At 32.5% G+C, this 72,089-nt stretch overlaps 1 pseudogene; it reads right to left on the minus strand.

Moving 5' to 3' along the window:
• Positions 1 to 22,827: 22,827 nt before the first annotated feature.
• LOC149547328 (protein HOTHEAD-like) lies at positions 22,828 to 25,210 on the minus strand (annotated as a pseudogene).
• Positions 25,211 to 72,089: the final 46,879 nt, after the last annotated feature.

Consider the following 72,089-nt stretch of genomic DNA (forward strand, 5'->3'; position numbering starts at 1 on the left):
TTTGTGTAACATCAAAGACAACATTCAATCAACAATTGTATCCAACATTTAATTGTTTAGGATGTATAGGTGTTTCAAATAGAATCTTATCTATTCTATTTAAAGATGTAGGTGCCTTGAAAATTTCTAGATGCACTTGAAATAACAAATTCCTAACTTGTTGCAAGCTTATGGAAAATACTAATTAAGAACTATGTGGACCAACAAGTGAAGGAGACTATGAGTATCTTTCACTATACTTAGACAATATGTATAACTAGGAATGACCTCTATAATAATTCCTTCCTCTATCTCTACCTCATCTAGGTCTATGGGGAGGAAATACATTTCTACTCCTAGTTGTAGTAGTCATAGACAATGACTTATGACAAAGTTTAGGACTGCACTCAGAATGTTGTCATAAACTAAGTAAGTAATCAATAAGTGTGGTTTGCATTAGGGTACGAGTAGTCATAGAAATGGCTAGAAAAGATGAGATTTTTTACTCTTGTGACACAAGTTATGAAAAATACAATAGGACATACAGGACAACAAAGTAACAAGACTAATTCATTTGCGGGTCACAAGTGATCAACTAAGCAAGTTGTCTGAGTTTTAGACTATCGCAAATAGAGGAATGAATTAGTATTCTTGGGAAAAGACTAGATTTGGATTGATTTTTGATGAGGGAGATGAAAATAGCTCACTATTTTGAAAAACTATTGATATATTTGTATGAGGAAATGACTCTAAGGTGAGTGACTGATCTTAACCAAGCAAGCAAATGATTTCCATAGACAAGTTTTGAGAAATTTATGCAATATAATGACTAAATCTCACATGAGGATACTAAAAAATCTACACAAGGAAGTAGGTAGACTCATGTGAGGAAATAACATTACAATTCCCTTGTCCTTTTCTTGCCTAATGTTTTGCACTAAACTGCATGAGGAAGTGACAAATAACACATTTAACTATCTTTTTGACCAATTTTGGATAAATTGAGAGTGTGTTGATACAATATTGGGCAAGGAATCTCAGACTCCCATGTGAGGAACTATAAAGGACCATGTGAGTAAGTGCACAATGACACACCCAAAGGTCCTAACTTGTACAAAATTTTATAGTAAAGTAGGAGAGTAAAGGATAACCTAACAGGTTTGGACATAATTTGAAGAGACTATGATAAATTTTGACAAGTTTTAGAAATATTATAGACATCATTTGTAGTTTTTCTATCAAATTTGAACATTATATTTAGATTTGACCTCATTTTGGGTTGACTTGGCTAGTAGAAAGTTAGTTTTTAGACTTGTTTGTTAAAATAGGCAAGGGGATACAAGTAGTAGTTGTAAACAATCTAACCAAGGACAAAGAAATTTAAAAGGGAAATGGAGTCTAGACCTTTTGTTTGAATAGTTAGGATAATTGTAGACTCAAAAAAGACATTCGTTTATCCATATAAGTGAAAATGGTAGAGCCAACAAAATCTTTGTCTCACAACTTATGTGCATGTGTTCACCTCACACAACCGTATCACCCCAATAGAGGGCTCCCATGTTTTTGGTGTATTCTAATGGCTCAATAGCACATATGTTCAAATGTTATCCTTGAGGTGGGGGTCAGTTCCATATACCACCTTCTAGTGTCGAAGTACACGCCTATAGTGAGGATCTATAGGAGAGATTCTTCCCCTTCCTTGCACAAAAGTTATGCCCCCTTTTAGAGGTGAACCAATTAGCAACTAAATACAAATTTTTTAATAGGCTTCTATTCACATTAATCCTTGGTGGCCTTGTGAGCAAGGTTAAGGTCAGAAATCCAAATCGACACCTAAAAGTGCACGCACTTCACTAGCAAGACTAGGGAAGGCATTGAATAGTACAATAGACAAAGCCTCCTCTTGATATGTGATATCAAAATCAAGATAAATAAATTAGCATGGATTTGGATTTTTTGACTCTACAAATATTCTTTATGATAGTGAGGTGGAATCACAATATTAGGTGTGTGCTCACTTTGGTTGTTCCTAGAGGTTGGATCACTCTGGCAGACCCTCTAAAGGTTGACTTAGACTTGGCTTGGATTAAAGGGTCCAAGTTTCTAATTTTTTCAAAGTGAAAAGAGCATAGTCCTCTACCTTTTCACCTTACCAAAATAGGTTGAACAAATTCATTACTGAGCTAGATTATCAATCCCAACTTGTCTTATTTTGGGATTTTGATTTTTCTAAAAGGAAAAGAGCATTATCCCTTCATTAAAATATTTTTTTGAGAGAGCCACTACCTTTATTGCCTCCATTAGGTGCCATCTTTCAAAGGCATCTAGTTTTTTATTTACTCTTGGGCTTTAGCTCCAATTAGCAAAGAACATAATCCCCTATTCCTTTGTCTACAACCCTAAAAAGTTCACAAGAACTATTAAACTATGTGTGTGTGTTTTTATTTTATTTTTAAAAGACACATTGTTTGAGTGGATTTGAATTGTTCTTGGACAAGCATCCTTGAGTCAAACAATTAGTAAAGTTTGTATGTTCATTTCAAGATATCTTTGATAATCATTTTGCATGCCACTCTTAGGATGTTTTAGAAATTAGAAATCACAAAATATGTTCTTTGGAAACAATGGTTAGAACAAAATCATGAATAATAAATTATTTAAAATGAAATTTGTGAACTCTCTATTGTCAAGTCATACACAAGACTTTGCACTAGGCTGCAAGATGAAGTGCTTTGTATTGCACAAGAGAATGTTCTCATTATGGGAGAAAATGAAATCTCATCATAGGAAGTAAAAAGAATGGCACAAGATTTTAGATTTCTCTTGAGAAAAATTTTCTTTGCACATGAGAATTTGTTGTTTTGTATAGATCAGAATCCAAAATGTAAAAAATAAAGATAAATGAGCCCATACAATTTATATTTCTACCCCATGGTGGGTGCTAGGAATATGAGTGTTAAATATGGGCCTCTAATTCAATGACACACTTCAACATGGTCATTGTTTTCTAGTAACATCCTAGAATGAACATGAGATTATTCATTTGGCATGTCTACACAAGGTGATATGTTTTGTTCTAACTAGATGGTGTTTTACACTATGCTCTTACAATCAAGAGTTCAATAACCAAACCAAACTAGTACGAAGGATTGATGCACCAAAACTGGTTTAGAATGCCAATGTGTCAATTTAGGGGTATTACAATAAGACTTAAGATATATTGGATCAATTGAAGGATAACAAATAGAAAGAGGTCATGGCTACCAATGTAAATGTTATCTACGAAAAAAATTTACTTCAAAAATGTAATAATCGACTTGTAGGGAAATTTATATGTAATTTAATTTCAATCAAAACTAGAAAATATTGAGATCCATAAACTAAAGTAAATAAATAATTGGAAAAGGTTAAATTATAGACAAAAATGATAAAGTAGGACTCTATTTGGAAAATAAGCAAATAAACCATGTATGGAGTGAGTAGTCAAGTTATATACCTTAAAAATGAAGAGAGATTTTTTGAAAAAAGCTTTATAGTTAGAAGAGGAAGATAAATAAAAGAGGGGCATCACAATATGTGTTAGAATTGATCTATATATGCAACCTTCATATTATGATTATATGCAATTTTACACCTATAGAACATAATATATCACACTTACAATAGGAAAATTATGGTGGATTACATTAATTTTTAGAATTTTATAAAAAGAATAAAAAAAAGTAGAGTTGAGATGCCACCCTATAGAACTAAAATCTAAAAAAAATCTTCTATATGGAAAGATCACTATGAAAAAAGTGGCATAGCATCAAGATATGTTACAATAATAATGATAAAAGGAAGTTAATTAAAAACAAGAAGTTCTTTTAGGAAGTGCATGAAAAAATATCATAAGATACTAGATATTTTGGGATTCCCAATATAACCAAGAGAATATAGGCATGAAAAGCTAACAAAATTTTAGTAAATCCATGGTATGGTGAAGTCTACAAAGAAGTAAAGAGTGCTCAAAAGTTTGGGAGAGCATAAAGGAAAAAGAAAAGCTAATAAAATTAAGAAAAGAAGATTAGATGTGGAATAGGAAAAATTGGAAACATAGTTAATAAACTTCTACAAAAATAAATGTAATGAAAAATAAAACCAAAGAAAACGATATTACAAACTTGTAAAAGTTAAATATATGTATATTTTTTGCAAAGATTCCCCACCAATAATTAATTTAATGGCTGAAATTTTTTCTAGGAAAGACTTCAAAGGATTTAGATGATGTCAATTGGTAAAAATATGGTACACATCTTGTATAAAGTCATTCTAAATAGATTTCTCACAAATTAGACAACTAGCATTAGCATCCCCTTGATCATTAAAAGTGACGATGTTATAAATTCTTCAAGTTGTTGCACATTAAAAACCAAACATCTTTTTTGAAAACTCTTCAAGAAAATAAAATAACACTAACTCAATTCTTTAATATATAAAACTTGAGGGAAAGACATTCAAATAAAAAGCAAGCTTTAACCTAAAACACACTATAAATCATCAAGTTACTCAAACACTTGTTTGAGAATATGTGGGAAAACAAGTAGAAGATGTATTTAATTTCTTTATTGAATGTAGAATGGTGTTTGACGATGTCCCTATAAAAACTTATGGAGTAGAATGAAGTAGTTGTGAACTTTGAAAAATGTATTATAGGTTTGTTATTCATAGGATGTATGGTCAATTTTAGGATAACATTAGAACCAAAAAAAATTATTAGAATGTTTAAAGAACAATATATGGGCTTAATAGGGATCTCTAATCTCTTCCAAACTATTGAGGTTATACATTTAAAACTTAGAGGAGTCCATACACTTTTTGGTGGTGAGAATGATAATATGGCTAGATAAGTAACAAATTTCTTCCACAAGATAGATGTTCTCATTTCAATTAATAAAACAATACTTAATTTGAGGGAGCACTTGAAGTGTCTCAAACTATTTTGCGAGGAGGCTAGAATACCATTTAAAGCTAACAAATTTGAGGTCTTGATCTTTAATTTTAAGAGAAAGAAGATTCAACTAGTATTTTATTTTTAATTTTTAATTCCTTTTGAGTGGTTAATAAATATAAATATCTTGTCTTTGATTTGAAACAATTATGTATCTTTTAGATCCATGGAAAATGAGGTCCAAAGAAAGAAATTAAAGATTTCTAAATCTATAGCAAAAAACCATTTTATAGTATTAGGTTCTCTTGTTTTTTTTTTGTGGGGCTTTTTTTTCCCTCTCTTATTGGTATTATTTGTGCATTATTGTTTTTTTGAAGTTAGTTAATTAATTATTATTCTTTGTTAAGTTGGAGTAGACTTGAACCCAACACCTCACAAACAAGAGGCTCACAACTTATCATTGTGCTATAGTTTGGTATCTTAGGTATGTTACACATATTATAGCAATTGTTTTCTTTTTCTTAATAGTTTATCGAAATTTATAAATTTATATCTTAGTCAATTATTAGTATGTTGAGGAGTTGAATACCATTTAAAGCCAACAAAAGTGAGGCCTTGATCTTTAATTTTGAGAGAAAGAAGATTCAACTAGTATTTTCTTTTTAATTTATAATTCTTTTCGAGTGGTTAATAAATATAAATATCTTGTCTTTGATTTGAAATAGTTATGTATCTTTTAGATCCATAGAAAATGAGGTCCAAAGAAACAAATTAAAGAGCTCTAAATCTATATTAAAAAAAATGTTTTTTTGGGTTGTTAGTTTTGTACTACTAGATTCTCTTGTTTTATTTTTTTGTGGGGCTTCTTTTTCCCTCTCTTATTTGTATTATTTGTGCATTATTATTTTATGAAATTAATTAATTAATTATTATTCTTTGTCAAGTTGGAGTAGACTTGAACCCAACACCTCACAAATAAGAAGCTCACAACTTATCATTGTGCTATAGTCTATTGCTTGGTAATTTAGGTATGTTACACATATTATAGTGGTTGTTTTCTTTATCTTGATAGTTAATTAAAATTTATAAATATTTATCTTAGTCAATTATTAGTATGTTGGGGGGTCAAATACCATTTAAAGCCAACAAAGTTGAGGCCTTGATCTTTAATTTTAAGAGAAAGAGGATTCAAATAGTATTTTATTTTTAATTCATAATTCATTTTGAGTGGTTAATAAATATAAGTATCTTTTCTTTGATATGAAATTATTATGTATCTTTGAGATTTGTAGAAAATGAGGTCCAAAGAAATAAATTAAAGAGCTCTAAATCTATAGTAAAAAATATTTAAATAGGCTGAAGTATAAGATTAAAGAACTAAAAAGGTTCTTTTTGGGTTGTTAGTTTTGTAGCACTAGTCTCTCTCTCTCTCTCTCTCTCTCTCTCTCTCTCTCTCTCTCTCTCTCTCTCTCTCTGTTTTATTTATTTATTTATTTATTGTGGGGCTTCATTTTCCCTCTCCTGTTGCTATTATTTGAACATTATTGGTTTTGGAAATTAGTTAATTAATTATTATTCTTTGTTAATTTTGAAACCAAGACCTCACAAATAAGAGGCTCACAACTTATCATTGTGTTGTAGTTTATTGTTTGGTATCTTAGGTATGCTACACATATTATAGTAGTTGTTTTCTTTGTCTTGATGGTTTATTAAAATTTATAAATATTTATCTTAGTCAATTATTATTATGTTGGGAGGTTAAATACCATTTAAACTCAAAAAAGCTAAGGCCTTGATCTTTAATTTTAAGAGAAAGAATATTCAACTAGTATTTCTTTTAATTTATAATCACTTTTGAGTGGTTAGTAAAGATAAATACCTTGACTTTGATTTGAAACAGTTATGTATCTTTGAGATCTATAGAAAATGAGGTCCAAAGAAAGAAATTAAAGAGCTCTAAATCTATATTTTAAAAAAAAATTAAATAGGTTGAAGTATAAGATTAAAAAATTAAAAAGGTTCTTTTGGGGTTGTTAGTTTTGTAGTACTAGATTCTCTTGTTTTGTTTTTTTATGAAACTTCTTTCTCCCTCTCTTATTGGCATTATTGGGGCATTATTATTTTTCAAAATTAGTTAATTAATTATTATTCTTTGTTAAGTTGGAGTAGATCTAAACTCAAGACCTCACAAATAAGAGGCTCACAACTAATAGTCTATTGTTTGGTATCTTAGGTATGTTACAAATATTATAGTAGTTGTTTTCTTTGTCTTGATAGTTTATTGAAATTTATAAATATTTATCTTAGTCAATTATTAGTATGTTGGGGGGTCAAATACCATTTAAAGCCAACAAATTTGAGGCCTTGATCTTTAATATTAAGAGAAAGAAGATTCAACTAGTATTTTCCTTTTAATTTATAATTCCTTTTGAATGGTTAATAAATACAAATATCTTGTCTTTGATTTGAAACAATATGTATCATTGAAATCCATATAGAATGAGGATTAAAGAAAGAAATTAAAGATCTCTAAACCTATAGTAAAAAAAATTTAAATATGTTGAATTATAAGATTAAAGAACTAAAAAGGTTCTTTTTGGGTTGTTAGTTTTGTAGTACAAGATTCTCTTCTTCTTTTTTTTGGTGGGACTTCTTTTTCCCTCTCTTATTGGTATTATTGGCACATTATTGTAGTGCCTGCCCTCGTTAACATCTTTTCTGGACTTATTGTTGCTATTATTATCAGATTATGATAGACTAGTTTTATGGTTGATGGATTAGTGGTAATTTTTTTAGACTATCAGACATTATGTTATGGATTCAGTCGATATATGATGAGATCATTCAAACTTTACATTTCATGCATACATGATGATCATTACATTGCTTTTAGTTATTGTTGATGATTAGTTAGATGGTTTATTATCTCATGTGCTTTATTATGGATACTTACCCCATACTTGCATGTGTATGGTGTGCGTGTTTTCTTATTGTATGGCATTTTGGATGTGGTTAAGGAAGGGAGTCGTAGTCACTGCTTAGTCGAGATCTACACGATGCACCACTTCTTGCCATTGTTTGTTTAGCTTAGCATTATATATATTGTATGTACATGCATGCCTTTTTTGCAGGTTGCAAGTACCAGGTATCGACTTCCCTGAATTTCTAGGATGAGCATACCCTATTATACTATCTCAATGATAAGAGAAGGGAGATAAATTCTCAAGTCCAAATCCCAAAGCCTTAAGACAATTGTCCTAGTGAGGTAGGACAAGTATCTAGATATTTTACCCACCGAATGTGTTGGATGACATAATTCATGATTTTTAACCCTCTAGATTGATTTTGTGTGAATTGCTCTATGATGGGTTTTCATATTTTATCTTGGAGGTCTATGGTGAATTTTTTATTAATTAAGTCTTAACAAATAGATTTAATTAATAAATTAATTACTTGAGAAAATTAATATAAAATATCATGATCTTTGATGTTTTGATTCTAATTAATTAAATGAGAATTAATTGAGGAAAAAAACATTAAATTGAAGAAAATTAGAAATTAAAATTAATAATAATTATAGATAATAATAAAGTAATAAATAAATAATAATAATAAAAGTTATAAAAATTAAAATGAAAGTTATAAATATTTAAATAGAAGTTATATAAAAGAGAATTGGAGTTATAAGCTTGCATGGGAGTTAACGCACTTTTCTATTTCTCTTATGTCAACAACACGGGGGTTAGTGCATCAATTAAGCACATGGTGTCTACAACCCTATGGCTCATCTAGAAGGTTGTAAAAGACCTATGCTTAGTTGGTGACACCTTCTAGCTGTTTCTAGAGGCATTCTAGATATTTCTTGAGAGTTCTTTATATTTAGGCATTCCTAGAGGCATAGACATAGCGTTTGGAGTGCAATTGGAGCATTCGAGCATTCGAGAACTCTAAAGAAGGGAGCTTGCTCTGTGGGTTTTCTGAGGAAGAGCGAATTAGCATCAAAATCTGAGTAGATTCTTGTGATTTTACTTATGCTATTTTCGTATCTTGCATTCCCTATCTTCTTTGTGTCTTCCATATGTCTTCTGAGGAATTTCCTATTTTTATTGTTTGCATTCTCAATATGGGTAGTTTAATTCATTTGAGAATTTTATATTAATAGATCTGAAAAGAACATGGGGCTAGGGTTTAGATTGATAGTCAAACCCATTAGATTAATTATTGGAAGAAGTTGAGATCAAGACTTATAGGAAAGATTCTAAGAACTGAAATTTATATATTTCCAAATATGAATACATATATGCATATATATAAATACAATTTTATACACACACACACACACACACACACACACACACACACACACACACACACACATATATATATATGCATATACTTATATATAAATATACATACATATGTGTATATACATATATATATATTTCATTTAAAAGTCGAATGATACATAATTCATAGCTAGTGAATGACGCATCGTGATTGGAGGGATGCATTTTAATAAAACACAATATAATTATAAATTCAAATGGGTAGGGGGACGTGTTTTCCCACCCCTTCCAACGGTATTACCAAAGTAGACTGCGGTACCACAGAGTACCTGCGGTCTGCAATGTACCTGCGATTGCAGTGTATCCTGTGATCCCTAGGTCATATGTGTGTGTGTGTGTGTGTGTGTGTGTGTGTGTGTGTGCGTGTGTGTGTGTGTGTGTGTGTGAGTCGGCAGTTATAAACTCGCTGTGTGTTGTCAAATGTTTATTAATAAATTTTTGATATAATTCGTTTATAAGTTAATAATTATATATATATATGTATAAATATATATATATATATATATACATATATATATATACATATATATATACATATATATATATATACATATATATATATATACATATATATATATATATAGATATATACATATATATATATACATATATATATACATATATATATATATACATATATATACATACATATATATATATATATAGAAGTATATATATGTATATACATTATTAATAATAAATAATTGATATGTTAATAGATGTTTGGAATTTATAGAGTAATTTTTTAATAACAAGTTATTTTATTATGTTGAGCAATATAGGTTCAATATAATCTTTTAATTTGGAAAGATGAATATGAATAAAATTTAAAATATTATTTTGGATATGATAGGGGTCATTATCATCAAAATATGAACATAAAATACATTTAGAACATTTTAAAAATTGAGTCTAATGGTTTTTGGGGAGAAACTTTTATCTACCAATACAAAAACATGGGTTAGGTTAAACGTGAAATTTCTCCACTTGATATTTAAATTGGAAAAATGTATGCTGAGAATTTTGCATTTAAATTCAAGTTTGTAAACTTAGCAAAACCAAAACATGTGTTTGCATTGTGTATTCTTTATGCTATTGTTTTGAGTTTTGTGTTGACTAGTGTTGACTAGTTATAGGATGTCTACCAGAGGCTTGGGAGTTATGTGATTGTGATGTCATGATGATGTGTTAATCTCGATCTTTATAAACCCAACAATGTTTATGTGATGGAATGCTCTATGTATTGTTTGTAATTACTGATTGTTATAGTTGAGATTCTTATGTATGAGACACTTGACTTAACCATTTTTGGTCATTGATCAGTTATCCTTGGTTATTTTTTAGTCGCTATGATGGGACTGTAATGTGAATTTATTCTTGATGATGGCATGTTGTGACATGTTTGACTCAACCATTTTTTAGAGTCTTCAATCAGTATGATTAAGATATATTTTGGTTATTTAGAACCATTGGATACTTGATTATTAGTGATACTTCAGTTGCCAATAGAGAGCTATTGTGTTCATGATTTTCTATGGATGTTTGCTCATGAAGATTTGATGCTTTTACGCATATTTGATAATTTTATCATGGATTATCTTTGTGATTTTGAGATTTATGATTCCATGAGCTTAGGGTAGGATATCTTCATGTAGTGTCAGGAAGTGGCTTGCAATGGGGCCCAGGGCCCTAAGAGGCTACCAGGGTAACTCATTGTAAGTTGGGTTAATAAGTGATAACATTCACACCTAATACTAACTAAATGAACCTAAAAGGATAAGTGTTTTGGTTCTCACCCATGCATTGAGTTCTTGTACAGGCTAGGATGGTAGTAGTGAGAATGCATGGTTGCGACCTTGCATTTTGTAGTATGCCTCGTCAGTATGAGAGGATACTAGTGGCCGCATGAGATTAGTATGGGCCCATGGAGTTTAGCTAAATACCAAGGTAACTTGTACGTGATAAATGCGATGACACTTTCCTACTTGCATAGTAGGTTCCTACATGTCTTTGTGTGCCTTTGGGATTAGATGTCAGCTTTTGTGTCTGGAACCTTTGAGTTAGTATACTTTTAGGATTCTTGGACTTATAGAGATTTATGTTATGTGATTTTGGATAGCCTATTTGGGACTTGAGATTATCTCCTCGGCACGGTGGGAGTGGACCACTTAGGTACAACGGGGTCGGGTTGTAGTCTATTTTCCACTCTTATCATTTGAGATTTATTGAGACATCATGGCTGATGTGCCCTTCCTGATGGTGGATATGTATCCTTTCATTGATGATTAACATATGTTAGATGATGTTATCTTATGCTTTTATTTTCATGTTAGATTAATTTCTACATATGATGTTGTATATGTTAGGAGTGACATTCCTACTATGTTAATACTGATGATCTCTTTGGTGATTTGGAATGTTACGCACAAAGGGATGGCTAGATCCACGATGGTCTAATGATGCTATTAATGGTTGGGAGGAACCGTGAACTTAGTTTATTATGTTTGATCTTTATGATGGATGTATATATCTTCTATGATGATGTATCATGTTTATCATGTGATTATCGTTACTTTGATGTATGATGGATTAGAATAGGATGATGTACCTTATTCTATATATGTATATTCTTTTGAGCTTGTCATACCCTATGACATGTACATTGGATGATTGAGCATTTGAAATGTAATGTATAAACATTGGACTTATCATTAATATTTCTCGTGGATGTTGTACTAGATGGATTCATGTATGTTAGTTGATTTAGATGTAGTTCAAAATTAAGGGATTTTAAAGAATGTAACCAGTTGTGTATTTTATGTTCACTTTTAGATGGACATTGCTATTACTTTCGTTATGATGCATAAGTTATTTGTGGTATTTATTTTCATGTTTAAAAAAAAAAAATGCTACTAAACTTAGTGAAATTGTAGGTTTTTTTTTGGATCCCTTGGCGGGGCATTACATTTGGTATTAGAGCCCGAGTTTCTACATTGGGAGATCTAGGTATTTTGGAACAACTAGAACTTGGAACTATTAAAGTGTATCTCTTCAACTTGAAACTAGGTAAACTGAAACAAAACTGGAACTGTTACTTGTATATTTTTCATACTTCAACACTTAATTTCAAAACTGGAAATTTTACCTAAACCTAAACATAGAACCAAACTTAGTCTATTGCAACGTGTGATTGTAATAGTACTTTTTACTATTATAGGATCGTATTTGGGACTAGGCCTTCTATTAGAGGCTATGGTAGAGGTTGTGGTGGAAGCCATGGTCATGGTAGAGCTATCAGTGTCCATGAGTCTGCCCATGAGGGATCGAGTCATGTAGAGAACAGGGAAGAGCACTCTAGTAGGCAGTAGGAAGAGAGCCGTAGAGAGGACGAAGCTGAGTCTGAAGAGGTTGGTTTGAGAAAAATGATGTAGACTATTCTAGAACGTCTACCTCCTATTCAAGAACAGCCCAAGGTACATTAGATAGAACAAGAGCATAGACCCAGATCTAGGAGTCCTCAGAAGGATCATCAAAGCTCCATTTTGTCCACTCAGATGAAGGATCTTTTAAGATCCAAGGTCAGGCCTTTCAATGGGCAAGGTTCTGGTTATGTGGCCAAGCAGTGGCTTATTTCCCTCGACAGGATTTTTGCCATGCAGGAGTTTGATAGAAATGTTAAGGCAAGATTTGTGATCACTAATTTAGAGAATATTGGGGCCACTTGGTGGACAATTGAGGAGAAGAAGCTAGGAATCGATATGAGCAGTGTCACATGGGAACTATTCTTAGAAAGTTTAAGGGAACGATTCCTACCAGAGGAATGAAAATAGCAAAGGGCTGATGAATTTCATAATCTTAGATAGTATACCTTGTCAGTGACCAAGTATGAGCGTAAGTTTTATGAGCTCATGTCTTTTTCAAGGTTCAATAAAAATTCAGCTCAGTTGACACAACATTTTATTAGGGTTTTGAATAACCATATAATTGGGGGTGTCAAGGTATTTAAGCCAAAAACTCTCATGGATGCGGTACATTGAGCTATCCTTGTTGAGCAAGGTGTCAACCTTGGTTAAGGTGGTTTTGTAGGAGCGCCAACAACATCTGGATCTAAAGGCAACTACAATTTAGGTGGTAACAAGAAATTTTCTTTCTCTAAGGGGAAATAGTATTAGTAGCAGTCTTAGTAGACACAACAACAGAAGGGATCAAATTCTTAGGTTCAAGGTGGTGGCAAAGGTTCTAAGACAAAGAAAAACCACAATGCTCAATGCAATAAACAAAATCAGTCCAATCAGCTAGCTCAGAGTAGCCAGTCTTTTGTTAGTAGGAACAGTTGCCAACAATCAAATGTACCACCTATGGGTAGAGGATCTAGCAGAAATACAAATTTTTTTTCATGTGGTTAGATTGGACATTATGCAGCTCAGTGTCCATAGTGAGCACCTCAGGTTTTAGGACCTAGGCCTACAATTTCAGAGCCTATAGTTGGTGATGTAGGTAGAGCTCATAGAGTTTTTGGGACAATTGATTAGCATTAGGTAGATCATCAGGGAATAGTGGTTGAGACCATAGGTGCTATTAGAGGTATATCTCTTTTAGTATTGTTTGATTCAGGAGCTACAAATTCATTTATTTCACCATCTATAGTTTCTAAGTGTAAGCTAGATGCAGTGAAGCAAGTTCATGGTTGGCAAGTGGAACTAGCTTTAGGTATTAAGGTCTCCATAGACTCTGTAGTTCATAAGTGTGGGCTTAGCTTAGGATTCTTTGATACTATAGTGGATCTTTAAGTCATACCCCTTGGTTTCTATGATGTGGTTTTAGGCATACACTGGCTTGGATCTCATAGAGCCAATATAGATTATAGGAAGAAGATTATTATGTGCCAAAATGACCAAGGGAATGATCTGAAGATAGTTGGGATACCAAGGCCTATATCTCTGCAGATGATTTCTGCTATGCAATTGAAGTGGAGTTTCTGTAAGGGATGTCAGATATTTGTTGTTATGGTAAATGATCTTGATGAGGAATACCCTATGAGGAAGACTTTAGATCACCCGATTTTACAGGAGTACGTAGATGTTTTTCCAAGTGAGGTTCCAGGCATGCCTCCAAAGATGGACATTGACTTTAGTATTGATCTGATTCTTGGAGTAGAGCCTTTCTCTGAAGCTCCTTATCGCATGACTACACAGGAATTGGGTGAGCTACATCTTCAGCTAGAGGAAATTTTGGCCAAAGGGAGCATTCGACCTAGTGTACCACCATGGGGAGCTTCAGTGCTCTTTGTGAAGAAGAAAGATGCTTCTTTGTGCCTTTTTATCGACTACAGACAGTTGAATAAGGTGACTATTAAGAACAGGTATCCTTTGCCTAGGATTGATGACTTATTTGATCAGATCAAGGGAGCTACAGTATTCTCCAAGATTGACCTTAAGTCAGGATACCACCAACTTTGCATTAAGAAAGCCGATATTCGTCAGACCACTTTTTGAACTTGCTATGGGCATTATGAGTTCACTGTGCTACCTTTTGGGTTGACTAATGCTCCATCAATTTTCATGATTTTGATGAATGGTGTGTTCCGATCTTATCTGGACAGGTTTGTACTTGTGTTTCTTGATGACATATTGATATATTCTAAGACTCAGAAAGAGCATGAGGAACACCTACGGTTGGTATTGCAGTGTTTGAGGGACAATCAACTTTATGCTGATGTAGCTAAGTGTGAATTCTTCAAATCGGAGATTTAGTATCTAAGGCATGTTATTTTAGGTGATGGTATTTCAGTGGATCCTGCAAAGATTTAGGTGATAATAGATTGGCCAACTCTGACTAATGTGTTAGAGATTCATAGTTTTATGGGCCTAGCTAGTTATTATCATAGATTTGTCCAGAACTTCTCTAGGATAGCACATCCTATCACTTCTCTTCAGAGGAAAGGAAAGAAGTTTGTGTGGACGAAGAAATGTGAGGAAGCTTTCCAAAAGCTCAAGTAGATTTTGACTAGTGCACCGATTTTAGCTGTACCTAATTCGAAAGGTGATTTCATGGTATGTACAGATGCCTCTCTTAAAGGGATTGGGGCAGTGTTGATGCAGAATGGATGAATGATTTCTTATAAATCACGCAAGCTCAAGGATCATGAGTTAAATTATCCTACACATGATCTTGAGTTAGCAGCAGTAGTTCATGCTTTGACAAGGTGGAGACATTTATTGTTGGGGCACAGATTCGAACTACATAGTGATCATCGTAGTCTTCAATACATTCTTACTCAGCCTAATTTGAATGCTCGCCAAAGGCGATGGATGGATTTTCTATTAGAGTATGATTTTGAGGTTAAGTAAATTTAGGTTAAGGAGAATGTGGTGGTATATGCTTTGAGTCATAGGACACATGTGGTATCATCGATGACTCTTAGTGTGGACTTGAGGAGTCAGATTCTTCAGGCACTTCCTACAAATTCTTGGTATCAGGAAGTGTGTAGAGAGATTGATTTAGGAAGATATTTGGAAGGTAGGTTTGTAGGTTATGTTTGATTCTAGTAGAAGCCCATCGTACACCTTACTTAGCACATCCAGGTGTCAAGAAGATGCATGCTAATTTGAGACATTTGTTCTTTTGGTCTGGGATGAAGTGAGACATTGCTGATTTTGTGGCTAGGTGCCTTGAGTGTTAGAGAGTTAAGGTAGAACATCAACACCCAACTGGACTTTTGCAGCCAAATCTCATTCCTTCTTGGAAGTGGGATATCATCTCCATGGATTTTATAGTAGGATTACCTATGACAGTTTGACGTCATGATGCTATCATGGTCACCGTTGATCGATTAACTAAGGTGGTGCATTTCTCATTGATTAGGTCTTCCTACATAGTAGCTTCTGTAGCCAATGTCTTCATGCATGACATTGTGAGATTACATGGTATTCCTAGAAAGATCATTTTGACAGAGATCCTGTATTCACATCTGCATTCTTGACATCGTTGCAGCATGAGCTTGGAGCGCAGTTAAACTTTAGTTTGGCATATCATCTAGAGACTGATGGTCAGATAGGGAGGGTAAATCAAGTTTTGGAGGATATGTTACAGATGTATGTGATGGATAGGTAGACACATTGGGAGGACTATCTTTACCTAGTGGAGTTTTCTTACAACAATGGGTATCACAATTCTATTGGCATGGCACCATTTCAGACATTATACGGACGTCCTTATTGTGCACCCTTGAGTTGGGATAGTCTTGAGGATCGCATCCTATTGGGTCTTGAGATGCTTCATGATATGGAGCAATAGGTAGTGCGTATCCGTGAGCACTTGACTACGGCACAGGATAGGCAGAAGAAGTTTGCTGATGCTCATAGGACTGATAAGTAGTTTGTTGTGGGTGATAAGGTTTTCTTGAGAGTGCATCCACAAAAGAGTCTGATTCGATACAGAAAGGGTTCTAAGCTAGCACCTCACTTTGTGGGACCATTCAAGATTCTAGAGAGGATTGGCTCAGTTGCTTACCACCTTGCTCTACCGCCTAGCCTAGCTCACATTCATGATGTTTACCATGTTTCAGTGCTTTGGTAGTATATTCTTGATATTGTACATATTCTTGATTTGAATGCATTTCAGGTAGAGGATGAACAACTGGCTTTGGAGCTGATTCATATTCTGGAGCAGCAAAAGTTGACCCTCAGGGGTCAAACCATCAAGTAGGTAAGGGTCCAATGGGACCCTACTGATGATTCTTCAGCTACTTGGGAGGATGCAGCTAGATTGCGAGAGTTATATCCCTATTTGTTTGTAGGCTTCTAGGAGTAAGCATAACCCAAGGGGGGGTGGATGTAGTGTCTGTTCTCGTTCACATCTTTTCTAGTATTGCTGCTATTATTATCAGACTCTGATAGACTAGTTTTATGGTTGATGGATTAGTGGTATTGTTTTGAGACTATCAGACATTATGTTATGGATTCAGTCAGTATATGATGAGATCATTCAGACTTTACATTTCATGCATACATGATGATCATTACATTGCTTTTAGTTATTGTTGATGATTAGTTAGATGTTTTATTATCTCATGTGCTTTATTATGGATACTTACCCCATACTTGCATGTGTATGGTGTGTGTGTTTTCTTATTCTTAAGGAAGGGAGTTGTAGTCACCTGCTTAGTCGAGATCTACACAATGCACCACTTCTTGCCATTGTCTATTTAGCTTAGCATTATATATATTATATTTTCATGCATGGTTTTTCTACAGGTTGCAAGTATCGGGTATCAACTTTCCTAAATTGCTAGGATGAGAATACCCTATTATACTATCTCAATGATAAGAGAAGGCAGATAAATTCTCGAGTCCAAATCCCAAACCCTTAAGCCAATTGTCCTAGTGAGTTAGGACAAGTATCTGGATATTTTACCCACCGAATGTGTCAGATGACATAATTCATGATTTTTAACCCTTTAGACTGATTTTGTGTGAATTCCTCTATGATGGGTTTTCATATTTTATCTTGGAGGTCTATGGTGAATTTTATATTAATTAAGTCTTAACAAATAGATTTAATTAATAAATTAATTACTTGAGAAAATTAATATAAAATATCATGATCTTTGATATTTTGATTATAATTAATTAAATGAGAATTAATTGAGGAAAAAAGGATTAAATAAAAGAAAACTAGAAATTAAAATTAATAATAATTATAAATAATAATAATAAAATTTATAAAAATTAAAATGAAAGTTATAAATATTTAAATAGAAGTTATATAAAAGTGAATTGGAGTTATAAGCTTGCATGGGAGTTAACACACTTTTCTATTTCTCTTATGTCAACAACATAGGGGTTAGTGCATCAATTAAGCACATGGTGTCTACAACCCTATGGCTCATCTAGAAGGTTGGAAAAGACCTATGCTTAGTTGGTGACACCTTCTAGCTATTTCTAGAGGCATTCTAGATGTTTCCTGAAAGTTCTTTATATTTAGGCATTCCTAGAGGCATAGACATAGCGTTTAGAGTGCAATTGGAGCATTGGAGGATTCAAGAACTCAGAAGAAGGGAGCTTGCTCTGCGGGTTTTCTGAAGAAGAGTGAATTAGCATCAGAATTCGGGTAGATTCTTGTGATTTTACTTATGCTATTTCCGCATCTTGCATTCCCTGTCTTCTTTGTGTCTTCCATATGTCTTTTGAGAAATTTCTTATTTTTATTGTTTGCATTCTCAATATGGGTAGTTCAATTCATTTGGGAATTTTATATGCATAGATCTGAAAAGAACATGGGGCTAGGATTTAGATTCATAGTCAAACCCATTAGATATATTATTGGAAGAAGTTGAGATCAAGACTTATAGGAAAAATTCTGAGAACTAAAATTTATATATTTCCAAATTTGAATACATATATGCATATATATATATGCTATGATATTTGATCAAACTCTGTATATATATATACACACACACACACATATATACATATACATATATATATATACATATATATGTATATATACATATATATATATATATACAGAGTTTGATCAAATATCATAGCATAGATATATATATTTCATTTAAAAGTCAAATGATACATAATTCGCAGTGAGCAAATGACGCATCACGATTGGAGGGATGCATTTTAATAAAATGCAATATAATTATAAATTCGAATGGGCAGGGGGACGTGTTTTCCCACCGCCGCCGGCGATATTTCCAAAGCAGACTACGGTACCACAGAGTACTTGTGGTCTACAGTGTACCTACGATTGCAGTGTACCCTGCGATCCATGGGTCATATATGTGTGTGTGTGTGTGTGTGTGAGTGTGTGTGTGTGTGTGGACAGTTATAAACTCGCCATGTGTTGTCAAATGTTTATTAATTTGATTTTTATATAATTTGTTTATAAGTTAATAATTACATATATATATATATATGTATTTATATATATATATATAAAAGTATATATATGTATATACATTATTAATAATAAATAATTGATATATTAATAGATGTTTGGAATTTATAGAGTAATTTTGTAATAACAAGTTATTTTATTATGTTGAGCAATATAGGTTCAGTATAATCTTTTAATTTGGAAAGATGAATATAAAAAGAATTTAAAATATTATTTTGGATATGATGGGGGTCATTATCATCAAAATATGAACATAAAAGACATTTAGAAAATTTAGAAAATTGAGTCTAATGGTTTTTGGGGAGAAACTTTTATATACCAATACAAAAACATGGGTTAGGTTAAACATGAAATTTCTCCACTTGATATTTAAATTGGAAAAATGTAAATTGAGACTTTTGCATTTAAATTCAAGTTTGTAAACTTAGCAAAACCAAAACATGTGTTCGCATTGTGTATTCTTTATACTATTGTTTTGGGTTTTGGGTTGACTATTGTTGACCAGTTATAGGACATCTATCAGAGGCTTGGGAGTTATGTGATTCTGATGTCATGATGATGTGTTAATCTCAATCTTTATAAACCCAACCATGGTTATGTGATGGAATGCTGTATGTATTGTTTGTAATTACTTATTGTTATAGTTGAGATTCTTATGTATGAGACACTTGACTTAACCATTTTTGGTCATCGATCAGTTATCCTTGGTTATTTTCTAGTTGCTATGATGGGAATGTAATGTGGATTTATTCTTGATGATGTCATGTTGTGACATGTTTGACTCAACCATTTTTTAGAGTCTTCGATTAGTATGTTTGAGATATATCTTGGTTATTGAGAACCATTGGATACTTGATTATCAATGATACTTCGGTTGCCAATAGAGAGCTGTTGTGTTCATGATTTTCTATGGATGTTTGCTCATGGAGATTTGGTGCTTTTATGCATATTTGATGATTTTATTATGGATTATCTTTGTGATTTTTAGATTTATGATTCCATGAGCTTAGGGTAGGATATCTGCATGTAGTCTTGGGAAGTGGCTTGAAATGGGGACCGGGGCCCTAAGAGGCTGCCAAGGTAACTCATTGTAAGTTGGATTAATAAGTGATAACATTCACACCTAATACTAACAAAATGAACCTAAAAAGATAAGTGTTTTGGTTCTTGCCCATGCCTTGAGTGCTTGTACAGGCTAGGATGGGAGTAGTGAGAATGCATGGTTGCGACCTTGCATTCCGTAGTATGCCTCATCGGTATGAGAGGATACTAGTGGCTGCATGAGATCAGTATGCACCCATGGAGTTTAGCTAACTACCAGGGTAACTTGTACATGATAAATACGATGACACTTTCTCGCTTGCATAGTAGGTTCCTACATGTCTTTATGTGCCTCTAGGATTAGATGTCAGATTTTGTGTCTGGAACCTTTGAGTTAGTATACTTTTAGGATTCCTAGACTTATAGAGATTTATGCTTTGTGATTTTGGATAGCAGATTTTGTGTCTGGAACCTTTGAGTTAGTATACTTTTAGGATTCCTAGACTTATAGAGATTTATTCTTTGTGATTTTGGATAGCCTATTTGGGACTTGAGATTATCTCCTCAGCACGGTGAGAGTGGACCACTTAGGTACCACGCGGTCAGGTGGTAGTGTATTTTCCACTCTTATCATTTGAGATTCATTGAGACATCGTGGTTGATGCACCCTTCCTGATGGTGGATATGTATCCTTTCATTGATGATTAACATATGTTAGACAATGTTATCTTATGCTTTTATTTGCATGTTAGATTACTTTCTACATATGATGTTGTATATGTTAGGACTGACATTCCTACTATGTTAATACCAATTATCTCTTTGGTGATTTGGAATGTTATGGACGGAGGGATGGCTAGGATCCACGATGGTCTAATGATGCTATTAACGGTTGGGAGGAACCGTGCACTTAGTTTATTATGTTTGATCTTTATGATGGATGTATATATCTTCTATGATGATGTATCATGTTTATCATATGATTATCGTTACTTTGATGTATGATGGATTAGAATAGGATGATGTGCCTTATTCTATGTATATGTATATTCTTTTGAGCTTGTCATACCCTGTAACATGTACAGTAGATGATTGAGCATTTGAAATGTAGTGTATAAACATTGGACTTATCATTAATATTTCTTGTGGATGTTGTACTAGATGGATTCATGTATGTTAGTTGATTTAGATGTAATTCAACATTAAGGGATTTTAAAGAATGTAACTAGTTGTGTATGTTATGTTTACTTTCATATGGACATTGCTATTGCTTTCGTTATGATGCATAAGTTATCTGTGGTATTTATTTTCATGTTAAAAAAAAAAATGCTACTAAACTTAGTGAAATTCTAGGTTATTTCTTTGGATCCCTTGGCGGGGCATTACAATTATTATTTTTTGAAATAAGTTAGTTAATTATTATTCATTGTTAAGTTGGAGTAGACTTGAACCCAAGACCTCACAAATAAGAGGTACACAACTTATCATTGTGCTATAGTCTATTGTTTTGTGTCTTAGGCATGTTACACATATTATAATGGTTGTTTTCTTTGTCTTTATAGTTTATTAAAATTTATAAATATTTATCTTAGTCAAATTATTAGTATGTTGGGGGTCAATAACCTTCAAAAGGTATATTTCAAAAGGATTTCAAATCCTTTGAAAACCCTTTTTTTTCTTAAGCAAAAACTAGAATATATATTACTATAGTAGTTCTTCAATCAAATAATCATAGAAAGAAAAAGCATAAAAAATCAAGGGAAAAGGAAGATATCAAATTAAAAATTCACCACAACATTCAAAAATTCATGTTTATGAATCTTAAGCATCTCTCCTTTAAACATGACACATACTACATAGAATAGTAAAGGTTTAAAGAAACTACACTCAGAAAAAGTTGTTTCAGATGTCATCAAAACTCATTAGCCTCATATTACAATATTTTTCAACAGAAACGAGTTTTAGGAGGGAGTTGTTGGCTATGTTAATCTTTGTGTGGGAAATTGGTTGGTGCCAATATGTGGCTATGAAAATTCAACAAATGGAATAGCTTGTTTGTTGGACCTTTGGTAGATTACACTACCCTATTGGTTAATAGCATGTATTAATTATTTTTGTTAAGTATAACTCATCAAATTTTAATATCTAATGTTTATATGCCAATCTTGTGGAGATTTGAGCAATAACAAGCCTCTACATATTTTGAATAATAGAATAGTAGGCTTCTTGCATTTTCAATTGTTTAGATAAGATATGTTCATAGTTAGATTGGGAAAAAATATATAACTTTAAGTTTAATTATGTATACTGTTATGATTGTGATCATTAGTCTATTATATTTTATATATCTTTTTTAATATATATAAATAATATAAACAATAAATTGAGTTTAATAACCATCTAAAATTTATTGTATAACATGTTATTTAATGGAGAATCAAATGAGTTTTTTTAAATTTTTTTTAATTCACTTTCATGTATGTCGCTTTGAATTAAATTTACATACGTTGAAGGGGATCCACTAAGAAAGCATTAAAAGATATATACAAATCTACATGTAATTTTATTACATGATAATTAGTTTATGAGATACATATAGTGTGCAATACTTTATATTTATTGAGAGTTATAAATAGTTGAATATTTTAAATTGTTCATACGTTCTTGAAGAACATGAACCCCCACATACCTGCACATCATGTATACATGAAAAATGTCATTAGTATGACACAAAATAATTATTAAAAGCTAATATAACCTACTGAAGATAATATTTACCTTCCAAGCATCATGGTAGTGGATTGTGGATTTGTTCCAAGATTATCCTTGAAAATTGAATTGTCCACAATCCTTAGTTTGCCAACACCTTTTACATTATGTTTTTTTTTGATAACCAAACCAATTTGACACCCTCCATGATAGTGCCAAAATGTTTCTAGTGTATCTCTAAAAATTTTTGTAAAGGTTTTGTTATCTGATAGATTTTGAGGTAATGTTGACCCAATCAATCTAAGGATACTAGAGTTCCTACTACCTTTAAATGTAAATTCTTGAATATAGGTTATTTTGCTAACATTTGATAGTACCTTCAAACCAAATATACATTCTTGTATATCATAAGGATGGGAGTAATAATTATACCTTACTAAAGGACTATCTTGAGGGTTTGTAGTTCTAAGTCATAGTTCTCCCCTTGATAGGGGAAAAGCTATCTTGATAGCAATAATGCCTAGATATTCATAAGTTGTGGCTTTTTCTTTTAAGAAATAACTAACAGGCTCAATATACACTTGTGAGTTGTCTACTATACCTACTACTTGTATCTGGGCAAAATCAAGTGGTTTTGGGGATTCAATGATAAATGTTGCACATGGTCGATCCTGAATCCCTTTTCCTACAATATTTGAATCTAGTAGTGTGGTGATATTTAATTCTCTAAGTTGTTGTGGTGGGCCAATTCCACTTAGGAGAAGAAGTTGGAGACTTCCTATACTTCCTGCACACAAAATTACCTCGCTCCAATGGGACAATTGATTGAGGAATACTTGATAAGATAGACTAGAAACACTACTCATAAAATTAACTCAAATAGCCTTCAATTTTACTGCATCATATGATTAAATAAATAATTTTAAAAATTCATAAATAAAAATATCAAATGTAAACAAAGAAAATTATTATGTCAAACCTCCTATCCTATGTGAACAAATCTATCTAATAAAATTCAAAATTATTTTAAATTTTTTAATCATATAGAATTGGTCTATTTCTAGATAATATATATAGGTTAATCCAAAGCCTACAAATAACTAGCCATAACTAGCCAGTATATTAAGGACAACATAAACGCCACTTAAGCTTCTATTTGAAAAATGAGTAGAACATGAAAATGTAAATTTCCATGTACCTGATAAGGAATAAAAGAGTAGTCTATTGGTTGTAGCATTTAGAAGAACTACAATGTTATCTGGATTTGCATACTTGAGAAGATCTGCAGCAGTATGTCTCCTTCCACTGTTGTCAAAGGATGATGCACCAATCTTGGTGCCTTCCAAATGATCCAAAGTATATGCATTGTAAGGAAGCACTCCAGCTTCTACAAGTCCATCCTTCACAGTAGAATTCCAAAGGAAAAGCTTGTTTGGTTTGAAGGCATTCGTCTTCTCCACCCATTCATATGACTCATTTGCAAGCTTCTCATCCCACCCCATCTTTTGAATATATTCAAAACTTTACCTACTGTAGAAACTCGCATTGATGGCTGATCCACCTCCCAAAACTCTTCCTCTTACCAACTGCACTCCATCTTCTGAGACAAACCCCTGAGCAACATAAGGGAACTCACTGGCATTACCAAGGATCTTGAAAAAGCCTTTATTGTCTTTAGTGTTAGGATTTCCATAGGGAGAATCTCCCCTTTCAAGAAGGAAAACAGATTAATGTTGTGAGAGAGTTGCAGCTAGAGGACAACCTGTTGTACCTCCTCCAACAACAATGTAATCATATGTTCTTGAAGACACCATTTCAGCATCAAATGTCATAAATGGATATGGGGATTCTGCAAACACCAAACATTAAGTGTTAGAGGGGTTGGTAGAACCATTCTAGCTTAAATTTGTCAATAGATCTATCTCTTATCAACTTAATGATATTATATTCATGCTTCTAGGTAAGATTGTGTGTAAGTTTTTAGCATCAACATTTGGGATCATATTGAATGATTCATCATCAAAATGAGAGAGCTAAGAATGTGGATGGATCACTGAGTATGATCTAAAATATTGTTGTTAAAAAACACACACAATCTTATCCATAAGCATGAATATAATTTCATAAATTGTAGAAATTTGGTATTATCAACTTAGTGATACTTTTTCAAAATAAAATACTCACCTAAATTCTCCATGGCTGCTGAATGCTTTAGCTACTGGTGATTTGTAAGAAATAGCAGACAATAAATTAAAAACAATAGATTCTCCATGCCCACAAAGCGATTCAAGTCCCTTTTGAGATCTAAAATTAAAATCATACTTATCTTCTCCTAGATGTTTGTGACTGAGGAACTCTTTTAGAAAATTTATAGATGAGTACCAAGTATAATCATTTCTTTGCATTCGTAATCTAACCTAATTAATGAGAGTATTGCAATTGACTTCCTGCCCAATCAATTTCACTTTCTCATCTCCTAACCTTGTATGATTCAGCAAGGTTCTAGTAGATGTCATGAGAAGTTGCTGAGTTTCCATTGAAATTGAGACAATTGGAATGATGATATATAAATAGGCTGAAGACCTATAAAATTTAGATATTTTTAATCAAATTAATAGAAAGAGGATCCATATATATATATATATATATATATATATATATATATATATATATATATATATATATATATATATATATATATATATATATATATATATATATATATATATATATATATATATATATATAGTTGAGGGATAAAAACATAAATCAGCTTTGTTCAACAATATTGTATTGTAATTAAAGAGGGTTATTTGAGGAGTATCAACTATAGATTAGAGAAGTGGCTAATTTTGAGTGGAAAATCTTCTTGACTCAAGCCATTCAAGAGCATTATTGCACTTAAAGGAAAGATGCAAAGGATGGACTAGAAGGTTGTGATCATCCCCCATGTGTAAAACTATGTTTGTAAATGAGGGGATAGTTTATGGGGCCAACAAGAAAGGGATCAACTATCACATCTAGTTGCACCCACTCTTCAATCCTATTTTTTATTGACAATTCACATTCTGCCTAATAAAAGTTAGTACTTTTCAATGCAAAATATTTCCTCACATTTCATTCATTGTAATTCAATTTTCTAAATAATAATGAAATAAAATAATTGTTGCAAATTGTTTCTGATTTTTTGTATGACTTCTCATTGCATGTTTTGGAATATCCCTAGCCACATTGCTCCTAGTGTTATCCAAGTGAGCTTCAAAGTCAATTAAAGATGTCAAAGATAATGGTTTTTTTATGGAAGGTTTTGTTGTGGGCGGTGCACAAGCACCTAATTGGTTTCATGCCTCCATAAGGAAAATTTATCATTTTTGGTATCATTTTTGTCTTTGTTTATTTTCATATATATTGCAAATATATTAACACTACCATGATGTTTAGTATGTGTTTTCTAAATAAAAACAATCTCTTGTTTATATTGAGAATAAATGATGAAGACACCTGTCCCTTCATGGTACATGTCTATTCATTAATTAAATAAATAATACAATAATAAATTTTATCATTTGTGTGTGTGTGTGTGTGTGTGTGTGTGTGTGCGTGTGCATATGCGTGTGTGTGTTTCTGTGTGTGTGAATTTCTCTCATATACTTATATCTCAATTATATCACATATAATTATAAATAGGGTTATCTAACAAAAGCTTTCAAATATCAACACTCTCTCTTAGCTAGAGAGGATAAGTTAAAGATAGATATTACACCATTGGAAATATTAGGAGTGACAAATTTTAAGGATATAAAAGATATCCACCATTTTGATATCATATTTGATATAATGAGTATTGTTCTCCCAAAATATCAACACATGATATTCACTAAACACTAAAAGGAAATTGATATCACATATAATATCATGAGTATTGGTCTCTAGAATATCAACAAATGATATTCACCAAATTCTCTTTGAGTAATGGCCTTCCATAAATTTGAGATGCAAGATATACACAAAGTATTGTGAGTAATGGCCTTCTAGAACATCAAGTCACATGATATTCACCGAATACTATGTGTAATGACCCTCCATAATATCAATTTTCATAACATTCACCATGTACTATCAATCAATATTTATAAAGTATGTGCACATGCATTCTCATAGTACTTCCTATATAAACATCTACCATGCAAAGTATAATCTATCATGATCTGCATAAACATCATAAGATATCCATCATAACAAAAAAATAATTTATTGAAAGATCACCACCTTTCACTAACTTCTACAAATACAAGTGATGATCATTTGAAAGTTGTCACTTCCTCTTAATGTACATAGGGGTAGGCTCATTAAATTCATATAGTCACACATAAGGACTTACAAACTCTCTCTAAATATCAATCATCTGAGCTTCTCACACGATAATGATTCTGATGGAGTTGTAGACTCTTTGAATCTAATATCAACCCTCATTTACCTTTGAAGAAGTGTAAGACTCCTTCTGAATATAAAATTCTTCTCTTTAAAGAATGTCCTCATCATTGAGCTTATGACTGCAAGCATCAAGATCTTCTCCCTTCTTAATCTATCATGAAAATATTCCATTTGAGGAGATTACAGATATTTTATAGAAATAAACTATCCCAAAGGGAAATATCAATGCTACAAGCATATATTATAATAAATTCATGATCAATATTCAAGGGAATAATCATAAAAATACTTGTCTTCTAGTCAAAGGCTAATGTTGTCCATGTGGAAAATTTATCATTTGTGGTATCATTTTTGTCTTTGTTGATTTTTTGGATATGTTGTAAATATATTAATTCTTCCATAATTTTTGGCATGTATTTTCCAAATTAAAAAAATCTCACTCTAATTATATATAGATTTATCTAACAGAAGCTATGAAACATCATTTGTCTTTGACACAATGAGGTAATTAAGATCATGTCATGCTTGTTTCAATCATTAGGACTCTTTGTAATCAATGTAGATGTTTGCATCAAATGTTGTAAACATGTGTGAACAACATATAAAAGTTATCGTGTAAAAGTTGTCAATACTGTTAAAATGTAACCAAAACTTTCAAATATTAGCATTAGCATTAACAAAGGAGCTACCAGTTGTTAAAATTTGATAAATGAATTTAATATGATAAATATGTAATTACAGCTCAATTTTGTTCATTGTAGAGGGTTGGAGATTATGAAGATGAAGAAACCCTTATTTTTGTACATTATTTCCAAAGTTCTCTAATATCACCAAATGTTTTCTTGATTTGTATGAGTTTTATTTTTTATATAATAATAGGGTAAGTGAAAAAGATGTGGTTTCTAGACTTCAAAAATTCATCAAATTTTTAATTTTTTTTGAAATCAGAATTTTGTAAAGTTTGACAAGGAATTGAGGATAGTTGAACTCAAAATTTTAAGAAAAGAAAATAAATAAAGTAGTATTTCTCTTAATACAGTTTCTAAACTACTAACTTTTTTGTTAAGTAGTTGAGTTTAAGGGTCTCAAAAATGGGTAGCACATAGAGTAGTACTCTTTTAAAAAATATATATATAACACTTTTAGGTGTGCTCCCCCTAAAATCTTAATTTTTTTTTGAAATTATTTAATTGCTCTAATCATAATTTACTTAATACAACATAGTTTGGCTTGGATATTTTTGGTAATTTTTTTTAATTGTATATTTGATTTTTTACGAATTTCATAAGTGGACACATCTTAAAAATGTGAAATATTTGTGCACATCATATAGATATCATTAAAAACTAATCAAAACTCAAAAAAAAAAAGCGTGTAGAGTGGACTATAGTTTCTAAAAAACTAACTTGTTGTAGAATTTGATGAACAAGACAAAATCTAACCCCTAAATACTACACATTGGTTTTGACAAAACATGGACATACATTGAAAATAAATTGTAGCTAAATTACTTAAGATAGTCTAAATTAAAAATAAAGTATATGACTAGATAGCTAACAGAGAGATCTACAATATCATGCAACCTAATTTTATGAATATTCAACTATGAAGAAACCTAATAGATAGCACGGACAAAAAGTTATGCATTTTTGGTACACTTATTCAAAAATATGTTTGCATGTTTGAGTCCACCAAGCCTTTGAGTTGCATATCCAAGGAAAATCCAAGCCTTGGGCTTGGTGAATCATTAAAAAGAACACCTACACTAAAGTAATAGCACACTATTAAAATATACTAGATTAAATAGTGTGCATGTGTTATAGTGTGTACTCCCTATGGGGAAACAAATAAAGAATATAAAATCCTTTTAAATAGGGCACACTCATGCCGATTTGAGCATTGGGATCATTTACATCAAATGAAAAATTGAAGTATAAGTTCCATACCAATTTGAGCATCAGGATCATATACATTAAATGCAATACATTTAAGTATAAGTTGCATACCAGTTTGATCATTGAGATATTTGTTTCTTATGCTTAAGTTATATTTTATGTATACACTTTCATGATGTTTGAGAGTGGTTTCAGCTTTATAGGAGTTAAGACAAAGATTCTATATCTAAAAATAAAAACCAAAAAAATAGAGTTAGCCAAATTTCAGGAATTGGCACATTATCTTTAGTGGCTCATGATTTTTAGTGTACTATTGATATTAATCTTGAGCCCTTGATTTAAGCATGAAAATTTAAGGATTTTTTTCTCATCATATTTTTTATCATATCTCTCTCTCTCTCAACCAATTAGCACATTATCTTTAGTGGCTCATGGTTTTTAGTGTACTATTGATATTAATCTTGAGCCCTTGATTTAAGCATGAGCATTTTAGGGATTTTTTTTCTCATTGTATTGTTTATCATCTCTCTCTCTCTCTCTCTCTCTCTCTCTCTCTCTCTCTCTCTCTCTCTCTCTCTCTCTCTCTCTCTCTCTCTCTCTCTCTCGCTCGCTCGCTCTTTGTGTATGTGTGTGTGTGTGTACCTTCCTATCCCCCATCCCTCCTTACCTTAGTACACCTTACTATATATGTTACCATTCAGAAAGTCTCCAAAGATGGCATGAGGGATCATATGATCCCTTACCATAAAATAATGTATGGTAAGTGGTCTTAGGTGTTATTAAAACATGTTAATTTGTCCTATAACCCCTTGAGATCATGTGGGATCCCTTAAAAAAAATGTATGGCAAGGGGTCTTGAGGCATATTAGGATACATTAATGTGTTATATGACCTCACCTAACCCCTAACATACATTAGTTTATTGTAAGGGATTATAAGGGTTCTTAATGACTCCTACAACACAATGATGTGTCTTAGAACCCCTTAATATCTCTTATGACACCTTATAACTCATTTCCTTACATTAGACTAATAATAACCCAACAAATTAAAGAAAGTGGTCATAACAGGTCATAAGGGTCCTTAGGATACATTAGTCTATCTTATATCCCCTTATAACATTGTATGACCACTTATAGTTTAGTCCATATTAAGGGGTCATAGGGGGTCCTAGGATACATTAATGTATTCTAAGTTACCTTAGTACCTCTTAACATGTATGCTAAGGGGTATTTGAATACATTAATAATTCTTAAACCCCCTTACGATTCTTTACAATTAATTAAGACATCTTACAATGTATTAGTGTATGATATATGGTCCTAAGGATTATAAGGGATCTCTAGACATATTAAACACTTAAGACCCCTTACCATCCACTAATGTATGGTAAAATTTCTTAAGGGGTTTTAAGGTTTCATATGACACATTAATATGGTATAACCCTCTGGGGCTCATTAGCACACTTTCAGATCCATTAAGGCCCATTAGGAGACTTTCAGACCTACTAGGACACATTGATACGTTATAATAAAAATTATAACCCCTTACCATACATTAGTTTATGGTAAGGGGTCATAAGATCCCTCGTGACATCTTTGTATCCTTTAGGAACCATAAGATATATATAGTACAGTGTGCTAAGGTAAGAAGCGAGGGAGATGATGAGGTACACACACACACACACACACACACACACACACACACACACACACACACACACACACACAGATGATAAAAAATCACAAAATGGTCATGCTTAAATCAAGGGCTCAAGATTATAATTAATTCCAAATATTTGGTTGGACCCACTCTTGGATGACTCTGCTTCCTTAGTAGATGAAGAGTGATTGATATGTCCTAAATTAGAATTATCACTGGATGACCTTGGTGATCTCATAAGTTCTTTGAAGTACCTTATAGATTCATTTAGGGCTTTGCACCCTCTCCAAAAGTTCTTTCTTAGATCTTAACTCATTTCTTAGGTGGTCACTTTGTGATTTTAGATTTAATCTCCATGTTGTTTCTGTTCAGATCCTGATTTGCAAGTGACATTTGATTCATCATGTACAACTAATTGTTTGTAATCTTTTGCACATCAGATGACCTTTCTTCAATTCTGGTATCCATTTGTCTCTTGTCTTCTTCATTCATGGCTTTTTTTTCTTCAACTTTCTTTTGTTGTTCAGTCACTTCACACAATCTTACTGATTGGATTTCATGTTGTTTTTCAATCCTCTAACTTTCTTCACTCAAAGTATTGTTTTTCTCTACTAGGTCTACTATTACTACATCATTTTTACTAGAATTCCCATTTTGAAGTAGTCCTTTGGTATCTACTTCCTAATAAAGTGTATCATTCTACTAAATGGCCATATCTTTGTTTTACTTTAAGGATTTCCTTAACTCCTCTTTTGTTGATTCAAGTTGTTGTGGTATGATCTAGATTTGAATCATCTAATTCTCAATAATCTTCCCAATTTGTAAGCCTCCATCTCCAAGATCTCAAATCTCAAGTTGCTAGACTTCTTTTCAGAGAACTCTTCTTTGATACCAATTGTTGGAAGTTTTATTAAGAAGCAAGATACTAAGAGGGTGGGAGGGGTGAATTGGTATCTATAAGACTTTAACTCCTTAAAAAAAATTGATTAACTACATTTACTCCTAATTTTTCACATATCATAGATCATATACCATATGATGGGACTCAAAATTGAAGCCTTGATTTTGGATACCATTTTAAATTTTGAGTCAAAGTGAGCAAATTTAATAGTCAACATATTTTGACATAGGTTTCATCATGAGATGAAATCTAAAAGGGTAAATGTATGTTCACTAGAGAACATGAATATGAAATTTTAGGGCTTGGTTGGATGTTTTACTCAGTTTTTAAAGCCAGTTCTTGATGCAGGAGCATCCCATACTCATCTGGGGCACATTGGAGATTCAAGGACATATAGAGGTCTTGGAGAATCTCATGATATCAATTGGTCTATTTTACAACCCATCATGGTTTTTGAAAGAACAAAAGGTTATAGTTTTGTATGATGTATGGGCTGATTCCAATGTTGAAGAGCTGTAATTGATCCTTGGAATGGGATCTAGTGGTTGTTTAAGGTAGAGAAGTCATTAGTTAGGGTCTAGTAGTATGTCATAACAACCCCAAGTCATTTCATACGTTAAAATAGTCAATAAGTCACTTTAGACATAGTTTCATGCTTTAAAAAATTCAAATTTTGCATAAGATCCATTTTGGAGGGAAACCTTCTAATTTGAATTTTATAAAGGGATAGGTAGTGAAACGAATTGGAGTTAGTTAAGGAGGTTGAGAACTATCTCCTGAACATATATATATGTGTTGGTACGGCCTGTACCTTAAGACAGTACGGACTGTTATAGAATTTGCAATAAAAGTGCTTCATTTCAAGAGCAATTTGAAGAATCCTTTGTTTTGTAAGCATTTTTTGATATTGGACTGAATGGTAATATCATTTTAGATATGTATTGAGGTGATTTATAGGGTTTTGCACTCAGATTTGAAGATTTGGTCATCAAAATTCCATACTGTTGGCTGTAATAGTCATATTTTAGGCATTTTTGACAGGTTTCTTTGATTAATCATGGTATTTCCATGAAATGTTTACTGTTTCTTCATGGAATACCATCCATTTAACATGTATTATGATTACTAATCTTGTATTGAGCATTTAACCAGTGATTGGTGGCCACCAAAGCAATTAAGGTGTGAAAAAAAGAGGAAAATCCAAAGGGACAAGTATAGCAGCAGAGAATCTACCTTAAGGAGGTAGGGTTTTTACATTTGCTGGAGTTAGGGCATGCCATAAACATGGTGTTCCATCTTTGAACAGATTCTAGAAGTGATTGGAAGTGGGAGAACCGTAAAGCCCTTGTTTTATGTCATTTAATGAGAGGGTTTGTTGGAAAGCATGCCAGGAAAGGTCAAATTGAAATAAAGATTGAGGAATCCTTAGTTTGACATCAAAATACCATACTGTAGAAAGTTTGAGAGTCAGGGGACAAGTTTGAAGGGTACTTTCTTTGTAAAAGTGGCTTAAAAGGCCTAATTTTGAGACAAAACTGTCCTATTCCGTACAATCTTTCCAAAGTAGTGATATCTAATTTTTTAATATGCTATAAAACTCTGAAAAGGGTATCTAAAAATCATTTTTTCTGCTTGGTGTTTTGTAAAGTTTGGAAGAAAAGTCAAGAAAACAGGGTCTGCTGATCCGAAGAAGAGAGTAGCCTAGTCAAGAGGGGTAACTTGGGTTTGTGGATGAACTTGGTTTTTGGATTGTAAAACCTATTTATACATGTCATTTTGATTCTGTTGAAACACTTTCTGGGGTTCAAAGAGATAGTTGAGGGTCTATTGAATATTCCATATTTGTGGTATTTTCCCTTTAAGGTGTCTTAGAACCTAATAGGAACCTTGGGAGTTTGAATCAGTTTTGTGGGAATCCATCACCTCTTGCATGCCACTCTGCATCAGTTCTAGAGGCTTCCTGATAGGAAAACACAATTTCCAAAAAGGGATAAAATAAGTTTTTAAATGATGCAACAATGATTGAATTTGAATAAAGTCAATGTTGATAGGCCAACACTGGGGAAAATAATAAGAAAGAATTAATGATTTATGATGATGGAGTAGTATTGGGATGGGTGACCTCCCGGGAAGTCCCGGTGCTTCACCCCTGTGAGCATCACCTAGATCCAATGAGTGCTAAGTGTTCCATTTATTCTCATGAGAGATGGATTCATGTTGAATCACTACTCATGAAACATGGGTCATCGAGTTTGACTCAAAATCACACAGTTAAATCCTGATATTCACATCATAATTTTATGATGATGTTTGGCTGGTCTATACATGTCAATCCGAGAGTGTAAGCTTGTGAAAGGCATTTGAGCAATATGCTATCAAGGGATGATAGTTGTGAGATGAGAGGTTATGAATATAGCTACTACACACAAAATTGAATCTATGAAAAGCTAAAGAAATCCCATTGACAAGAACTATCACTTCCTAGTGATAGGAACATTAGAAAAAGAAAAAAAACATTAAAAACTATAATGATAACAAATGTAACAATTCACAAATTCAACTAATCTATAGGAAACAATACCAACACTAGGAATATAACTAATCTAAGATAATAATTTACTAATATAAATTTGATACCACTATATTGATTTATCTCTTAATATGATAGTGTTAGTGAACAGATTGTCCTCCAAGAAAATACATTAAAATATAACCTTGAATGCCCAAATGAGAAGATGAATCAGCACTAACAGTTGGACAAGTTATCATTGGATTGATAACTTTCCTCTAAATTTTATCGGGTACAGCTCCCCATATGAAATATTCAATGAATTTAAATATCCTGCACTTTTACTTGAAAGTACGAAAGGATCTCTCACAGATTCTTGGATCGTGAGGTATAGATTATTTCTAACAACAAAGAGATATTTTAACTGATCTATAGAAATGAATAATAACACTTATTTGCAGTAAGGACAGTAATGAAATACCCTGAACTAATAAATCTGAATTCACAAAGTAATGCCGATTCAATAGGCCCGAACACAAAGTCTCTAAGCTGAATTCAAGATCATACATATACAGATATTGAATTTCTACATGCACAAAGTCATTCAAAAACTAAAACATCCATACAATATCTATCAATTACTGCCTTTACAATATCTACCTATCTAAAACTCTAACCTTCTACCCTCCCCTTGTGGCAGCATAGAATCTCCCTTAAGGAAAGAATTATAAAACCCCGCAGCTCAACTCCTCTGTTCTAGAGCATCAAAGTCTCCAGCACCAAAGAAGTGGAACCTCCTGTATCCACAGCCTCTGTTTTGCTGTAGCTCAAAGTCTCCCAGCCAAAACTCAGAAAAATCCTCTTTGTCTTGTTTAATGCTTTCATCATTTATAGAATTTGCGAGCAACTGTTCAGCTTCTATAACTAATTCTTGGAACTGTCGTTTGATCTTCCCTTCCTCTATTCTTTTCATTACCCTTTCATACATGCATAAGGTTTAATTTATAATAAAACACTTCATTACAAATCCCTTTAGCATTCATATTAGATTATGATTGACCACACTTTTCTTGAGAAACATTGATCTAATTTTGTTCAGCCACATGTTAGTGAATGAATCATTGCTTTTCTTTAGTCATCTCAAATTAACTGTAGGCTCCTTGCTTTTGGGTACTTGAGACCTTTGTTTTAATAATTAAATCATTAAAAGTGTCTCCATAACTAAAGCCGTGGCCTTAAATCTGAATGTTGCGGGTTCATGAGAAGTTTTAGCTGTCTTCATTGCTTTGGACCATACGGCTCTACATAAAGAGTTTTCCAAATTTTATTTTGCCATGTGGTTATCTTAATAGAAACATGAAGCTTTGCTTTCAAGATGTAGAGTATTCATATATGAGAAGGAAATTAGGCTTGGCATCTAATATTTCTCAAAAGTTCACCTTTACTTAGCCACTAGAATGAAACCTTGGTCGTCACTGCTTTTTATTTACTTGGAGAGATAGGCTCAGGTATTAATGTTATTATCTGCAACTTTGTTTGAAAAATCTTCATCCATGATCATATTGCACTGTTCTTCATCAAGGCTGAGCTTGAATACATGTTATCAACTCTGCAATCCTATGTTTTAAATGTAGCACTGACATCATAAGAAATAATTTATAAGAGGCCTTCCATATCTGCAAGGAATAAATTGAATTAAAACCTAACTTCTGGTTCTTAAGATGCTTTTTCTATCAAACAAGATTTCTAAATATATCTTAGCATGTTATATATTTGAGCACTGCACTAGGTTATTTGCTATCAAATTTTGTTTTATCTCTTGCCCATGACAACGAGTTTTGAAAGACTGATCCAATTAGATGGGTGAGCATCAGCAGATTCTATGTTATATAAAGCTATTGTCGAGGGCCCAATCAAACCATTGGTCATCCTCTCTCTATGTGCTAGTTCATGTTCCTCACGGAGAGACCTCTACGCTGGCCAAGAATACTCAAAGCATTACTTTATGCTTACGCAAAGAGCATGTCTATTAACGTGAAATGTTGGCCTTGATAATGATTTGCGAGCTCTGAAATTGGAGAAGACTCTGAGCAGAAAGAGCCACATACAACATACAATGCCCATTTGACCAAAAGCACATCGAGAAATGGAAATCACTCTATTGAGACCGACCAAATCTTTTGAAACCATGGTTATGGTAATGATGATGTCACTCATTTTACAAGATATATGTGTCTGAGAATTGCTCGTGTATCTCATGGGAACACATCCTTCTTCCCATTGCATCTGCTCATGACTAGTTTTAGTGTCAAGGTCCATTCATTCTGTGGAATCTTCATAAAAAAATTTGGGCATAGGTTTTAGACCCGATGCTTTTGCCATGTAACCACTCACTTTTCGATCGTAGGCATTTCATCAAACATTTCATGTACAGTGGTGGAAGATTATGAAATTATGATGAGAAGAATAGGATTGCTACATGCTTGATACCATGTGCAGACAACATCCATTATTTTTCCTTTCTCAAATTCATGACCTCTACATCATTGTTTCTTCTATTCGACTGGTGCTAAATCGAACATAGAATCATGAATGCTTTGTTTTGGTAAAGTTAGAGATATGAGAAAACATGAATTTGAACCCTCCCGCTTATGAAAATAATGATACCCAAATCTACATGTCGGGGACTTAAGTCTTAATCTAAAACTTGACATCTTAAATCTGCAACATAGGATTCGAACCTTGAACTTTTGACCTTCAAACTATTGTACTTCTATTTTGAACCTACATGTTGATCAATTTGAATTATCAAACCTTTGAACGAACCTTTCAAAATAGATCATCAGACCTGCATGAGCGATTTAGACTACTTTGAACCACTTTGAACTACTTCGAACTTCAATTCAAAGTGGTTCAAAAACTCTGTACTCAAATTTTTAAAACTATGACCACCTTGGGTACTAACAGGGGCTCTTACTATGGGACTGATTTTGATACCAAAATTAGAGAACTCCAGCAATCTCTGGGAGAAAGAACAGTGCCTTATCCATTGGGCAAATAGAGTCAACATGAAAAGAAAACTAGGAGCTACTTGCAGAGAGGGTGGAGGGGAGCAGGACAACACCAACAAACCAAAATCAACAAACCAAAACTACCAACAAGCTTGAAGCTTGCGCATTATTCCAACTACACTACGCACAACAAAAACTTATTTACAATATTTACAAAGGTAGGTAAAGAACCTACCAAGAGACTGGAAGAAAGAAGAAGTTAAGTGAATCCATTTACCAGTTGAGAGAAATACGAGCCTTTCTAAATTAGAAAAGTGTACCTCAATGGACCAGCTCTAAACCATTGCCCGATGACAACTCTTTTCATACCCCACTTCAAACTGACAGTGTGCATGCACATACTGATCCAACTCTCTTTTCCAAAGAGCCATAACTCATCATAGTATTCATCTCCACTTAAGAATTGATCCTTCACACTATCAGGATTAGACTCCACTTCAAACTGAAAAATATGAAATGAAAAGGTCTCACCAAAAGATGGTGTACAATTTTTCGAAATGCTATCATGAAGATCTGATTCTTGCACATGGTTATGATCAACTTGCAGCCATAATGATGCTTCTTTCAGCATAGGATTAGACCTTGGATATATATCTTCTTCATTCCTTTCAAGGAACCAATTGTAATCAAATATATCATAAATTTCATCCCCTTTTCTTCTCAGAATGTCATCACACTTTTCAGCATTACCCAAATCAGCAACATCATGCATAGATGGATGAAAAGGAAAATTGCCAATAAATACTTCATTCTAAAATTGATTTGAAAAAGTACCTGAGGTCTCATCCAAGAAATGATCCAGCTTGAGTGACCATTGAGAATTGCATTCTCCAACACATCGGCTGAACCACCACTAGATTGAAGGCTAGCTTCATATTCTTCTTTCTCAACAAGAAATTCAGCAATGGCATCTTTGTCTAGAGACATCTTTGTCTCATCTTAATGAAGAATTGAATCACCATCAAGAGGATTGGTTTGAGAGACATCTTTAGGCTGAAGACATAGCAAAAATTCAGCAATGACCCTTTCTTGTTGATCAAATGATATTTCTTTCCATGCTTCAGCTGGATAGTTTACAAGCTGAGTGCTAATTTTAACATTTTCAGAATGAAAAAGAAACTCTTTTTCATGCACTTTCAACTTGTCACAGTTGCATATTTCATCATCAAATTCAGACAATCTTTGCACGTGCTGATTATTAGCTTGCAAGCATAAGGAATCATCTTCTTTCTTCATAGAAATAAGAAGTTCAGTCTCAGGCTGCATACTATCCTAAATCTCTCCATTAAAATCAGCATCATCTACAAGGTTCGCTATTGCAACATATTCAGGATGAAAAGATTGAAGTAAAGACTCTTTCTCTACATTCTCCTTCAAAGGATTAATACCCTCACAATCTTTTGTGGTATTTAAAGATTCATTTTCAGACAAGGCACCCGGAGAAAGTATCTCAATAGAATCTTTAGGAAAAGAACAATCACCATGACTTTCTAATGTACCAATTTTTGCATGAGATGAGGAAAGATCTTGAGAAAAGATTTCATCATTATGGCTTACCTTTACTCCGATGTTGTTGCAGGTATCCTCTTCTTGTAAAACTGGATCAGCATGATGCTGGAGTAATTCTGGCTAAATTTCTTCTTCTAAATATTGCATCTTGGGTCTTTTCTTGATGAGGATAACACCATAGAAAGACTTCAACCAGCTCACTTGCTTTGCTACTTCTTTTGTAACTTCTCTGATGGGATTATCTTTGAAAGGTGGAATAAAGATGAAGATTTCAGAGGTATCTCCATCCTTTGCTAGAACCCATTCCTTCAGGATTTCTTGATTTGTAAGGAGGACTTTTCGACATTCTTCCTCAATAGAGCCACCAACCTCCATCCTCAGGGAGGTACCTTCAGATTTATGAAAAAAGAAAACACTGCAACTGCGATTCTTTCCCCAGCAGAGTCGCAAAAAATCTATTACTGAACAGATTGTCCTCCAAGAAAATACATACAAATATAACCCTGAATGCCCAAATGAGAAGACGAATCAGCACTAATAGTTAGACATCATTGGATTGATAACTTTCCTCTAAATTTTATCGGGTACAGCTCCCCGTATGAAATATTCAATGAATTTAAATATCCTACACTTTTACCTGAAAGTACGAAAGGATCTCTCACAGATTCTTGGATCGTGAGGTATAGATTATTTCTAACAAAAAAGATATATTTTAACTAATCTATAGAAATGAATAATAACACTTATTTGTAGTAAGGATAGTAACGAAATACCCTGAACTAATAAATCAGAATTCACAAAGTAATGCCGATTCAATAGGCTCGAACACAAAGTCTCTAAGCTGAATTCAAGATGATACATATATAGATATTGAATTTCTGCATGCACAAAGTCATTCAAAAACTAAAACATCCATACAATATCTATCAATTACTACCTTTACAATATCTACCTATCTAAAACTCTAACCTTCTACCCTCCCTTTGTGGCAGCATAGAATCTCCCTTAAGGAAAGAATTATAAAACCCCCCAGCTCAACTCCTCTGTTCTGCAGCATCAAAGTCTCCAGCCCCAAAGAAGTGGAACCTCCTATATCCACAACCTCTGTTTTGTTGTAGCTAAAAGTCTCCCACCCAAAACTCAGAAAACTCCTCTTTGTCTTATTTAATGCTTTCATCATTTATAGAATTTGCGGGCAACTATTCAACTTCTATAACTGATTCTTGGAACTGTTGTTTGATCTTCTCTTCTCTTTTCTTTTCGTTACCCTTTCATACGTGCATAAGGTTTAATTTATAATAAAACACTTCATTACAAATCCCTTTAGCATTCGTATTAGATTATGATAGACCATGCTTTTCTTGAGAAACATTGATCTAATTTTGTTCGGCCACATGTTAGTGAATAAATCATTATTTTTCTTTAGTCATCTCAAATTAACTGTAGGCTCCTTGCTGCTGGGTACTTGAGACCTTTGTTTTAATAATGAAATCATTAAAAGTGTCTCCATAACTAAAGCCATGTCCTTAAATCTGAATGTTGCGGGTTCATGAGAATTTCCAGCTGTCTTCATTGCTTTGGACCATACGGCTCTACATAAAGAGTTTTCCAAATTTTATGTTGCCATGTGGTTATCTTAATAGAAACATGAAGCTTTGCTTTGAAGACGCAGAGTATTCATATATGAGAAGGAAATTAGGCTTGGCCTCTAATATTGCTCGAAATTTCACCTTTACTTAGCCGCTAGAATGAAACCTTGGTCGTCGCTGCTTGTTATTTACTTGGAGAGATAGGCTCAGGTATTAATGTTATTTTCTGCAACTTTGTTTGAAAAATCTTCATCCATGATCATATTGCACTGTTCTTCATCAAGGCTGAGCTTGAATACATGTTATCAGCTCCGCAATCCTATGTTTTAAATGTAGCACTGACATCATAAGAAATAGTTTACAACCGGCCTTCCATATCTGCAAGGAATGAGTTGAATTAAAACCCAACTTCTGGTTCTTAAGATGCTTTCGCTGTCAAACAAGATTTCTAAATATATCTCAGCATGTTATATATTTGAGCACTACACTAGGTTATTTGCCATCAAATTTTGTTTTATCTCTTGACCATGACAACCAGTTTTGAAAGACTGATCCAATTAGATGGGTGAGCATCAGCAGATTCTATGTTATATAAAGAAATTGTCGAGGGCCCAATCAAACCATTGGTCATCCTCTTTCTATGTGCTAGTTCATGTTCCTCACGGAGAGACCTCTGCGCTGGCCAAGAATGCTCAAAGCATTACTTTATGCTTACGCAAAGAGCATCTCTATTAACGTGAAACGTTGGCCTTGATAATGATCTGTGAGCTCTAAAATTGGAGAAGACTTTGAGTGGAAAGGGCCACATACAACATTCAATGCCCATTTGACCAAAATCACATCAAGAAAGGGAAATCACTCTATTGAGACCGACCAAATCTTTTGAACCCACGGTTATGGTAATGATGATGTCACTCAGTTTGCAAGATATATGTGTCTGAGAATTTCTCGTGTATCTCATGGGAACACATCCTTCTTCCCATTGTATCTGCTCATGACCAGTTTTAGTGTCAAGGTCCATTCACTCTGCGACATCTTCATAAAAAAAATCTAGGCATAGGTTTTAGACTCGATGCTTTTGCCATGTAACCACTCACTTTCCAACCGTAGGCATTTCATCAAACATTTCATGTACAACGGTGGAAGATTATGGAATTATGATGAGCAGAATAGGATTGCTACATGCTTGATACCATGTGCAGACAACATCCATTATTTTTCCGTTCTCAAATTCGTGACCTCTACATCATTGTTTCTTCTATTCGACTGGTGCTAAATCGAACATAGAATCTTGAATGCTTTGTTTTGGTGAAATCAGAGATATGAGAAAACATGAATTTGAACCCTCTCTCTTATGAAAATAATGATACCCAAATCCACATGTCGGGAACTTAAGTCTTAATCTAAAACTTGACATCTTAAATCTACAACACAGGATTTGAACCTTGAACTTTTGACCTTCAAACTATTGTACTTCCATTCTAAACCTGCATGTTGATCAATTTGAATGATCAAACCTTTGAATGAACCTTTCAGAATAGATCATCAGACCTACATGAGCGATTTAGACTACTTTGAACCACTTTGAACTACTTCGAACTTCAAAAACTCTACACTCAAAGTTTTAAAACTATGACCACCTTGGGTACTAACAGATAGCAAATTCAGAATATGATGGGTATTATTAATAATCTGTATAATAATGCAAACATGATAATCTCTCTTACCCATCTATAATATTAATTTGTCTATAGAACTATTTATGAAAACTAACTAAAATCTTATTCTATTGAAGAATTCAAACAAACCAAATGTAAGCTACTAAAATCACTAGCATTTTGTAGAGTGGGCCCTTCCTCCCTAGTTTGCTAAGTGATGAAATTCAAAATGTCTCTGCCTTAACCAATTTTGATCATGCAAGGTTTTATATTTATTGATCAAAATTTTCCATATACAAATGTTCTTGTTGAGCTAATATATAAAGCTTTTAATAACAAACTCCAACTAATGCAACATAAATTACCATGGTTGGGTTCTAACTAATGACTAATAAACCCACATAATTATAGACCATACATCATAAGATGGATTTGTTTGCTATTAAAATAGTATTTAAATATGAGGAAAATCTTAGCCCACGAGTTTATCCTTTGGTGGTTGAAAACAAGTTTGTTATTGAGGAGACAATAATTCATGCCCATGCCATAATATCCAATGTTTTGTAGCAACAATATTGTCTTCAACCAAAATGATTTGCAACAATATGGATTTAAAATAGTTTTTAATATGCTGATTAGTGAGTATGATTTCCATGTGAGACTTCCACAATTAGCAGCAATATGGAGTAATATTTGATCAGGTTCATTTTTCTTTTCACTCATACACTATCCTCCTTTACGTCATCTTGCTGCATAGAATCTTATACCAAAAATCCATGGTGGAGAGAACCATGGTTTTTCTTAGTTGGTAAATATGCAACATAGGTTTCTTAACATCTTCAATTAAATCTTCTTGTTGTCACCTCCATGCATGCATGCATGGTGGATAATATTTGTAGAAAATGTGTCTATTTCAAAGTTAATGGAGCTTTATAGTGATGAAAGAGCTACAAGAAGATGCATAGTAGGTGATAGGAAGAAGATATTAGATAAAGACATATCATCTTATATTTCACATACTTTATCTAATAATTAAATTAAATATTACTTACATATATTAGATCATTTGTAACATAGAAAGAGAAAATGGAATAATAAAATAGATATTGAAATGAACATGAAGGCTTATATGAAGGGTAAAATATGGCATGATTTGGGACATAAATTGGTCTTATCAAATGTTAGGTGATTAGTTGATTAGATCTAAGGGTCAGGTGTTTTAATTTGAAATTATTTTAGTCAGGCCCACCTTGGGGCCCGACTAGCTTTAGTAGATTCACAAGGCATTAGGATTGAAATAAAAATAGAAGTTATAGTGATGATGATCATTAAAAGGCATGAAGAATGCATATGTCATCTTGAAGATGAAAAGTTTGAAGCTACACACAATGAAAAACAAAAGACAAAAATGAGATGATGTTGAGCAAAGATGAAGACCAAGGTACAATTCTTCAAGGGTGCATTAAATACAAGTTGGATCTATGAGTAAAGGGGAATATATGTTTGAAAGAGTTATGTCATTTCTTGGCAAGAGAAAGAGCCAATAATGAAAAGGGAAGGTTGAGATTTTAAAAGCCCAATTTGATGGAAAATATAAATAGAAACCTAGTTCTTAACATTGCATGATCACTTAGCTAGGTTGGATGTTATAAAGATAAATAATCCCATTTTTTCCATCAAATGTATTGTAATTGGAAGAGTTATATTGGATGTGTCAAATATTAAAGACCTCCTATGTTCTAACTCTTCTCATCATGCTCATGAGACAAAATAGTGTATTGGTTGCTTACAAAAAAGGAGAAAACCAAATTTCTTTATGTACCCTCCATCATACAAGCTGATGTGATTTTCTAAGAAGGATACCAAGGACAAAGAGAACTTGGTCAAAGAGAATACAAGTAAATGTTTTCTCAATGAATCATAGCTATGGAAGCTGGCAATCTCATTAGTATTTTAGTTTGTATGAATGTAGAAAAAGGGGGAGGGCATCAAAATCATGTGCACATGGCTAAGAGTTAAAAAGATAGTTTAAGTCTCTAGTGTGTAGCTAATCACCTTGGATGTTCCTATGAGATAAATTGATTATGTTATTATAGTATCCATCTATTACATGTTATAGGAGCTCAATAGCCATGTAAATGACATTACTAAAAGAATATAAAGGATATGTTTCCCACCTTCAAGAAAAATGAAAAGAGGATGAGAGATGCATTTTGATTTTCTAAGATTTCTGAATGGATAAAATGATGGGAGGAGTCTGATGTTTATTTACTTCTTGTATGGTCGCATTAGATTTTGTAGAGTAAAGGTCATTCACCTTAGTCACACAAGCCTCAATCAGAGGTTGGTTGATCTCATCCATGACCCTTTATATGTTATTATCCCTTCACTACCTCCCACTAAAATAGCAGGGGCACCCCAGACAAAAGGTTGCTTGCTACAAAGAGATGAACTAAATTCTTGATTGTGCTCCATTGGAGTTGGCCAAAGTAAGGGAAGAGGGATTTCCTTTTATGTTATGTACATGACATCACAATAGAAACCCTTGGAGGTCTATCTAGAGGGTGATCCCATAATAGTGGGTGCCACTTTTTGATGAATTTTTACAATGAAATCAATATTTTTGAAGCAACCCTCACATTTGAGTGACTATATCTCTAAAACTATGAATACTTTAAAGATGATGTAAACTAGTGATTTTTAGTACTCTGTTCCTACTTTGTAACCATATTTTTTAATTTATTAAAAGAAATTATTGAAGTCAAATTTTTATTCTCCCTAGAAATGTAGTACATATGAAAAATCAATATTTTTAAAGAGTGACAATCATTTCGACAAGCATAAATTTTTTTTTCTAGAAATGATAATGAGGTAATTCTTTCAATGTTGGATTTGTAACATCAATATGTAGAGGATGAATTTGGTTTTATTCAATTTGGTTAAATATTGTATAGTTTATGAAGTTTTAAAGTGACATCAATCGTAATTCAGACATACATTCATTTTGACCTAGATAACTTAAACTCAAATTATCATAAATCAAATTTTCTTTTTTTAATAGAAATCTATCTCAACAACCTATTTCCTAGATATTTTTAAAAAAATTGACCTAATTTATAAATTTTACTAAAATGTCAAAGTTGGTTGATGTTCAATCATTAATGAACCTATAATGAGTTAAACTCAGATTTGAAAGTCTTAATGAATATAGTATGTATTACAATTAAGTCATTGGAAAACTTTCTTTGAGTAGAACAAATTGACATTTTTTACTTTATAGTAGGAGATCATTTGATCTCAAATTTTTGGGGTCAAAATAACCAATTTCAATTTTTTTAAAGAAAATAGCCCCAAAATTTTGTAAATTGATGTGTTCACATGAACACTATGTTTGCATGAACACATATTCATGGAAACACACATAGAAAAACATTCTAGCAAGTGAAAATTCAATTTGAGGGGTTTGTGCAATCATTAAAAAGAGCTTTTGTTTGTGTCAACATGTCAAAAAGGAAATGCTGACATCACTTGGGTAGTAAGGACAAAAGTTTGAAAGTGAAGCCAAATTTTTTAAAGTTACTAAATTTTTTTTATAAAGTTACTGTGAATTTTTTAAGGCAACGATTAATTTTTTATTTTTATGATTTTTTAATGGAAAACAAGAAAGGAAGACAAAACAAAAATGCAAGGAAGAGATTTCATGAACCAGAACAAAGAAATCCTTAGAAAACTTTGGCATGTTATCATCAAATTAAACAAGGTCTGTAATTATATGTGTGTGTGTGTGTGTGTATATATATATATATATAATTTATTTATTTTCATGCTGTTGAATTTAATTATGTATCAATCTTACTTTTTACATAAGTTGATTCATTTATAAACTACTGGTAGATAATCAATAATGTGAAGGTGAAGAAAATGTTGAAGAAGGCTCAATAGAGAGAAGGGTCACAATCGCTCCCTATGGAATCTCAAACAATGAATGTTGAAGAAGGTTCAAGATCACTCCCTACAGAAGTTCAAGTAATAGAAGTCAAAGAAGGGTCAAAATCTCAAAAAATGAAAGTTGGAGAAGGCTCAAGATCACTCCCTGTAGAAATTCTAGTAATAGAAGCTAGAGAAGGGTCAGGATCAGGTGTAGGAACTAGTATGGATGAACTCATAAATATTTCCCAATCTATAAAGAATGAAATTTCTCATAAAAATTTAGCTCATTTACTTAGAATTGATGTAGATAAATTGAGAACACTTCCAGCTACTGTTCAACCCTTAAGTTTATCTAAGAATAGGTCAATGAATGAGAAGATAAGAGAAATAATGACAAAATTTGATAGCATTGAAAAAATTGAACAAGCTCAATTGCTTTCACTATTTCTTACAAAAAGGAAGTTTCAAGATGCATTGAAATTGTTAGGTGTAGACAAAACATCAAAGAAGAGAAGATTTTATAACATGCAAACTAATTTGATGGAAAATGTTAAACAACGTTTGAGAAACATAGGAAAGCAGTGTTCAACTAAAGATAAGTCCATGGCAAGAATAGTGATGTTGATGTTTGTTGTAAATAAGAATATGACCCAAGATAGACAAATATCTTCAATTGCACCTAAAATGAGTTTTAGTAGTAAAACAATGAGAGAATATGTTAAGAGAAGATTAATTCTATATGATAGTACTATGGAAATCAATTGGGAAATCATGTGTAGAGCAAATCATTCTAATAGGATTGATGAAGGATTCAAAAATTTAGTTATATCATTTTGGATTGATAACACTCATCCTTCATCAAATAATAGAGATTTCATCAGGCATAGGATTACATCTAGTCCATATGAACATCATACAAAAAATTGGTTGCACAAAACATGACAAGTTATATGTGTCATTTTGTAATGAACATCCTCATGTAAAAATTGGGCAAATGTTGTTTGAAAAATTGAAGCCATACTTTGTGAGATCAAAAAAAGTGTTTGAAACATATTATTGTCATCACCATATTGAGTTTGATTTCCACTATCAAGAATTTCAAAAGTTTATAGAAGACACATATGGTTTTCATGATGCTCCTCCTAGTAGGAGAAGTGAGTTTATATCATCCATTCTATGTGACAAAATAGATGATCCAGCTGTTCAAATAAATTACATCAAAGGATTATGTGAAACATGTGATGAATTCTCTTTATTTCCTTTGGAAATTGAAAATATTGATGTATTAAAAAGATTGAAATGCAAAAGTTTCAAGTATGTGAAGAATAAAACAAAGTTGGGGAATGAGAAAAAGATTAGAATATGTTGAAGAGGAGTTACCTATTGTAATATTTATGGATAGATTTAAGAATTTGATTCAACCTTATATTCATCACACATTTTTTGTAAAGTGGGAAGCACACTAGTTTCAAACTTTGAGAGATAATTTCCCTCTTGAAATGATTGTATCAGTCATTGATTTTGCAAAGAACTATTTCTTTGTTCATTAGAAAGAAAGTCCATCAAATTATTTCTTTTCTAAGAAAGTCACTATTATGGTACATGTTTATTATAGAAATGCACAACTAGATTTGGATGGTGTTCAGAGTACAGTTGAAACACGAGTCATTAAAAAGGAATATCACTTTTATATAAGTGATGATATAAAGAGCATGACATTCACTATGTAGAACAATGCTTCAATATGTTTTTTTCTTATTTGAAAGAAAGAGACATAAATGTTGATAAACATTATGTTTGGTCTGATGGATGTGTCACACAATTCAAATCATCTAGACCATTTTATGCATTATGTAGATATCATCGTAATGAGAATATAAAACACATGAGGAATTTCTTAGAGTGAGCATGGAAAAGGTGAACATGATGGTGTTGGAGCTTGCACCAAATGTTCTTTGTGAAAGTATCAAATGAATTATCAAGGAGTTCGTATAAATGATGCACATGATATTGTTGAATGGTGTAAGACATATTTTTCATTAGACAAGGTTGGGACATCATCAAGAATGAGTCAAAATGTACCATATAAAGTCTTTTTGGAGATAATAGGTATGGATGTGTACATTTGTTTAAATATTATGCAATTAAGTTAAAAATTTTCATTTTAAAGTTTAATCTTGATTCATTGAAGTTTAAATTTAATTTCTCCATATTTTTTATGTTATGAAATTTTAGATGTTACTAGAAAAAATATGCATGGTTGGAAGAGGATGGAAAAGACATGTTCCTTACATTTAGTCATGAGTACAGATAATTGTAATTGGACATTGAAGACAAGAGAATACTCATGTTTTTGTGATAGTTGCATTGATGAAGTCTATCAAGAATGCTTCAATCAAACACATGGATATACAAGTGCATGGATTTCAGTACACCTTGATGTTACTAGTACATTTGATAAAGATGATGAAATTTTTGATGATATTCCATTGATTTTTTATGACTATAATCATATCTGTGGATTGGTAAAAGTAGGTAAGTATCATAAAAATTAATCTCAACTTGCCAATTAATCTCAAATTGTTATTTAATTATCAATGAACTGTCTTGTATACTATACATGTATGTATACTAGTTCTACAAGGGATGTGTTTGCAATGATTACTAACCCTAGAAATTATGAAGTTGTCAGCTATTATTTATTGTGATTTACTATAGAGAGGATAAAGTTATATGATCCTAAAGAAAGTGATGAAATATTGTTCCCCATAGGTATTATACATACATGTGAATGTACATATATGAATTTGTATGTATCTAGGTAAATTTATTTCTATCAAATTTTAAAATATTTAAATTTGTGGTGTAGGTTTTGTTGTGATACTGAAAACATATTTCAAGCAAGACAAAATAGTCCTGCATGGAATGCAGTTTGTTGATTATCAACTTGAAACAAAGTTCTACAATACAACCACCTAGTTGTTGCTACTTGGTTTTGTCTACATCCAATCAAATTGAAGCATGTCCATCATAAGTGGAGACTAGACAGTGAAGATCTTGAGAAGATATTACATGTTATAAGTGTACATCATGGTTGAACTAACTTTTGAAATGGATGATAATTTAATTTAAATGAAATTTCAAGACATTTAAATGTAGACAATTAGAAGGAATGAATGTTATATTAATTTAATAATATTATCTTAACTAGATATTAGTTCTTCTTAAGATTTATTTTATAATAATTTAAATTAATTTAAACTTGTTTGCCTTGATATATCAAATTTCAAGACCTATAAATGTATACATTTTAATAATATTAAATGCCATGGATGAAGGTTGTTTTGATTAAGTAAAAATAGGTTTTAAGGACTCGAAACCATATTACAAAAGGACAGTTTTAGAAAAGATAGAGCATTTAGGAGAAAAAACAAAATAGACCTCCAAAAAGAAACACAAGAGGTCATAGACAGAATTGCTGAAAAAAGTAGCAAAGAAACAACACTAGGAAAGCAAAAGGATAGCACAAAAGACTAAAGAGAACTAGCTACATGGCCTTAATCAGGTCCAGAGCCTGATTAGCTAGCATCTGCATGTTTTCTGCCATAGCCTTCACTTCATCCTTCTTGGTTGTATCATCAGTCTTTTTAGAATGGGCCCTAGTGTGTTTGTTGGGACCTTGGTGATCAACCACCAGAGGAGAATCCTAGCCTTTATCCATGTCCAATTTCTTCAACAAAGTAGACACATTGTCAGCCATTTTCTTAATTAACTTCTCAAGGTTGCATATCTTGGCTTCCATCATAGTAACCTTCTCCTGATTTGCATTGAAGTCTTTGTCAATAGTCATGTTGTTAGCCTCCAATTGTGGAATCTTGTGTATAATATTTTTAACATCCTCAACTCTGCCAACCACTTCCATGAGCCTATCAATATGTTGGTTGAGGGTGCGCTCACCATGTGCAGTTTTACTAACATGTGTGGCAATCTTCCTTAGTTCCTGGATGTCACTACCAAGTGTTTGAATTTGGCTCTTCATGACCCCAATTTCTTTTAGTATTACACCTGGGTTACCATGCATCCTTATCATAGGCGTAGGGGTACCTTCATGTCTATTCTCTCAATCCTCATGAATCCCCTATTCTTAGGAGTCTTCATCACCCGACTCCCCTTTATCTCCTAACTCCTTATCATAGCACCTGGACAGGTATCTTTTCTTTTCCAAGTGTCGGACTAGGGTTTCCTCATCATCAAAAGGGGATGAAGCCCTCTTCCCTAGACTATCCTTAACCCTCTTCCCCTTTATCTCAGATTTCTTCTTATAAACCCTTAGCAGATCCTCCACAAAATCACTCAGCTTATTAGAGTCAGAGTGACCCACGACTCTCCTTTTCTTTGTTGATCTATTGCCAATTCCCTTTGCCACATAAACCTCATCCCCATCATCGTCATTCAAGGTTTCAGAGTCATAACACATCTCCTAGTAACTCCCTTGCATTTCATAATTAGCATCTTTAATTAGACCCCTACTTCTCACTATTCTTTTGGCCTTTAAAGTATTCAAAATAAGCACCATAAGACCCTCACGGTAGACATGTTTGCCATTTGGATCTTTTTGCAAAGCTTGGATAGAGATAGTGAGAGACCGCTTCAGATAATAGGGGAAATTAATTTCCACATTATACCTAAAATGGTTGGCCAACATGAAGAAGTAACCATAACATTTGGTAAATCTCCCATCCAACGTTAAATATTCCATGATAAAAAACATGACAAACTGCCATGGGTGTGTTATAGAAGTCCAGTTGATGAAGGATTTACCAATTTTAACCAAGTGAGCCTTCTCAATTTTAGAGTCCACAAAATCATCCATGGCTCTGTTAGATAACTTCCACTCGCTGTAGAAGTTGAGACCGTCAAGCACTAGGCTCATAGCCTCAGTAATTACCTCCTCTGTGATCTCCATGCATTGGTTACCCACCATAATCAAGCCCTCTTTCCAATTTTTGAGAAATTGTTGTGTGATGATGGGATTACTTCCATTCAAACTCTCCATAATCACAGTGAAATTACCCCTTCTCAAAATCTCCCACACCTCTTCCTTCTTCATCCACTCCATGCAACTTCCTAGTTCAACTCGTCTCCTCTTACCTCCCATTTGCAAAACACCAGAAATCACAAATAACTTCTTCTACAGCTCCCAAGTAAAGAGGGCTTCACAAATGATAGAAAACAACACTAGAGTGAAATAGACCCAGAATCCATGTGAGATATTACATAAATCATTGGGAGTTAAAGCACAAAACCCATGGTCACATACCTCAATATCATACTCCTGTATTGACATATTCATAATTAGAAAACCTTTTGAGATGACCTCCATTTATCATTATGGAAAAGAAGTTGAGCCACTAGTGGTAAGGTGTCATGAGTATCCCAAATAATAATTTGATCATTTTTACATGCCACATTTTCTACTCAATCAGCTGTCCCATTCGCCTCTCTAAAGTTATGGAAAATAACACATAATTCAAAAGAATTAATGATTTGAATAGACTCATAGATTATATTACTAATTTTCCATGAAGGTGTAGTTTTTTTATTCAGACAATTAATAATGTTGCGTGAATCCCCTTCTAACCAAATCCTTTTTAAGTTCAACTTTTTAGCATACATAAGACCATGGAGAGTAGTCGAGGCTCCAACAATGTGATTACTATGGGTACCAATTGGTATAGCTAAACTTCCAACATTGTCCCCTTTGGAATTCCTTATCACAATACCACATCCTACAATTTTAGGGTTACCTTTTGAGGCTCTGTCAAAGTTAATCTTGTACCAATCATCAAGAGGGCAATCTCGACTAGCTTGTTCCCTAGGATTGAGCCTCTGGTCACCCAAAATCTCAGCCTTCAAATTCCAATTGAGAAGAACAACAAATTGCCAATTATTTCAAGATTGTTGATCTAGGGCTATATTTTTAATGTTCTCAATCCAAAGAGTCTTTATTTTATGGAAGACCTAAACTGGGGTGGATTCAATATCTCTGAAGATTCTATCATTATGTTCTTTCCAGATACCCCAAGCAACATACGACGAAATGAAATCCCATAGTTTACCAATCAAGGAATTTTTTGAAGGAGCCTTCCAACTATTAAAGAAGAGCTAAAGATTGGAAGGGAAAACCCATTCAACCTTTAATAGATGAAATATAGAATCCCAAATATTCACAGAAAAAGGATAATGTAAGGTAATATGATCAGCACATTCCCCATCATTCTTACAAAGTACACATTTATTGATAATAAAAATCCCATGATTTTCAAGGTTATCTAGAGTAAGTACTTTTTTTTTGTAGTAGGGTCCAAAAGAAAATGTTAATCTTGGGTGTCATTGCCTTCATCCACACTTTAGCCCAATAGGGTTCATCATGGTTATGAAAAGAGTCAGTATAGGCTGAGGCAACATAAAAATCACCATTAGGTTCTTTCCCCCATATAAGTTCATCCTCCTTTTGATTTAAAAATAAGGCATTAAGGTTCTTTTTGAGTTCAGCCAAATTGGGGTCAAGTCTAAAAGACCCACCCATCTATTGTCTTTCCAATAGTCTGCCAATAGAGAACCAAACTGGGTCTTACACAAGTCCATATACTTGTTCCATCTTGGGTCATCACATAGGGGGTGATCCAAAAACCAAATATCATCCCAAAAAAGAACTCTCCTTCCATTTCCAACCTTCCATTTTATCCCTTTTCTTATGATGTTTTTGAGTTGCTAAGAATTTTCCCAAATCATTGACCCCCCTTGAGCCACATTACTATTAAGGTAATGGTAGAGGTCAAGGTTATCAAAGTTGTATTTTTCATTCCAGATATTCTTCCATTCCCCATCCTCAATGTGCCATCTACATAATAGTTTAGCCATTAAGAAATCATTCATGGAAGAAACTCTACGAAGCCCAAGACCTCTCTTCTTATATGACATGCAAACATTTTCCCAAGCAATAAGAGGGAATCTTTTTTTATTCTCCATACCAATCCATAAAATTTTTTGAATCTTTTCAATAGCAAGGGAAAATTTTCTAGAAATTTTGAAAGGACTCAAAGCATACAGCAGGGCACTTTGCAAGATCAATTTTAGAACAACCACCTTACTAGCCTAACTGAGTAAAGATCCCTTCCAACCTTCAAGTTTCAAGTGAATATTATCTATCAAATAATGCTAGAAGCTATTAGGAGGGGATGAACTCATAGGTAAACCCAAATAGGAGCCAGGAAAGGAGCCAATCTCATAGCCAATAATATTTTTAATGTTCAATTGCCTTTGCATATTAACATTCATGAAGTAAATCAAACTCTTATTCCAATTAATAAGTTGACCAGTAGCTAAGCCATAATCCACCAAAGCCTTCTTCAAAATCCTAGCATTCTTCACTGAAGCTTCTCCCATAACAATAGAGTCATCAACAAATTATTGATGGGAGTAGACTAAGGCTGAGGAGGAAGGATAAAGACCCACAAAGTCACCTTTAAGAACCAAACCATCTATAAATCTTCTCAAACACTCAGCTAAAATAATAAAAAGAATAGGGGAAATGGGATCACCTTGTCTTAAACCCCTAGAAGCCTTGAATAAAGAGGAAGGAGAACCATTCATGAGCATAGAGAAAGAAGTTGACAAAACTAGCATAAAAATGAGATCATGAAATCTCTTAATGAAGCCAAAAGCTTCCAAAACCCGGAGGAGAAAAAACCAATCCACTCTATCATAGGCTTTAGAAAGATCAAGCTTTAGCAAGAAACCTTCCTTCTTGGAAATAGAAAGGGAGTGGATGTTTTTCTGCACCGTAATAATGGAATCCGCAATTTGCTTGCCTGGAACAAACCCATTCCACTATCTAGAAATAATATGAGGCAAAAGAGTCATGGTTCTCAGCATAAGAACCTTGGAGATGATCTTGTAAAATGAGTTACACCCATGGATGAAGGTTGTTAAGAATATAATATTTTGTAATTTAAGTTTTTTAAAATAATGTATTCCCTTACCTACTAGCATATTTTTATCCACATAAAAAAAATATGTATCTTTAGTCCTACTAATTGATTTAACAATTAGAAGGGATGAATGTTATATTAATTTAATAATATTATCTTAAATAGATCTATTAGATCTTCATAAGATGTATTTTATAATAATTTGAATTAATTTAAAGTTATTTACATTAATCTATCAACTTTAGAACCTTTGAATGTATACATTTTAATAATATTAATTACCATGGATGAAGGTTGTTAAGAATATTATATTTTGTAAAAGTTTTTTAAAATAATGTATTCGCTTACGTACTAGCATATTTTTATCCACATAAAACAAATATAGATCTTTAGTCCTACTAGTTGATTTAACAATTAGAAGGGATGAATACTCTATTAATTTAATAATATGATCTTAAATAGATCTATTAGTTTTTCATAAGATTTATTTTATAATAATTTGAATTAATTTAAAGTTGTTTACCTTGTTATATCAAATTTCAAATGTTTACCTTGTTATATCAAATTTCAAAACCTTTAAATGTATACATTTTAATAATATTAATTACCATGGGCGAAGGTTGTTAAGAATATTATATTTAGTAAAAGTATTTTAAAATAATGTATTGGCTAACCTAGTTAGCATAATTTTATCTGCATAAAATAAATATTTATCTTTAGTCCTACTAATTGATTATTTTATAATGATTACAAATAAATATAATGTTTTAAATTTGTAATCTAAATCATTTGGGTTAATTTAGTAGTTTTAAGCACCTATATTAATATAATTTACATGAAAAATAATTCAATTGCTTACATAAAATGGGCACACAGTTTCAACATAAGCTAGTGATGATAACAATACAACATTAATTCAATGTCAGTCGATCTTAAAAATAACAAGTAACAGATTCAATTCAATCACCCTATATTATTATTTTTTTAAATTATAAATTAGGTTCATAGATCAATTTGGAACTTATTTATATTTAACTATTGAAGTAGGTAAAGAGAAGTTAATTTGATTATTTTATAATGATCACAAACAAATCTAAAGTTTAAAATCTATAATCTAATTCATGAAGAATGTTCTACTAAAATCAAAAAATATACATATACATACATCTCAAGAATAAACATCTACATCGAATATCTCTATTGAAATGCATGTATGCAAACTATAAGTCTTGAATAAACATGTATGTAGTAAAATATAAATTGTCAAATACATGTCATCCAACTATTGAAGTACTAAATAGTCAAATAAATGGTGAAATGTACATGTCATCGAGGTAATGAAATACACATGTATGTAAGTCTCTAGAATATATAAAGTCTCCAATATATAAATGCATCAAAAAAATATAAATATACTACTACTGGAGGGACCCCTCAAGATGTATATGAACAGAATGACCCTCTGATTGAGTCTCCTGTACATCGTAAGGCCAAACATAAGTAATTTTACAAACTATTTAAACCTTATACCTAAGCACTACTAGCTGTCTCAATAGAATCCTCTCTTTGGCATACATTCCTCAACCCAACAGTAGATGTAATAATTTTCTTGGCAACCTATGTTTGCATGATTTATTATAACTTTCAAATATCTATTTGAACTATTTTTAAATTTTATATATTTAAATTTAAAATTTATATGTGTGTGTGTGCGTGCGTGCGTGTGTTCGTGTGTGTGCATGTGTGTGTGTGTGTGTGTGTGTGTGTGTGTGTGTGTGTGTGTGTGTGTGTGTGTGTGTGTGTGTGTGTGTGCGTGCGTGCGTGCCTGCGTGCGTGCGTGCGTGCGTGCGTGTGTGTGTACCTAGGACTCAGGAGCTGGAGGATGATTGTTAGGGGTATGTGCAGGGTCATGGTCAACCAAACTATGCTCTTAAGTGGCAATAAAAAAAAATAGAAAATCAAGGTTATGTCAACTTGACATGCAATTTTCTACTTGTTATTAGTTTTATATCAAAAAGTTGAGAGAAAAGAATCTCTAGGAAATCGAACCTAGTTTCTAAACTACTAGGACTTATCTCAAAAAAACAAAAATTGATTCGTCAAAATTTTGAAGTTTAATGCAATATTACAAAAATTTCAAAAAAACAAGAAGAAGTAGATGTATGTCTGACCACCTTAATCAAAATCAAATGATAGTATTTTTAATAATATTCTAGATATAAGTAGTAGACTCATGCTTGGATGTGACACATATTTTTGGGTATTTTTATTTTAAATAAATAATAAATAATTTATTTTTGACTTAATTATTTTTGGAATAAAAAAACTCTCGTGTTTGACCGCCTTAACTAATTCAAAACTCTACAAAATTTAATTTTTCTTTTTTTTCTTTCCTTATAGTGGAAGAAACATAGAATGTGATGCATCTTTTGGATTGAAATTTTTTTTTTTACCATTTGAAAGCTATAGTTTTCTTTCAAGTAGTGTGTTAGTTAGCACTTTATATGTAACTCCATTGAAAAATAAGTAACTATTGCTTACTAAACTCATAATTTGATAAACCTTACATTTATGGAAAGATAAGAACATTCTTAAGAAACTCTTTTCATTTCATCAAATTTTGGCAAAAAAAAATTGTCAACTACATATTTAAAGTAAAAATCACATAAAAATAGGCCAAAAACACACTTTTAGGATGTTTTAAAGTTGACCATATAGAGTTGGTATCAAAAGATAAAGTAGACCTTATAAAGATATTAATTGTTTTCATTTAGTATCGAGGTGGGTGGGAAAAAAGTTGGAATAAATTTTGAAATGGTTTGAGGCATTTTAGAACTACATATTTTTTAGATCACCACTTTTTGGCACACCATGATCCTGCACATACCCTTAGACTCCATCGTATCATCTATTGATGAACCTCTAGTGTAAACATACTATCCTATTATACCAACATCATCTCCTAAAACTCCAACACCTACTAAACCACCCTCAACACCACAATCTCCTAAACCATCCTCAATGCCACAATCTCCAATTGGTAGCAATGATGAGTGAAGTGGCATGTGTAACTGGCTGGGTAATAGTGTAAAATTAGTGATGGGTCAAAATAAGATGTCCATGGATGATGAAAATCCCATTTTCTAACTAGTATCAATCTTAGATAGCCCTTGTAACAGCTCACCAAAATCATCAAGGCCCTTAGGTATGATCCTGATATCTCCAACTCGTATACTTGATCCATCTATAGAGTGTCATGAGCCTAGTGTAGAATGGTGTGAGCTATGTTGTGTGGCAACTGTCATGCTATGTTGTGTGGTGACTATCATTGGTATGGTGTCTACCTGTAGAACTATGGGGCTCTGAGGTTGTCTAATGGCGTCCACCATTAAGTGAATTGGTATCCCCTATGTACCCAAAATATAACTGATACCCTACAATAGATCTTCCAAAAAATATAGCATTAGATTTATATGTGTGTGTTGTCCAAAAAGAGCACAAACATCACCTAGTACCGGTAGTCTAGCAACACTATATGCCTCATTGAAGGAGGTGCCTAAAGTTCTACTCAATGTCTCTGAAGATGGTCAACCTGGATGACTCCATTAATGTGAATATAATGACTAAGAGAGTCAGATGTGATACTAGCATCTGCAGATGCGATGTGTCCAATACTATCAATTTCTCCCATTTGGAAAGCAATGACAACTCTATCTACAATAGGAGCTAGTGTTGGAGTCACTAAAGGAAGTCTTTGTCCAATGAACTATCTAACATTTGGAGGTGGCAGATGTTATGCACTATGATACTAGTCATGATCTACAATTTGACCATGCCCCTATCTACAATAATCTGAAATAACTAAGTATTTGACATTGAGCCCCATGTGAAACTCAATGTACAACTATTGTGCAAAATAAAGAGGTATCTAATCGTTATTAGGATAATGACCATGTGCAGCTAAGAAATGAGGATAGATCATACTAGCAACAACAAGATCTCTACAACATGTCACTCAATAGCCTCTCACCCTACCTTGTGTACCCTCATATGATGGAAACAAATCTCATTTGATGATGTCTTTGGGGGCCACCCTCTTGAGGTCATCAAAAGATGCATTTCCAAAAATCTTAACTCTAAAGTTCCTAGATATGGTAGCTAATACATCAGGGGTGAACGAATGATGAGCTCTAAATCTAGTAGTGAGATCCTATCAACTCCTATATATGTTTGCACATATGTCTCTATATAAACCATCATTGAAGCATAATATAGACTACTCTAATCTAATAACCTTCTACTCTACAAATGCAAATAATGTGCCAATATGAATGTGTGAAGGTTCCACAGGAGGAGCCATAGTAGGACCTCTAGTAGGAGCTGCACTAAGACCTTGAGTAGGAGCTGCACTAGGAGCCACACAAAGACATACACCATGAGCTGCACCAAGAGCCATGCTAGGAGCTATAGAAGGAGCTACAACACAAGCCCCACCATGAACCCAAGATAAGCCATACCATAGGCCCCACCACAAGTTGCACCATGAGCCCCACCATGAGTGCCACCATGAGCAACACCACAAATTGCACCATAAGCTACAACGGGACCCACAATAGGAGCTGCAATAGGAGGACTCATAGTAGGAGCCTCATCACCCTCAAGCTAATGAGCAAGTTGATCATGTTAAGTCATATATACAATGACAGAGCTAATATATATTGTAAATAAACATATACATACATGAAATCTAGTACACAATTTTTTTAAAAACAGATATGTAATCATATATCATCTAATTATAAGGTCCCTCCTCCTATGTAATTATGTAATAAAAATTCTCTGTTAAAATCGTTATAGGATATTGAAATGGATATGAAGTAATGTTTTATGTTGTGAATGCCCAATGATTCAAAAGCTACTACATTATCTCAACTATTTAAACTTTAAAAACAATGATATGAGGTATGTTCACCTGATGACAAGGATGTTGATTTTGGTACCACAATGATTAGGTTATATGTATTTAGATGGTTCTGTATGCCCTATTTGGTGATGTTATCATGTTTATGTATATGCATGCCTAACAATGATTATTCTAGTACTTAATCTAAGTTAATGAATAAGTTATATGTTATATTGATTATGTAATTACTAATGATTAAATGTGTGTGGAAATGAGAAAGGGTTACTTAAATAAAAGATTTAATGTTTTATAAACAAGTATACTGATGAAGTAGTGTAGAAAGTGAATGCACAATTAACACTTTGATTATGCAAATTTAGAAATTAATTATATGAGCAGGTGAGAGATAAATAGTTAATTAATTTAAAAGATTTTTTTTTGAGTCATGTGATTTGTCCTAATGAGTTATATATATGTGCATGTGATTTTCTCAAGCTATTGATGTGTGTAATGAGTGTGTAGGATATTTTAGCTAGGAAATCTCACGAAGAAATAGAACAGAACCCCATGTATTGATTGTGAAAACTAGGGTTGAGTCTAACAAAAGATGCAAACCCCGTTGTTCATATTTTATTTGTATCATAAGATGTATAAAGTATCATTATGTAATCAATAAGTATTAATGTTTTGTAACATTGATCTCTCACTATCGCTTGACACTTGTGAATTGTATATGCATTCCAGCATGATAGTTAGGGTTAATCGAGTAACCTTAAGATCTAAGTCAGACTACATTAGTGACCTTTTTGCTAATTAGTTAGCAATCAAGGTTAATTACCCTAATCAAGATTAGTGAGTAATCTATTTTTTTGAAGGTTTTTAGAAAATCCTAAAAATTCCTAGCTTTTGATAGGTCCCTTATAAATTTTAAAGGCCTAAAATCATGAAATCTAAGTACCCAAGGGGTCTGGGTATGGGTTGGGGGCATTTTCCACCCCCTATCCCCTTTTGTTGACTTTTATAGTCACTCAAAAACCCCATTTTTGCTTTATTGCAAAATTTGATTTTTTCCATCATGAGTTGGATAACTTTAACTCCAATTTAAGGTTAGCCTTAGGTCTAGTTGAGTTAGAAGCCTCTGGTACTTTAGGAAAGTGGAGGGGTTATTGCTTTTTGGAGTGGTTGATTTTAGGATCTTATTTAGAGGCAATTTTAAGAAGGTTTTGAGTGTTCACCCAACCTCTAGTTTTAGAGTCCAATTCAAGATTGAAGGAGAAGGAGAAGAATGAAAGCTCATCTCAAATTTGTGCAATTTTCATAATCTGAGTTTTGAAGCTGGGAATACTTAATCTCATTTGCTTCATGTTGTGTTTCATGTTTAAGTTTTATTGCTTATGTATGTTTGTGTGTGTGTTGAGTATGTTGGGAGGGATTGAAATAGGTTTTCTTAAATGTTTTTTCTTTGTGTTTTTCTTTGAATTTCAAAGGGATTTTAGGGGTGTATTGGCATTACTTACCCTTGGATAGGGAAAAAATGGCCATGTATGGGGGAAGGCCTTTAGTTGGGCTTTGATAGTGTAGAGTCTCTTCTCAAGATGAGAAGAGGGAGAGAGGGTAGCGTGTTATGGGCCCCTACTCGTTAGCACAAACCATGTATGAGTTTTCGAATGTAAGAATGAAGAAAACAATTTCTTGAGTTTATAGCCACGAAAGGGCACCTATTTTGGTTTTGTGTCGAACATCTCCTGTTGAAAAAATCCACCTTCTTCCTAGTCTGGTTCAATGTCGAACCTGTTGTGTAAACCTGCGATGGGAGTGAATGTTTGATTTTGTCTTCATGTTATGATTGGTTGTCTCCCAGTTAGTTTTTGTCTCTCCATGATCACCATGATGTATTGCAAAATTCATAATAGATCCCTCGTTAAGGGCCAAGAAAGAAATTCAAAATGGTTAATGGATTTCAGTTATGTTGGGAGATTTCTCCTTGAGATTGAAATCCTATGTAAAATGTATTTAAACTTATTGTTGAAGTGGCAACAATGTCGAGTTTTCTTTCTGGTTCTTTCTCGATGGAGCCCTTGAATTAGGTGGTTCAATAGAAAATATAATAAAATTGAGTAGTATTCTTGCATATGATAATTCTTGCAATCAGATTATATGTATGTGTTTATCAGAAAATGGATACAATGTTGTTTTACCCTTTTTGTTTCATTCTTATGTTTCGTAATCACGTTCATTTGATTTAGATTAATTTGAAAAAATGATGAAATATAGTCTTGCAATTAGAAATTCAAACTATGTTAAAGAAAATTTGTATTGAATTGGAACTTCATTTGTATTATCATGAATCAATGTTAGAAAGAAAATTAATAATATTGCCCTTTATGTATTTGATACGGTTGGCTTAAACCCAATTAGAAATATAAAATAAAGCTCCTTGTAAAAAATATTAGTTTGCTTTCAAAACAATTGACACTTAAAAAAAATTGCCTTTTAAAAAGAAAAATACCCCTCTAAGAGTAAAAACTCTTTGGAGTTTGTATGGAGAATATTAAAATTCCCCTTTTGAGACAGAGAATCTTAGAGATTCTCTCAAATATCTTTTTGAGCTTATTAAATATTATATTCTTAAATTTATAAATAAAAAGAGAACAACAAAAAAAAACATATATGTTAAAACAAATATCCTAATCTTTGCCAATCTAACTTTATGTAATAATTAAACTCCACTCCCATCATGCCTTTACCTCTGGCGCAGTCTGACCTCTAGCCCCTTGCTGACGTTTTCCTTGCATGTTCCCAATATTTTTTGCATGACAATCATCCTTGCTTTTGAATTGTGGGGGGCGGGGGGGGCAGGAAACTATTTTGTATTAATAAAATAAATGAAAATAAATGAGTCTTTTGGTGTGAAACAAAATTGACTCTGCTTGTCTGCATGTGCGCTCAGCTTGTTTGTTCATGTTAATGTTTGAAAAAAATATTATTTTGTTGTTAATGTTGATTGTGCAAATGAAAAAAGCTATACGTAGACCAAGTGAAATTTTTTTATTGTCAAGTTAGGCATATTTGAAGGGGGGGGGGGGGGGGCGATTTTATAAAGTTAAAATTTAAAATGTTTGGTTAAAAAAACTTTTCACCCCAACAAACCTATGTACTCTCGTCTTTGGCAGTGTGTTAGCCTCGACATGCATGTGGGAGGACTTTGGAAGCTACCCATGCCATGGGAAATGGATAAAGCCTTGTGGCATAGGGTTTAGGAGGTGGGAGGGTTAGGGTACGTAGGGGTAGGGTAGTTCAAAATTTTGATGTTAGTATCATTTTTAATTTTTGTAGTTAATAGTTTTTTAGTTATTAATTGTAGTTAGAAGTTAATGGGGTTAGGATGTTAGGTTAGAATGTTAGCGGGTTGTTAAAATAATTATTATTATTGTTTTTTTTTTTTGGTTAGTTATTTAAATTAAGCTTTAAAATTTATGTTTATATAATTTAATGTATATGTTTTAAATGTTAGTTGTATTTAGTGATGTTGGTTTAGAATTCTAGTATTGGTAAAGTTGTTAGTTATTTTTTTTAATTTAGAATTTAGTATAATTAAAGTTATAGTTAGTAGTTATTTTATATTTTAGTTTTAGTTGGTATTTAGATTAGTATTGTTAAATGTTAAGTTAGGATGTTTTAGTAGAAATGAAAGTTAGTTGTTTTGATGTTAGTATTTAATAAAGTTATTAATAACTAGTTAGTAGGAGTAGGAAATTGGTAAAGTTTTTAAATAGTTTTTAAATAGTTTAAACAGGTTATGATCATATCTATGATTCATTATTAGTATGTTATGATAAATTAACTCTTAATTGTAGAATTAGGTTCTCCTTAAAATTAAAAAATTAAAAATTGATCTAGTATAATGTAATAAAGAATAGCATCATAGTCGACATGTGAACTTGGAAACCCTAAAATGTAATATGAGTTGGAAGTCAAACTTTTGCAATTGAACCTATATGTAAATGAATCAACTCATTCATCTGGAATTAAATGTTTCCATAATGTTAGGACTTAGGGTTTCAAACATGTGCAATGTGTTGATATGTTGGCTCTGCATCTTATTGATATGTATTCAAAACTAACTTTAATCCCTTGTCTTCTTTCCATAACCAATTTAGAGTAGCATGTATTAACTTAGTAGATTAATTTATAATTTTAAAAAAAAATTGTTGGTGTGTTTTTGCCCTAAATTTTGGGCATGCCATTTTGGTATCAAAGCTAGTTTCATGACACTTCAGCAATAATGGGTCCATGATAAGTGTGGACATTTAAATTTCACTATACAAAGTAGGGATTTCTCCTAGCAAAAATTTGATAAGAAAATGCATTCCTTCTAAACTGCGACATCAATAATTGAATCTAAGCAAAATTTGAACTAGTATTAACAAATGTAAATGGTTAACCATGTCAGATAACCCAATCTTAATGACTCAAAATGAATGATGAGATGCAAGAATGTTATATTAAAGTATATAACGATCTCATTGAGAAATCAAAATTATATTGAACACAATCACCTTGAGAGAAAACTAAATTAAGAACCCTATGACATCTTTAAATCATGTGAGCAGAAATGATCAAGTAACCTAGAAGTCAAAGAGAAAGTTTTTCTCAACATCTTTAGTAGAAGTCAAATTTTTTCTAACCCGATCACTTGTGGGAGAATTTAATATATTGTTTTAGTAATCCTTGGAATGAAAATAAGGGCTAATTTGGAATCTGTAAGTAACATTTGGAAACCTCGAATGATAGGATCACTAATGCAAGAAGTGGTTCAAAAAGTGAGAGTTAGTTAGGAAAGTACAAAGAATATGAATATCTTAGGTTGCTATAGGGAATGGAACCCTAATCAAGGAATGAATCTATCTAAAATATATGGTGCTAAGAATAAAATTTAATGGTGATAAGTATGTATCATATAGTATTGAATTAGTAAGTTGGGAAGATGCAAACTTCTGAGTTAGGGTTATGTGAGTCTATTATGTTGGCAGGCTTATTCCATAAACATGAGTAACACTAAATTTTTTGAATGCTTGTAGACTTTGGTATGGAAATTATTGGACCAATTATAACACTACAATTTAGAGAAAGTAAAGTCATGATGAGGTTATCAACTTAGTACGAACTAAAGTTTTAGGTATCAAAGTTAAGTAATAAGCAGATTATAAGTCATGAGGCATGTTAAGAATGATGATGATGACCTATATTGATAAAAAGGAGATGGTTATAAGAGTGAGTAGGTAAAAATTAACATTAGATAAGTAAACATTGGCAACATCTTAATAATGGTTTTATACTTAAGTAGTTGCAAACCTACAACCCAAGGATGAAATCATAAGTCACTTATCACTAGGAAAATGTGAAATATGGAATTATTGATAAGAAGCAATAGCTTTCAGTACATTTTAGATGATAATTAGAACTTTTGTAAACAATGAAATAAAACGGGACAGTGATATATATATATATGCATGTATAGAGTATCACACCAATTTGGTGAGATTTATAGCACAACTTCAACTAGTGTAGAGATTGTGAAATTGATTTAGGAAATTTTATGGATAGATGCCCAAATATGCAATTATAGTGAATGGAGGGTAAGAGATTTGGTTTTATAATTACAAACTCAAAGTATAACTCTATTGACACTGAGGTCCCCACATGTTAGAGTCTTTGAAAGGAAAACTAGTATAATAACAAGAGGATTGAGGGAGACTCATTTTAGTATCCTCACATTTTCACTTTCGAGTGAGTTCTAATCAAGGCAAATCCCCTTAGTACAACAAACCCTAATTATAGGGTGATGTTGATGAAGATAAGTATGTAATTAGTATGTGAGGTCAATCAAAGTTGAGTTACATGATTGTTAGACTACCATCTCAAATAAATTCAAGATCCTTGCAATGTTATTCGAAGACCCAAGATTTCCCCTTTCCTTCAGATACCCTGGTATGGCCGCATTATGTTAGTAATGTAAATTTTTTAATTAATTGGATTTATTTCCTTATTTGTTTGATTTCAAATATTGGTATTTTAATGTTCTTTCTTTTTTGTCAAACAATATAATGTGGGGCTATTTAGCCAACTTTATTATTGATGATTCTATTTTTCTTCTAAGTCATATCCTCATTTCTTGCTTAAATTTTTACTATTGTGGCCACTCTTTATTTCTTATGGCTTTTTCATTGTATTTTTCATCGTTGATGTTGAATTTAATTTGTGAGGCACTTCCTTTTAAATTTTTTTGGCAAGTGACATATGATGGGCCTACTGAAAGGGATTTCTGACAATTAAGTGGATATTATTAGTAAGAGTATTCGTGCCTCACCCTCTCCCAGGACTTTGAGAATAGGACTAGTGATTTTTTTTTACTGTTATGAGTAATAAAATTGCATCCCAACATAAATTTGGTTAAGGTTACAAGTTAACCGAAAAGACCTCTAGATGGAAAGGTGCATGTGTAGTGATGGACCTTTTAAGTATCCTATCAAGAATCAATCTGTCATGGCAACTCTAAAGGGAAAGTAATTTACCTTTAATAAAGGGACATGTTGCTTAATATGAAACCTCATTTGAGGGAGTCTTGTACATATGCTACCCCAATGAGTGGGTGTGTGGAATATGGGATATCTATAATAATATTATTATTAAAGACTTAATAAGTATGTTATACTAGATTTGTATGTTTTTTATTTGTGACCAATATGTTTTAGGGAGTATTTGACTCAGGGAAATGTAACCATGTCAAAGCTATGGAATGAAATTCACCTTTTAGTAAGAATAATTAGGTAAATATGTTACTGCCCCTAAGTATTTATATGAATTATTGATCATTTTTTTTACAAGAGTAAATTTTGGTATTAATCTAGACAAGGTCTAGCAATTGATGAAACATTTTAGTTGTGCAATTTCCAAGAGGAAGTCAAAAGCTAGTGAGGGAGGATGTAAGGTTCCTCCTCATATGTAATTATCTAATATAAATTCTCTATTAAAATGATTATAGGAGATTAAAATGGATATGAAGTAATGTTTTATGTTGTGAATGCCTAGTGATTTGAAAGCTACTACATTATCTTGACTGTTTAAACTTTAAAAAAAAAAATTGAGGTATTTTCACCTAATAATGAGGATGTTAATTTTGGTACCGTGATGATTAGGTTATATGTATTCAGATGGTTTAGTATGCCCTATTTGAAGATTTTATGATGCTTATGTATATGCATGCCTAACAATGATTATTCTAGTACTTAATCTGAATTAATGAATAAGTTATATGATATATTGATTATGTACTTACTAATGATTAAATGTATGTGGAAATGAGAAAGGGTTACTTAAATAAAATATTTAATGTTTTATAATCAAGAATACTGATGAAGTAGTGTAGAAAGTGAATGCACATTTAACACTCTTATTATGCAAATTTAGAAGTTAAGTATATGAGTAGATGAGAGATAAATAGTTAATTAATTTAAAAGATTATGTTTTGAGTCATGTGATTTGTCCTGATGAGTTATATATATGTGCATGTGATTTTCTTGAGGTACTAATGTGTGCAATGAGGGTGCAAGATATTTTTGCGGTAAATCTAATAGAGAAATGGAACTGAACCCCATAAACTAATTGTGGAAACCAAGGATTAGTCTAACAAAAGATACAAACCCTGTTGTTCATATTTTATTTGTATCGTGAGATATATGAAGGTGTCATTCTATAATTAATAACTGTTAAAGTTTTGTAATAGTGATTTCTCAGTGTTGCTTGAAACTCGTGAATTGTATATGCATTCCAGCATGATAGTTAGGGTTAATCGAGTAACCCTAAGATCTAAGTTAGACTAGGTTAGTGACCATTTTGCTAATCAATTAGCAATCAAGGTTAATTACCCTAATCAAGATTGGTGAGTAATCTATTTTTTGAAGGTTGTTAGAAAGTCCTAAAAATTCCTAGCTTTTGATAGGTCCTTAATTAATCCTAAAGGCCTAAAATCATGAAATCTAAGTACCCAAGGGGTATGGGTATGGGTTGGAGGCATTTTCCACCCCTCTAGCCCATTTTGTTGACTTTTATAGTCACTCAAAAACCACATTTTTACTTTATTGTGAAAATTGATTTTTTCCATCATGAGTTGGATAATTTTAACTCCACCTTAAGGTTAGCCTTATGTCTAGTTGAGTTAGAAGCCTCTAGAACTTTAGACAAGTGGAGGAGTTATTGCTTTTTGGAGTGGTTGAGTTTAGGATCTTATTTAGAAGAAATTTTGAGAAGGTTTTGAGTGTTCACCCAAACTCTAGTTTTAGAGTGGAATTTAGTATTGAAGGAGAAGGAGAGGAAAGAAAGCTCATCTCAAATTTGTGCATTTTCCATAATCCAATTTTTGAAGGTAGGAATACTTCATCTCATTTGGTTCATGTTATGTTTCATTTTTCAATTTTGTTGCTTATGTATGTTTGTGTGTGTGTTGAGTATGTTGGGAGGGATTGAAACACGTTTTCTTAAATGTTTTTCCTTTGTGTTTTGCTTTGAATTTTGAAGGGATTTTATAGGTGTATTGGTATTTCTCACCCTCGAAAAGGGCAGAAGTAGCCATGTATGGGGGAAGGTTTTAGTTGGATTCTGATAGTGTAGAGTTTATTCTCAGGATGAGAAGAGGGAGAGAGGGTAGGGTGTTATGGGCCCCTACTCATCAGCACAAACCATGTATGATTTTTGGAATGTAAGAATTAAGAACAAAAGTTGTTTTGTTTATAGCCTTGAAAGAGCACCTCTTTTGGTTTTGTGTCTAACATCTCCTGTTGGAAAAATTCACCTTCTTCCTAGTCTGGTTCGATGTTGAACTTGTTGTGTAAACCCAAGATGGGAGTGAATGTTTGATTTTGTCTTCATGTTATGATTGGTTGTCTCATGGTCAATTTTTGTTCTCTCCATGACCACCGCAACATATTGCCGAATTCATAATGAATCCCTTGTTGAGGGCCAAGAAGGAAATTCAAAATAGTTAACGGATTTTAGTTATGTTGGGAGATTTCTCCTTTGGATTGAAATCCTATGTAAAATGTATTTAAAGTTATTATTGAAATGACAACGATGTTGGGTTTTCTTACTCGTTCTTTCCTAGTGGACCCTTTGAATTAGGTGGTTCAATAGAAAATATAATAAAATTGAGTAGTATTCTTTCATATGTTAATTCTTGCAATTCAATTTATATGTATGTGTTTATGAGAAAATGGATACAATGTTGTTTTACCCTTTTTGTGGCATTCTTATGTTTTGTAATCACATTCATTTGATTTAGTTTAATTTCACAAAATGATGAAATATAATCTTGCAATTATAAATTCAAACTATGTTAAAGAAAATTTGTATTGAATTGGAACTTTATTTGTATTGTTATGAATCAACATTAGAAAGAAACTTAATAATATTGCCCTTGATGTATTTGTTATGGTTGGCTTAAACCCAATTATAAAAATAAAATACACCCTCTTGTTAAAAAAAATAGTTTTCTTTCAAAAAAATTGACGCTTAAAAAAAAGTGCCTTTTATAAAAAAAAAAAATACTCCTCCAAGAGTAAAAACTCTCTCGTGTGTGTATGGAGAAAATTAAATTTCCCCTTTTGAGATAGGGAATCTCAGAGATTCTCTCAAATATCTTTTTGAGCTTATTAAATATTATATTCTTATATATATAAATGATATTTAGTAAGATGATAGAGTTAAATAAAGTTAGTTTAAGTGTAAGACGTAGTTGGGCTTATGATTGATACTTAAAGTTTTTAAATAGTTTTAAACAGGTTATGATCATATCCGTGATTCAGTAGTAGTATGTTATGATAAATTAAATCTTAATTGTAGAATTAGATTCTCCTTAAAAAAAAATTTTAAAAAAAAAAATTATGTAGTATAATTAAATAAAGGATAGCATCACAATCGACATGTGAACTTGGAAACCCTAAAATGTAATATGAGTTGGAAGTCACACTTTTGCAATTGAACTTATATGTAAATCAATCAACTCATTCATCCAAAATTAAATGTTTCCATAATATTAGGACTTAGGGTTTCAAAAATGTGCAATGTGTTGATATGCCGACTCTGCATCTTATTGATATGTATTCAAAACTCACTTTAATCCCTTGTCTTCTTTCCATAACCAATTTAGAGTAGCATTTATTAACTTAGTAGATAAATTTATAATTAAAAAAAGAAGTTGTTGGTGTGTTTTTGCTCCAAATTTTTGGCATGACACTAATCTACACATCAATATATCATACATGAGAGTTAGAGGGTATGTGCAAGATCATGGTCAACTAAACTATGCTCTTAAGTGGCAATAAAAAATTAGAAAATTAGGGTTCTGTCAACTTGACATGCAATTTTCTACTTTTTATTAACTTTATATCAAAAAGTTAAGAGAAAAGAATCTCTAGAAAATTGAATCTAGTTTCTAAACTACTAAGACTTATCTCAAAAAAATAAAAATTGACTGTTCAAAATTTTGAATTTTAATGCAATATTACAAAAATTTCAGAACAAAAGTAAGAAGTAGATATATGTCTAACCACATTAATCAAAATCAAATGATAATATTTTTAAATAATATTCTAGATATAAGTAGTAGATTCATGCCTAGATGTGACACATATTTTTGGGTTTTTTATTCTAAGTAAATAATAAATAATTAATTTTTGACTTTAGAAATTTTTGAAAAAAAAATCTTGTGTCCGACCACCTTAACTAATTCAAAACTCTACAAAATTCAATTTTTCATTTTTTTCCTTATAGTAGTAGAAACATAGAATGTGATGCATCTTTTGGATTTAAAAAATATTGTACCATTTGAAAGTTATAGTTGTTTTTCAAGTAGTGTGTCAATCAGCACTTCATATGTAACTCCATTAGAAGATAAGTAATAATAACTTACTAAACTCATAATTTGACAAAACTTACATGTATGGAAACATAAGAACATTCTTAAGAAACCCTTTTCATTTCATCAAATTTTGGTGAAAAAAAAGTCGTCAGCTACATGTTTGAAGTAAAAATCACATAAAAAAAAGCCAAAAGGACATTATTAGTATGTTTATAAAGTTGATCATAGAGGTTTGGTGTCAAAAGATATAGTAGACCTTATAAAGATATTAATTGTTTTCATTTGGTATTAGGGTGGGTGGGAAAAAAGTTGGAATAGATTTTGAAATGGTTTGAGATATTTCAAAACTAGAGATTTTGTAGATCACTTTTTAGCACACCATGATCCTACACATACCCTAGAGTTAGGGTTAGACTAGGATTTAATTAGGGTTTGTGTTTTTAGTTAGGATTAGATTAGGCTTTGAGTTACATTAGGGTTTGGTTAGGGTTAAATTAAGGTTTTGTTTCTATGTTATGGTTAGATTAGGGTTACAATTTTAGTGTGAGATTAGGGTTTAAGTGAGTGCTACAAATTAGGTTTTGAGTTTGAGTTAGGGTTGGATTAGGGTTTGAGTTAGGATCAGGGTTTGAGTTCTAGGGTTACAGCTTGATTAGGGTTAGTGTTAGATTAGGGTTTGAGTTATAGTTACCTGCTTAGATTAGGGTTACAAATTAGGGGTTGAGTTTGATTTAGTGTTCGATTAGGGTTTGAGTTAAGGTTAGGGATATAATTTTCAAGTTAGGGTTAGGGTTAGATTTTTCAAGTTAGGGTTTGATTAAGGTTGTAATTCTAGGGTTAGATTAGGGTTTCAGTTATGGTTACCTAGTTACATTGGGGTTAGAGTTTTCAAGGTCTAGGATTAGATTAGGGTTATGGTTCTAGGGTTAGATTAGGATTTGAGTTAGATTAGGGTTTAGTTAGGGTTAGATTAGAGTTTTGTTTCTAAGGTTACAGTTAGATTAGGGTTACGGTTCTAGTGTTGAATTAGGGTTATAAATTAGGGTTTGAGTTTGAGTTAGGGTTAGATTAGGTTTTGAGTTAGGATTAGGGTTAGATTTTTCAAGTTAGGGTTACCTAGGTTAGATTTTTCAAGTTAGGGTTGGATTAGAGTTAAGGTTCTAGGGTTAGAATAGGGTTTCAATTATGGTTACCTTGTTAGATTAGGGTTTCAATTATGGTTACCTGGTTAGATTAGGGTTTCAATTATGGTTACCAAGTTAGATTAGGATTAGAGTTTTCAAGTTAGGGTTAGATTAGCATTATGGTTGTAGGGTTAGATTAAGGTTCGGTTAGGGTTAGATTAGGGTTTGATTTTTAGGGTTATTAATAGACTGGTGTTATGCTTCTAGTGTTAGATTAGGGATACAAATTAGGGTTTGAGTTAGAGATAGGGTTAGATTAGGGTCAGAGTTAGGGTTAGGGTTAGATTTTTAAAGTTAGGGTTAAAAATTAGGATTTGATTTTGAGTTAGAGTTAGGGTTAGGGTTTGAGTTCTAGGGTTACAGTTATAGATTAGGGTTAGTGTTAGATTAGGGTTTGAGTTACGGTTATCTACCTAGATTAGAGTTACAAATTAGGGTTTGAGTTTGAGTGAGGATTAGATTAGGTTTTGAGTTAGTGATAAGGTTAGAGTTTTCAAGTTAAGGTTAGAAATTAGGGTTTCAGTTAAAGTTAGATTAGGGTTAGGGTTAGATTAGGGTTAGAGTTTTCAAGCTAGGGTTAGATTATGATTATGGTTCTAGGGTTAGATTAGGGTTAGTGTTAAATTAGGGTTTGAGTTTGAGTGGGTTAGACTAGGGTTTGAGTTCTAGGGTTGGATTAGGGTTTTAGTTAGGGTTAGTGTTAAATTAGGATTTGAGTTCTAGGGTTACAGTTAGATTAGGGTTATGGTTCCAGGATCTTACATTAGGGTTTTAGATATGGTTAGGGTTATAGTTAGATTAGGGTTAGATTAAGGTTTCTATTAGGGTTAGTTTTAGATTATCTCATTTGAGTTTGAGTTAGGGTTAGATTAGGGTTAGATTTAGAGTTAGGGTTAGAAATGTTGGAATTATAGATGGAGTAACTAAGAGGGGGGGGTGAATCAGTTATCCAAAAAAAAAAATTCCAAAATTACCTTAGATGTCTATAATGCTTACTTACTATTGATACTCGATA

This window comes from Cupressus sempervirens, chromosome 7 (assembly GCF_028749045.1).
Source record: "Cupressus sempervirens isolate cs-2001-9-10 chromosome 7, ASM2874904v1, whole genome shotgun sequence".
Taxonomy (NCBI): domain Eukaryota; kingdom Viridiplantae; phylum Streptophyta; class Pinopsida; order Cupressales; family Cupressaceae; genus Cupressus; species Cupressus sempervirens.